The sequence below is a fragment of the Panthera uncia genome (genome assembly GCF_023721935.1).
Source record: "Panthera uncia isolate 11264 chromosome B3 unlocalized genomic scaffold, Puncia_PCG_1.0 HiC_scaffold_1, whole genome shotgun sequence".
Classification (NCBI taxonomy): Eukaryota; Metazoa; Chordata; class Mammalia; order Carnivora; family Felidae; genus Panthera; species Panthera uncia.
The window spans coordinates 92,761,015-92,832,860 of record NW_026057582.1 but is presented as its reverse complement, the minus strand read 5'-3'; the positions used below and the strand labels follow the sequence as shown (position 1 = coordinate 92,832,860).

The 71,846-nt window shown below is 39.7% G+C and overlaps 3 protein-coding genes across 8 annotated transcripts in view; 1 reads left to right on the top strand and 2 right to left on the bottom strand.

The window, feature by feature from the left end:
• Positions 1–1,040, bottom strand: part of TMOD2 (tropomodulin 2) — a 65,750-nt gene extending 64,710 nt beyond the window's left edge. For all 3 annotated transcript variants that reach the window (XM_049613619.1, XM_049613618.1, XM_049613620.1), the window contains exon 1: positions 887–1,040. The gene's annotated coding sequence lies outside the window, so the exon portion shown is untranslated. The remainder of the gene's footprint in view (positions 1–886) is intronic.
• A 415-nt stretch (positions 1,041–1,455) lies between these two features.
• On the top strand, positions 1,456–16,779 carry LYSMD2 (LysM domain containing 2). Of its 4 annotated transcripts, none has more exons than XM_049613622.1 (3): positions 1,456–1,827; positions 14,523–14,854; positions 16,148–16,779. In XM_049613622.1, the coding sequence occupies exons 1-3, from the start codon at positions 1,555–1,557 to the stop codon at positions 16,188–16,190; spliced, it is 648 nt and encodes a 215-aa protein (XP_049469579.1). In that variant the 5' UTR covers positions 1,456–1,554; the 3' UTR covers positions 16,191–16,779. The 4 variants fall into 4 exon arrangements, with proteins under 4 accessions (XP_049469579.1, XP_049469580.1, XP_049469581.1 ...); XM_049613623.1 differs by lacking the exon at positions 1,456–1,827 and adding an exon at positions 1,919–2,349 and having other exon boundaries at positions 16,148–16,775; XM_049613624.1 differs by lacking the exon at positions 1,456–1,827 and adding an exon at positions 1,936–2,021 and having other exon boundaries at positions 16,148–16,775.
• Positions 16,780–19,522: 2,743 nt separating this feature from the next.
• SCG3 (secretogranin III) lies at positions 19,523–53,215 on the bottom strand. The gene is made up of 12 exons (XM_049613617.1): positions 52,839–53,215; positions 52,085–52,137; positions 51,534–51,579; positions 51,223–51,438; positions 46,538–46,680; positions 45,393–45,542; positions 42,758–42,935; positions 39,790–39,906; positions 37,323–37,406; positions 35,033–35,164; positions 25,284–25,364; positions 19,523–20,284 (listed from the first exon to the last, which is right to left on the bottom strand). The coding sequence occupies exons 1-12, from the start codon at positions 52,927–52,929 to the stop codon at positions 20,166–20,168; spliced, it is 1,410 nt and encodes a 469-aa protein (XP_049469574.1). The 5' UTR covers positions 52,930–53,215; the 3' UTR covers positions 19,523–20,165.
• Between the last annotated feature and the right edge of the window lie 18,631 nt (positions 53,216–71,846).

The window sequence follows — 71,846 nt, the reverse complement described above, 5'->3', positions numbered from 1 at the left end:
AAACAATAACAATTGGACAGGTAGGGGAGGGAGACACATGGGAAGAATCAGAAAAGATTTCTTGGAGGATGTATCATTTGGCATGGGCTTTAAATTTTTGAAAAATATGGACAGCATTTGAAGAGTGGCATTACAGGGGCATATAGCATATGTAAACAGAAAGGTAGGAAAGAGGGGCAAGTTCAAGTGGCTCTTTCTGGCAGGATGTATATAGGATAAGTTGTAGATAGGATATGGCCAGAGCATGGATAATAAAAATGGAAACAATACTTTGGGTGCCAGTATGAGTTACGTTAATGCCATTGTCCACAGGGAGCCAATGAAGAATTTTTGAGTGGGAGGGTGATGTTAGGGCCACTTGCTCCTCTCCTCTCCTCTCCTCTCCTTTGTGGTGTCTCCTAAGCTCTAGTTCCTTTGCCTCTGACCAGCTCAGCTACATACAGAAACTTCAGCCAATGAATTAAACTTCCGGTCTCCTGACCTGCGTATAGGGTACCTCCTCTTGTAGAGCTGTCCAGAGTAGAACAGAAATCGTGGCATCAGACTCTGATTAAATGCATACCCACTCTATGTAGAATACTGTTAGAAGTCAGAATGTTGAAGAGTGTTCAGATGAAGAATACAGACAAGAGGTCATTGGTGGATTTAATGATAATACTTTGGGCAGCTATTATTGCAGCCTATTAAAGAGGGAACTCAGAAGAAAAAAGATGGGTGCAGATAGTGTATTTTAAATAGTGAGCCACGAGAATGGATGCAGCTGGTGAGCCAGGAGAATTGACTGTAACTAATCACTTGTGCCTGGCAGCTCAGGACTAAAATTGGCACAGGTGCGCAGGGAAGCGTGAAACCCAAACAACCGGAGGGTTAGTTTGAAGTCACCCACCTGGTTCAAAGTTGAAAGGCCTATCCTTTTTGGTATGATGCCGAAAGGCCTCGACCCCCCCAAAATGTTGAGATGGGCCTGGAGAATCTGTGTGTGTTCAGTGGCCTTAATGTTTTCTGTGACGTGGACTTTGAGGTCATCAGGGTGGTCGGGTGAGGGGAGGGAAGTACCCTTCAGCTTGGAGGTCTGAGAAAGCTGGCGTGCTGGGGAATCAATACAGGAAGCAGAGCAAAGCTTTGGTGTTTTGTAGTGGTCGGGACAGGGCTCTCGCTAGGCTCTGTGGGCTCGGTGCAGGGTCCCCCCCCCGGGGCCGAGGACTCCTGAGGGTGGGCCCCTCTCGGCCCCCGCGGCCGCGGGCTTCAGTGCGCCTCGCTGCCCGGCACCGCAGGGCTTGCCCGGCACCGGCGAGCAGGGTGGAGCCGCGGCGGTCTGCCGGGCAGCTGCGGGAGCTTGTCTCGCTCTTCCGCTTGCAGGTGCGCCCGGGGAAGGTGGGACGCGCAGGAGGGGGCGCCCGCCATGCCCGGACCGCAGCTCCCCGCCGCGGCCTCCAGCCCGCCACCCCCGCGGAACGGCCTGCCGCAGCCCCTGTGAGGCCGAGGAAGAGGCGGCGGCGGCGAAGGCGCCGCCCCCTTGGCGAGCTTCGCGACCTGGCGGCCTCCGCAGGACCCATGGCGGATTCCTCGCCCGCGCTGTCCCTGCGGGAAGGCGGCCCCCGAGCCCCCCGGCCCTCGGCTCCTTCGCCGCCCGCGCGCTCGCGCTCGGGCTCGGAATCCGAGGAGGCCGAGCTGTCGCTGAGCCTGGCCCGCACCAAGACCCGCTCGTACGGCAGCACTGCCAGCGTGCGGGCGCCGCTGGGCGCCGGCGTCATCGAGCGCCATGTGGAGCACCGGGTCCGCGCCGGCGACACGCTACAGGGCATCGCGCTCAAATACGGAGTCACGGTGAGCAGGGCGCGCCGCGGCGGCTGGGGCTGGTGGCACGGGCGGGGGCTCGTGGCGGGACACGGAGTACTGGGGGTCGGGCAGGCAGCCATCTGTCCCCAGGCTCTCTCCCAGCGCGCGCCGAGAACCCCGGCAGTGGTCTCCAAAGGTGGTTCTGTAGCCAGAAGGGCAGGCCTCCGAGGCTCCCTCCCCAGGTAGGTGCATCGAGTTCCCGGTGTCCTGCCCAGACACCGCCCAGATCAGTGAGGAAGGCGAGAGAGGACCTGGGAGCTAAGTTCACCCGATTTTCAGGCCAGATCACAGTATTCAAAGCTGAACTGAGGTGTTGACTCGGGGCAGAGAATTTTGTTTTCTCTGTAAACAAGCGCTGTGATGTCAGGGATGGTAAGATTGTCTCCGCCGGATGGTTCTGGTTCTATCGATTATGCTGCTTTATTTAGAAGTGAAATTACACCCCTGGGCTCACTGGCAACTGTGAATGTGACACCTGTCGCTAAGCAGCAGCCCAGAACTGGGGTCTAGGTGAGCTGAAGAGCTGTGTTTATTATAAATTTATAAGTGTGTGTGTCCTGGGCGTATTGCATTACACTTCTGGGAATAACATGGAAACCTGAGGGAACATATTGTCTCATTAAAATTACTTATAATTAACTCTGAGCTATGTGGTGGCCTTTTTACATCTGAGTTCTGTATCAGTTTTCAATGTTCTTTCCTGAAACACCTAAGACAGCAATGGGAAGAAAGGCGATCTTCTCTGTATCTTTCTCTTAAAGAGAAACTCTTCCTGGCCCTTCACAGAATGACAGAGACTGAGTAATTTATTTTGCACATTCAAGTTGGAACTATATGTTTACCTAGCAGATCATTTTGAGACCAGGAATCTTGCTGTGCAGGCATATACTGATATTATTATGCTATGGTAGTCCCTTTCCGTCCTCCTGGGAGTTTGCAAATGTGAACATAGAACCACAATTCTTATGTATATCAATAAAGCCTGGTTTGGGTCAGAGCCAGAGAAGAGCAGAGTTGGGGAGTATCAGCAACTACCTTCTGCTGAATGCCTGCTGTGTGCCAGATATTACATTTGTCCTGTTCCATCTTGTTCTTACTCAGTTTGATTTCCCTAAAGAGCCTTGGAGGTAGGTATAATTAACCTGTTTACAGATGGGAAGATGGATGAAAGGTAAGGATATTAAGTATGTTTATTCACTGAGAGCAATTTGAATTAGTACACAGCTGCACTTGCGTTACTTACAGCTCTGAAACAGCTGACTGCAGTTCTCTACTTTTCATCAAATGCTTTCTAATCTATGCTTTTGCTTAATATAGATCCTGTTACTCATAACCTTATCACCCCTTTCGGGTAAAGTGTAAACCAGATTCTTCACTACTTTCATGAAGACTTGGTTTTAAGATGTTAAGTATAATGAGTTGGGAACTGTAATCTATACCCTCAAAGAGTCTCTCTCAACTGCAACACTATTGATATTCTGGACCCTATAATTCTTTGTTTGTGTAGGTTGTGCCGTGCATTGTAGGATGTTTAACAGCATCTCTGAGCTCTGCCTATTAGATGCCAGTAAGACCCCCAGCCTCCATCCAGACATTGCCAAATATTCCCCAGCAAGAAACTCACTCTTCATTGAGGACCACTGGTTTATTACATGTGTATCATTTCCTTTGGGCCCTGAAGTATAGTTGATGAAATTTTTAGAGACTCTTCCACTGGTTGTGTAGAACCAGTGAAAGTGATAATTCTTACTGTAACAGTGAAGTGAAGTTATTGCTTTAATTCACATGTACAGATATTAGTTGGATTTACTCGTTGTAAGTTGAGATTTTAGGTGGAAGCTAAAAAGGCAGAAAGGTTTTTTTCTTTCCGTGACTGAACAGAAAGAAGTTGAATGAGTTAAGTTTCAAATATTGACTACCAAGGTTATGAATAATTTAAATGATTGTTTAAAGGAATAGGTGATGATATGTTGGAGATTTAGAGACCCAGGGCAGTCACCTGGAAATTAAGAGTCAGTCCAGGCAAACATTCGACTTTAATATCCCCTGTCTGGCAATAGCCAGGCATGGTTCTGTGTTACTGAGAGGAGCAGGAACTCTCAGGGAAGCCTGTCTGCTGATGACAGCTCTCCAGCCACCCAGCTGGGAACCAGGCAGGAATTCAGTCCCTCAGAGGGAGAGACTGGTAACAGCCAGTAGTATTTTAGGTACCAGCGTGTTACCAGAACAGTGACTCTGACAAGGGGTGAAGATGGAGATCTGTTTGTCAACCCTTGGTTTTCAGGGGAACAAAACAGAAACTGGTTTTCTTGAGTGATGCTTGATGGCTGGCAGCAGGGTACATCCCAAGATATGGGAATAAATATGTTCCTCAAACTTGCCTGGGTAAGGGAATGCCCTGGGGCAAACTAAAAATAAAGAATACTAACTGACCTTGAGCCTACTGGATCAGAATATGCAGAGAAGGAGCACAGCAATCTTCATGTTTTACAAGCATGGCATCTTGGCCTGTTCCCAAAGCACTGTCCTTCCTGGGGTCTTTGCACTTGCTGTTTCATCTATGTGGAACACTCTGTCCCTGATCACTGCATGGAAGGTTTGCTTCATGGGTGTATGACCTGGGTAGTCACACGGAGCCCCATGCTTAGAAGAGCCTCGCATTTGGTGTAATGCTTTACTATTGCCATCTTGAAGTTTTTAGTACTCTGTGAACAAGGGCCCCACGTTTTCACTTTTCACTGGGCCCTGCAAATTATGCAGCTGACCTTGGCAGTGCGACTTGCTCCCTCACTGCTTACGTGTCTCCTCCCTGAAGCCTTCCTGACTGCTTTCTGTCAAATTACAGCCCTCCTTCACACCTGCTTTCCCCTTCCCTGCCTTGTTTTCCCAACAGTATTTATTGTTCATCTCCTTTTCCTTTTTTGTCTTTTTTTCCAGCTTCTGTCTTTTTGGTGATACATTAGCGAATAAATAGAAATCCATACCCTCATGGAGCTTATATCTTAGTCAGTAGAGACAGTAAGTAAGCAAACGAAATATGTTTTATGCCAGGTATTGATAAACAATATGAAGGAAAATTAAGCAGGGAAAGGAGATAATGAAGGCTAGTGGGGGTGGCTATAATTTAAAATGGGATAGCCACAAAGAACTCACTGAGAATGAGGCAAGTTGTATGTGTGTGTGTGTGGGGGGGGTGCAGATATCTGTGAAGAACATTCCAGGCAGCAGCAACAGCCAGTGGTGCAAAGGCCCTGAGGTGGAAGTATAATTGGCAAGTTCCAGGAGTAGTGTACCTGGTGCTTACAATGCAATGGCATGTATTTGGACCTTGAAGGCCACTGTAAGAACTTTGGCTCTTTCTCTGAGTGAGTTGGGAAGCATTGGAGAAGTTCAAGTAGAAGAATGACATGATCTGACTTAGGCACTAGAAGGATCACTCTGGATGCTGCTTTGAGAACAGGCTGTAGTGGGCGAGTGCCAAGGCATGGAAACCAGATCAGTTGAAGGCTTTGTAATAAATGCAGGTGAGAGGATGGCAGCTTGGACCAGAGCAGCAGAGAAGGAGGTGGTGGGAAGTAGTTGGGTTCTAGATGATTTGTTGATATGCTGTATATTTTCTGCTTACTTGTTCACTGTTTTATTTGAGTATCTCTGCCCTACAGATGGGCCCAGGGATGCAGGAGACTTCTCTATAGGAAAGAAGAATGTGGATGTTCAAGAATCTGGCCACGTCTGAAGCCTGAGGGACCCCAGTTCTTCTGCCATGGCCTTAGAAAATATCTTAAGGACCCTTCCCACCATTCCTTTTAAAGTCATTATTATTAATAATGGCATTTATTTTTTGGCTGTTTTTTTAATGTTTATTTGAGAGGGGGAGAGAGCAGGGGAGAGGGCAGAGACAGAGGGAGACAGAATCCCAAGCAGGCCCCACGCCATCAGCACAGAGTCTGATGCAGGGCTGGATCCCACAAACAAACAGTGAGATCATGACCTGAGCTGAAATCAAGAGTTGCCTTACCAACTGAGCCACCCAGGAGCCCCCAACTTTTTTTTTTTTTAACCTGTTTTTATTGAGCCTTGCTTGTTTGAGTCCTTTTGCCTCATGCTGGGGCTACAAGATGATACATGCACTCCTCTTTTTATTCATGGTGACTTTTTCCACTACTGCTTTCCACTAGCCTATAGCTACTTGAGAAGCCATGTTGCTTGTCCAACTCATCTCTGGACATTCTGTGTTAGCCCGAGGCCGGCACATGGCAGGTCCTCCACATATGTATGGACCTGACCCACAGGCCTGACCACTGTGAAATCAGTAGGCCCTGGAGCAGACCCTGAAAGGTGGAGGCCAGGGTAGGGGTTGAGTGACTTATTTTACAAAGTGTGGTTTGAGGCTCGCTGTCCAGCCTACGGAAAGGTTGCTGCTACTGGGATGGTGCTGGTTTTCTCCCCTTCCACCAGCAGGGGGTTTTTACGTCAAATTAAACATAGGGTTATATTTGAGCATCTCTACTAAAGAAGCATTTGAGGAAGTGGTCTGGGAGACTGAAACTACTTGGGCTGGGTTGAGAAACTATTAAGGGCAGTTCAGATCTCAGACGTGAATTTGCTTGGGCTGGAATTTCCCTGGCTGTGCTTATCTCTACTGAGACATTAAGGCCCTTTCCCTCACCCCGTGTTCTAGATTTAGCTATGGCATTTGTGACCTTGTTAGCTCCTCTCAGATGCAAGCATCTAGAGGAAACTCACTGATGCTAGCCAGCCACTGTGAGCTTTTTGTTTGGAAACCCTGGAAAAACATCTAGAAAACAGTATACAGACTAAAAGTGGGCAGGAGACAGGGAGGGGACTTATTATTTGCATAAACTTTTTCTTTGTCTCTTTGCTTTCCCCCTGGCAGCTCGCCTGTCTGCTCCCCTCTCCAGAGGCCACATTGTCTTCAGTGCCCTCAATCACTTCCTGTCCAGTTTTGTTCCCAGGGTCTTCTCACTTTCTTCCAGTGAACTGCTAAACTCCAGTCGCTTCTTAACACTTCCCCTACCAGAAGTGTTTGAGGTCTAATAGATTCTCATGTATTCTTTTTTAAAAAACAGCTTTATTGAGGTATAATTTACATACCACAAAATAAACCCATTTTAAGTGTATTCAAGGACTTTCAGTGAATTTACAGAGTTGTGCAACCATCACCACAATCCAATTTTAGAACCGTGCCATCACCCTGAAAAGATCCCCGTTACTTCCTGTTTCCTTCTCTAGCCCTAGGCAACCACGAATATATTTTCTAATCTATAGATTGGCCTTTTCTGGGGATTTCATATAAACAGTGCCTCCTATGTTCTTCTGAAATAGCGTGGAAAGGAAGTAAATCCTATTCCCCCTAATTAGCACATGGCACTGGAGGAGTCTGATTGCCCCCAGCACCTAGAACTTAAGAGTGTGAGACAGTGGGCTGATTGGTGAATCTAGCACTTACTAGAAAATGATCTGGAGAGAGTTCTTTGATTAAGTCTTTTCTGTAAAATAATAATAATCAAATGAAAGTTGTATGTATGTATGCATATATTCTAAGCCACAGAGTGCTATAAAAATGTTAGTTCTGAATGTATCCTGAAATGTTTTTGGAAGGGTTTGTCTTTTTTAAGGAGTGGAGAGGAAGAAACAGAAACGAACAACGAGATCATGACCTGAGCCAAAGTCAGGCGCTTAACTGACTGAGCCACCCAGGCACCCCTACAGGGGAATCATTTTATTTTATTTATTATTATTAGTATTATTTTTTAAATGTTTATTTTTTTTTGAGAGAGAGACAGAACATGAGCGGGAGGGGGGCCGAGGGAGAGGGAGACATAGAATCCAAAGCAGGCTCCAGGCTCTGAGCTGTCAGCACTGAGCCCCATGCGGAGCTCAAACTCATGAACTGTGGGATCATGATCTGAGCTAAAGGCCTATGCTTAACCGACTGAGCTACCCAGGTGCCCCAGGGCAATCATTTTAAAGAAGTTTTTAAATTATTGATATCACTTGTTCTACCTAATGTCACCATGGTTGTCATCTTGTGGCCACCTTGTTACCTCGTACTTAATTCTTCTGTAATCTGTTTCTTAGTGACCAATTTCATTGAGTCATGCTGTTCCATCCTGAGCATGGGAGAGAATTTTGAAATGAAAGTATTTGATTGCTATCCCTATCCCTGACTCATCTGCCCACAAAAAACACAGGGTAGTTCTTTGTCACTCTGAACAGGTCACACTTTTTATTCTCAGCATTAATTGGGTTTTAAGAAATGTGGAGAACAGAAGGGTGGGAGAAATAGGTGAACTTTTTTTTTTTAGTTTAAATAAATTGAGGGGCGCCTGGGTGGCTCAGTCGGTTGAGCGTCAACTTCGGTGCTCACAGTTCATGAGTTCAAGCCCCACATCGGGGTCTGTGCTGACAGCGTGGAGCCTGGAGTCTGCTTCAGGTTCTGTGTCTCCCTCACTCTCTGTCCCTCCCGCTCTCATGCTCACTCTCTGTCTTTCTCTCTCAAAAGCAAATAGACAATAAAAAATTTTTTAAATAAGTTGAATAATTTTTTTTTTCCTTTTAAAGCCAAAGGAGTTGGGTTCTATATTGAAGGCAGCATGGCTTCCCCAAAGGTAATTCCTTCTCCACCATCCACCCAAGGCCTGGTATGATCCAATCTTGTTTTAGAAGGATAACTCTAGGGGTGCCTGAGTGGCACAGTCGGTTAAGCATCTGACTTTGGCTCAGGTCATGATCTCACGGTTCGTGAGTTCGAGGCCCACATCGGGCTCTGGGCTGACAGCTCAGAGCCTGGAGCCCACTTCAGATTCTGTGTCTCCTTCTGCCTACCCCTCCGCTGCTTGCACTCTGTCTCTCGCATTGTCTCAAAAATAAATAAACATAAAAAAAAAAAGAAGGATAACTCTAGCAGTAGAGTGGAGGAAATATTGTATATTGGGGAGGGTGGAGAAAAGGGATCATAATATCTTCTAAGAGTCCTAATTTACTGTCCTTTGCTTTATGTGTTCCGAACACAACCCAGATCTGCATTGTGATAGTGCCAGAAAACCGCAATTTTCAAAGGGTATGACAATTCAAATCCTTGTGATATCCAAAATTTGAGGCAGCTATCATTATTCTATATATGTTTTTAACAGCAAACCTTGATGGCTTTTTATTACAGTTGCAGTTAAGCATAATAGAATTTGAATACACTGGACTGTTTACTATTAACATAATCATTTATCTCTGGTAATCATGGACTACCAGGATTAGAATATTCCAGAGCTTCAGTGTTTATTTCTGTAACACTCCTGACAAGTGTGTGTGCCCTGGATGAGATTTAATAGAAGCTCCTCTTTATTTCTTCAGGGAGTCCATTCATTCATGGAAAACTCTTATAGTGACTTCTTCCTTATATTGAAAGTCTTAAACTTTTGACAAGATCTTTCAACACAAGGTTTCTAGTTCTAAACCTAGGAGACAAAAGTTCAGAGGAATTTCAAACTTTTCACCTGATAGCATCTGAGCTGCTCTGTGCTTGGAAAAATAAATAAATAAAGTAAATTTTGGGTGTTAGGAAATGTTGAACAGAGCCAGGTTGGGAAAACTCTAGAGTTTTCCAGCTCTTCCTTGGGTTGGATCATGACTTTTCTTAGCTTTATGTGAGGTGACATTCCCAGAACATTAGACCCATCTATGTTCAGATAAAAGTATAAAACATTCCTAAAACATCATTTCACTGTTTGGGATTATCCCTAGTCTCTTGTCTGTGCTGTTGTGGTTTCCTCCGTGACTAGGCTTCCTGTTTCCACTGATGCCTCTTTATTGCCAGCCCATTTTCCACAAAGCTGCCTGAGTGCCCTTTAACTGTAATCAGATTGTGTCACTCCCTTCACCCTCCAGTGGCTTCTCATCACATTTAAAGTAACACCTAAATTTTATCCCTTGGCATGCAAGGTCCTATGTAGCCTGGAGTTTTGCTCATTACTCCCTACACTTCAGCCACACTACATTTTTACTGTGCTGGGGCATTGCAGCTGCTTTTTCTCTCCAGAATGCTCCCCCCTCCCCACCCACTCCTAGCTTTTTGCATGGCTGGTTAATTCCTTAACTTTACTACAGGTACAGAGTTTGCAGCCTGTGCAGTTGGTTCAAGCCACTACTTGTAGAGGAGAACAAGTTAAGATCAAATTTATCACCTTCGGGCAAAAAAACATAAAGCTTACACACCTCAGGGCACTGACAACATATAATGTTAATTATCCAGGCATGTCTGTATGAAATTTTTTTATGTATTCTTACTTTGTAGGAGAAATATTTTTTGTGAGAAATTCCTACCTCCTTCCTTCTCATCTGCTGAATACATGTTAGGATCTGCCCTTGCCTGTTACTTTCTCCTTTTTAACCACATTTAATAATATGATAGCAACTATTATTATTTTTGAGGGCTTCCTGGGGGCTATGCATTGTTCTAAATACCTGAGTTGATTCGTGTAATCCTCATAATGATCATATTGCATGGGAGGTACTATTATCCCTACTTTACAGAAAAGAAAACAGAACCGTTAATGATTAGAAAGTGGCAAAGCCAGGGTTTGAACCCAGAAAGTATGGCCCCGGAGCCCATGTTTCCAACTACTACCTGTATTAAACTCATTGACCTGTTTTCACCTTCAGACTCAAATCTGCCGGTTCTTAGATTGTTCCCCACGTTGATGCTAACTGTGTCTGGATATCTCTGGTGTCCTTGATGCTGGCATCCTGTGTATCATCTCAGAGTCTAGACCATAGAGTGAATGTATACCTGAAATGCTTGTTGTTGATACTGAGATGGAGATAGCACAGTCTCCAACTTCCAGAAGCTTATAGACTAATTCAAGAGACAATTCTATGGGTGAATCAGTGGGATGATGCACAAGAACCTAGACAACCCTGTTACTCCCTGTGCTCCTTAACTGTACCCAGCTGTTGATTCAGTCACCTTGTCTTGTATTCCTGTCACTGGCCCTTTGCCTGGCTGTGATGGCCTGTCTTGCTTTGAATGATAGATGTATGGGTCAGGGTTCCGGCAAGAAACAGTGGGCTCAGGGGGTGTGGCCAAAGAGAATTTAGTCAAGGGACATTTATTTTTATTATTTTTTAAAAATTTTTTTATGTTTATTTATTTTTGAGAGAGAGAGAGTGAGTGGGGGAGGGTCAGAGAGAGAGGGAGACATAGAATCTGAAGCAGGCTCCAGGCTCCGAGCTGTCAGCACAGAGCCCGATGCGGGGCTCGAACTCACAGACCGTGAGATCATGACCTGAGCCGGTCAGACACTTAACCGTCTGAGCCACCCAGGCGCCCCTAGTCAAGGGACATTTATAGAATGGGAGCAGGGTTGAGGGAACCAAGAAGGGATGGTGAAGCAACCTGAGACTAGCAACAGCAGGAAGATATTACCCCTAGGCTTAAAGGGCCAGGGGAAGAAGTGGTGTACCCCACACGGGGAGAGCTGGAGCCTGGGATGAGGGAGGGGTTACCTGGCAGGAACTCTGCCATAGAGGAATGCAGCTACTGGAGTCATTCACGGTGCTGTCTTTCTGCTGGTGCCTTCCATTGGAACTCCCACTGGAATGCCAACGACATGGCTTAGGTAATGCAGTTCTTAAGAGGTCAGCCTCTTGGAGTTCGGAACAGGCTCAAGAAGAGTTGGGGATCGATTGGATGGTGAGGGTGTATTTAAAGGGAGAGTAACACAACAGATGACTTACTGTCCCTTTCTGGTTACCTCCTGGGGTTAATCTTTTATGCCTGTTCCTCTAACCTGTTTTAATTAATTCATCTATCTATCTATCTATCCTTCCACCCTAAGCACTTAGTTTGTACAAGATCTTTGTTAGCCTCAAGGAAGCTATAGAAATAAAAGTGCTTGTCCTTAAGGAACTCACAGTTTATGCTTGGTGTTCTCAGTTCTGCCTCAGCAATGAGATCTGGTGTTCCCTGTCAATTTCTGTCCTCCTTCATTATTCTCAGAAAATGGTAGACCCCTGCCAATAAGCATTTCAAAGAGCACTGTATCAGTGAAGGCTCTTTCATTTACAAGAGACAGAAAACCTAACTCAAGTTGGCTTAGGCAAAACAACAACAAACAAACAAACAATGGCATTTATTAGCTCAAGAACACAAAGGCCCTAGGGTATTCTGGCTTTAGGCTTTGATTCAGAGGTCTGATTGCTTTCCTCCAAGGTGGCCTTGTTTTCGGGTTCCATGAAGTGGACAGATTGCTGCTCTTCCTGGTAGAGAAAATGGAGGACCTTTGCCCTCCCAGACCCAGCAAAAGTGTCCTTGCATCTCTGAATCATTCCAAGATGGGACTGTGACCTATCATGAAAGCGAGGACACTGTGACACTGCAAAGGGCAAGAATGAGTCATATGCTCACCCTGGAGTGGGGAAGGGGGCAGTTGTTCTGTGCCAATGGAAGCCCACATACTAGGATGGAGGATGTGGATGCTAGCTGATAAATAGGAAAGAAAAACCCAAGGGGATATTAAAGGCAGAGTCGATATACCTGAACCTGTTATGGATAAGGTATTCGAATTATTTTAAATCACTCACATTGAAGCCTAACCTAGACCAGAGATACTTAGGATTTTTAGACTTTAATTTTGTCTCCTAAATGCCCCTGCCTATTCATGCCTCTCTTTCCCACCCTCACCTTCTCTCCTTTACCAAGAAACTAGAACACAAAAGACCAACCCACTCTACACAAAGGATGCTTTAATGTAGTACCTTTAAAAGAAAAAAAAGCTTTCACTGTACTATTTGTGTAGATTCAGCTTATAGTAAGAAATCAGGAGATAGAGGGTCCATTTACTAGTCGGCTATTGTTTTTTCAGGCTCTTTGATATAGAAATCTAATTTTTTCACTCACAGTCAATTTGGCATTAAAAGATCCCATAATTTGGTCCCATTAGTCATGCACTTTTATCTTGACTTCAGAGTCAGACAGAAATACCAGCTCATACATTTAAAGAACTGAAGGCACTTGGTCAAATCAGTCATCTCAATTTCTTCATTGGAAAAGAGAGTAGTATCATCTGCTGCTAAATATTTTCTTTCTCTTATATATCCTGTCTCTTTACTTACCTACCTATCTGTCTCCTCTAAACAAGCATGTATATAATCTTTCATTTAATCTTCCCGACAACCCTGTGAAGGCTAGAGGGTACCTATTTTACACACCAGGAAACAGGCTGAATGAAAGAAGTAACAAGCTAAGCTTGTGTTGAGACCTTTGGTGTTGGAGGAGCTGGGATTTGAAACCAGGTCTGTCAGATTCCTAAGCCTGTGTGCTTCGTTATCTTACCAAACTGTCTCGGTTCTGTGCCTCCCAAGAAGGAGCTGAGGTGAAAATTCGATGGCGTGGGGCGCGGAGGAGCCTGGCATCCCCGGACGCTGTTAATGCCGTGTGGTGAACGCCAAGTGCACGCATTTCTCCTGTTCGCTGGGAGCCCACAGACGTGCAGCCCTGCCTGCGCTCACAGCATTGTGGACTGAAGCACCCACTTATCTCTCTGGAGTGTCCTTTTCTTCTTTTGCAAAAAGGGGATGATAGTATCTCGATTACTACCCAACCCGTGTAAATTCTGTTCTCCCTTTCTCCCCCAGCTCCCATCTCTGTGGTCTGCACGAAGCTTCCGCAGGTGTGAAAGAGTTCGAGGTTCTAGAAACTGTATTAAATGCCAGCTTCTTCATCTGCCAGTTTACGATGGTTCCATGATACATAATCTCTATGAGTTTTGTTTGTTTTATTTGTAAAGTGAATCTTTAAATACCTTCTCCGGGGTAGGAAATACGAGATACTGTATGTAAAGTGCTGCCCACCTCCTTTCCTTACCTCTACTGCTTCTGCCCATTCTTCAAGGCCCATCTAAAGTCAGAAGAATCAAAATCAGAACTCCACCTTCTCCTTGAGGCCTTTCTTAACAACTGCAACCCCAGTCTGCACCATTCTTGCAAATTCTCATTGTACTTGTCCCTGTACCAGCTCCTGTATCCATTATATTTACCAAACACAATTCCAGAGACATAGGAAGCACCCTGTAAGTAAAATAACAGTACTAGTTTTTTTTTTTTAATCAAATAATAGAAATGTTAAAACAAGACTGGAATTTACAAAATAAGTGCTAAAAATTCTACATTTTTTAATTTCAGGGGTTAAAGGCTGCTTGGTAAAAGCTGCCTTGTAGGGCGAATATAATAGTGGGGGGGGAAATTAGGCTTTCCTTTTTTAAAGTTGAGAAACAATTTCCTGACATCTCTTGAAGTAACTAGGGGTACCTGGGGTGGTAACTAAACCCAAATTAACAGTCTCAAATCCAGGGGCACCTGGGTGGCTCAGTTGGTTGGGTGTCTGACTTGAGCTCAGGTCATGATCTCACTGTTGGCTTCAGATCCTCTATCCCTCTCTCTCTCTCTCTCTCGCTCTCTCGCTCTCTCGCTCTCTCGCTCTCTGCCCCTCCCCCACTTGCACGCGCATGCTCTCTCTCAAAAGTAAATAAAACATTAAAAAAAAAAAAAGAATCTCAAATTCAGAGAAAGCATTGCACAACAAGCCCAGATATTTTTAGGTGCTTGTATAATAAACCCTACTAATGGATTTATTTACATAAAACTCTGTTTCCTTTTTCATATTTTAGATGGAGCAGATTAAAAGGGCAAATAAACTGTTTACGAATGATTGTATATTTCTGAAGAAAACTTTGAACATCCCAGTTATATCAGAGAAGCCTTTGTTGTTTAATGGACTTAACTCAATAGATTCTCCAGAAAATGAAACTGTTGATAGCAGTTTTTCTCATGAAGAAGAGCCAGCAGCAGCGGGGGAAGACCTTTCTCCTTCCAGTCCTCAAGAATCTGATGTTCAGCCTGTACAACCTGAAGAAGTGTCAGCTAGAGATTTCCTGCAGAGACTAGACTTGCAGATTAAGTTGTCAACACAGGCAGCCAAGAAACTAAAAGAAGAGAGCAGGTAAAAATATGCTGGTAAAATGTCAGAAGCTGAATAAATTACTCTTACGATGTCCTTGCTTTGCTGAGTTTTGTTTTGTTTTCTCTCTGCTTCTGTTTCCTTTTTTCTCTTTTGCTTTAAAAACTGTATTTTAATTCTAGAAAGTCATTTTTAATATATGAGGTCTAAAAAGAGCTATTGCATTCTGCATAGGGCTTTATCTATTGCAATGAGCTTGTTTTTAGCTCTGTTACTTGTTATAAAAAGTTTGGGGGTGGTGGGGTGGCTCAGTTGATTAAGTGTCTGACTCTTGATTTTGGCTCAGGTCAGGATCCTAGGGTCGTGAGATTGAGCCCCGCATCAGGCTCCACCCTGATTGTGGAGCCTGCTTAAGAACCAATCTGTCTGTCTGTCTCTGTCTCTGTCTCTGTCTCTGTGTCTCCCCCCCTCCTCCACCCCCTCCCCCACTTGAACTCCTTCTCTCTAAAAAAATAAATAAAATAATTTTTTTTTTTTAAAGTTTGTTTCTTTGCCTTAGTAGCATAACTGTCCAGCTAGCAGTCCTGGATGGCAGCCAAGCAGAAACATCTAGTTTACCCCTTCAAAGGAAGCAATGCCCTAGGGAATACTTGTGAAATACTGATCCCAATAAATTTGTCAAAGACCTTGTCCATTATTTGTTACTAGGTGTTTTTCATGTGAGCTTTTTTCTTTGTTCTTTGTTAGGGAAAATCTTTCTCTCTCCTATAGAATTGGTTTTCTTCTTCCTTTATGATTCCAAAAATGGCACAAGCTATTGTGTTTGCTTTTTTTTGCCCTGGCTACCAGGAAGCTTGCAACTAAAACTGATTTTCAGTTCAACTAGTACAGTATTTCATATGGGTAATATATTTTTATCCTTCTCCTTTCCTTAATCCTGATATTTTATTTCTTATTCATCTTATTATATGTATTTGTTGTAGGCACATCAAGCCCTTTGGAGAAAAAGGTGGCATATAAAAACTATAAACAAATATGAATATAATAATTTTATAATTTAATACATTTTGTTTAAATGTAATAGAAAATATAAATATAAAGCAAGTACCATTCTTTATTCCAGTAACTGAGATGCCAATAAAATGCATCTAATGAGTATTTACCCTAATGAGTATTTACATTTCATCCAAGACATGCAAAATATTATACATTGATGTACTCCTGCACTTCTTTGGCAAGTGGATATTAAGTTATATAATAAGTACAGTATATGTATTAGTTATCCAAATATCATTTTAAAACACTGATTTATGCTGAATTTTCACTTTTTTTCAGAGATGAAGAAAGTCCTTATGCAGCTTCCCTCTATCACAGTTAGATGATCAGGGACAATAATCTAACCTGGATTAAAAGGTGGTTGGATCATGAAGAAACCAACAACTAAAGATTCAAAAGTATATACATCCTTAAATCACAACCAAATAGTTTCACCTACTGCAATTGCACTGACGTGATTATTTCCTCCAGCTTTCTATGATTTTAAGTCTTTATTATGGCATGAGAGCAAAATCGTATCCTAAAGATCATCACTTTTGTGGGTGATGGTAGTTTTTAGACTAGTTTTTGTAAATACTAGTTAACATAAAGCATCAAAGACTATATACATATTCAAGCTGAAAACAGTGTTTATCTTCTGAAAAATCCTAATGATGTGAAATATATGGTTGCTGTTTAAGTGATGCTGATTTTGCTATGTGTTTATAATTTAAGTGCTATATATATATATATATATTTCGATATGTATTACATATTCTGTATTAATATAAAGAACCAAATTTTGTCTGCTATTTTGTAAAAATAAACTACAAAAGCCTGAATGAGAAAATAAACTATGTTTTCATATTTGAGTCTGTAATTTTTTTCAACAAATAGAAATAAAATTGATTTTTAAATTATTTTTGAAATGGTGACAGCTTCTCCATTTTAATTGCTTTTATTATTATAATTGGAATTTTTTAAAAAGTTCAGTAATTTTTTAAAAAGTTTCAGTAATCTAAAAGCAAATCAATTATGGGTATTAGTAGCCTTTGCATTTTCATAATATTTGAACTGATTTGTTTGAGGTATAGTTTAAACACAGAATATGATCAGAAGGAGAAATAAAAACTACCATGCTCTGAGACACTGGTGAATTCTAGTTTAGATTTCATGAAGTCACTTTGGAGAGTGTTTTTTAGTCACTGTGTTCATTTGAGTTGAGGATTAAGCTTTTATTTACCTCATTTGTATCATATGTACAGGTTATAGCAGTAAGACTTAAGCAATACATTACTTACAATTAAAGGGTTTTTTTGGTCTCAATTTTTATTCAAGTATCAGGTTAAATAAATCTTAAGCTTCCACGAAAATTTCCCATGTTTATCCGTCCCCCACTTCCCCAAAGGAATCTGCTTTCTGGGGGGCAAACAGGACTTTCCCCTCATTTTCTCTTCCCTTTCTTGCTCTTCCAGGTCTTCCGTTAAGCAGGAAACAGGTGTCCTTAGGTGTCAATGCAGCAGAGCTGGTAGAAGCAGAACCGCACAGGTCCAGCCCTTGAGGGTGACGTATAGGTGCATGCATGGGAACAGCAGTTGTCTGCCCTTGGCTGGAATTTGTTCAAAACGGACATAATCCCTTGTGTTCTGTTTTTTTTTTTTTTTTTCTCATGCTATTATTGTTTTTGATATAGGGTGGTATGTTTTTCTTTTAAAGTTTATTTATTTTGAGGGAGAGAGGGAGAGGGTGTGAGTGTGGGGGAGGGGCAAAGAGAGAGGGAGAGAGATTATCCCAAGCAGGTTCTGCACTGTCCACTGTCTGCACGGAGCCCAACACAGGGTGCGAACCATGACCTGAGGCAAAATCAAGAGTCAGATGCTCAAATGACTCACTCAGGGCCACTGAGGCACCCCAGGGTGATCTCTTGATCATGCTTTGCTACTACCTATGAGGAGTTAGTTGGAAGAGGAGAAAACAAGAAGAAAAAAAAATTGGGGTGCCTGGGTGGCTCAGTCGGTTGAGCGTTCGACTTCAGCTCAGGTCATGATCTCATGGCTGGTGAGTTCGGGCCCCACGTTGGGCTCTGTGCTGATGCCTCGGAGCCTGGAGCCTGCTTCGGATTCTGTGTCTCCCTCTCTCTCTGCCCCTCCCCTGCTCATGCTCTGTCTCTCTTTCTCTGTCAAAAATAAATATTTTTTAAAAAATTTAAAAAAAAAATAAAGGAAGGGAAACCATCACGTCTGTAAGAAAAGGTCTAGGCCTCTCTGGAGGCAAAGGAATTTTAAAAAATGTAAAGTTATGTTGTTTAACATAAACTGAAATTTGAAAGAAATCCAAAAGACATAAATCCGAAAACGCTATCCAAAAGATGTAATATAAGCAGAAATTTAAAATTAAGGGCACAATCTTAGAAATACTCTTTCTGAATATTTCATCGTTGCCTAAGGTCTCTCTTAGCACTTTCTGGCCAAAACATCTCTCTCCTTCATTAAATTAAATTCTGAATTTGTTGTGGCCACAGCTGACCTGTCTTGAACCAGAGTACTTTAGTACTGCCTTGGAGGAGTAGACTGAGCCACAAGGAACCAGGTTTGAGGCCACGCTTTAACTGCTTCTTGGCCATCAGAATTTGAGCACACGCTGTGCCCTTGTTCTTTTTGTGAACCAGTTTCCTCATTTATAAAACAAGGCTGATGATCCCCTGCTTGCCTTGGTTACTGCTGGGAGCTAATGAATGTCACTGTGTCGGAAAACTGCAATACATTCCCTAAGTAAATGTCTCATTTTAAAATATACTGCATAAATTATAGAAAAGTGAATGGATAAAATGCTTTAATTGCAGCCAGACTTTTTTTTTCTGATGTAAAACTGCCCATTTGGACTTAGCCCTATAGGACACAGGTGAGGTAGCAGTCATGTTATCAAAAATGACATTAAAATGCTCTGACTCATTGTGTTTGGCAAGGATATTTTGGGCATAGGTTGTTTTTAGCTCTCCCTTACTGCTCACCAGTGAGTACTGGCTTGTCTAGAACATACTGAGTTTAGTTTTTGTGTGTGTCAGGCTTTGGTTTTTGTTTATTTTTACAACTCAGGAGGGGGAGGAGCAGCAGTGGTTTCCTACCCATGAAAAATAGCCTCTTACATTTCCCTATAAGTTCCTCCGTCCTCACCAAAAAGTAGGCACCAAGCAGGAGCATTCAAGACAAGTATCAGAAGGCCATTTGGATTAGGGACAGCTAATACACAGAGCATCATATTCAGATTTCCAACTGAAATATATAGAAAAATATGTTATCACTTTATGCTGAATAATGCATTTGCAAAGCATTCTTCGGTTTGGGAACATTGCCCATTAACATTTCAGGACGACCTTGGGCCACTGTGTGTTTCCAGAGATGTGTTTGTGATGGTAGCTGAGGGAGAGGAGATGCAGGGACCCCAAGTTCATTAACCTTTTCCTCAGGGAGGTTCATTTACCAGCTCTGGTCCACAAAGAAGGGAATGATTGTTTTCTGTGTTTCTGTTCTACTGCCTGACTTTCTTGCTCTCAATTGAGAAATGTTGGCCTGGATTAAATTCAGCTTAGATAACCCAGATCTGGCATACATTTTTACTTTGCTTTGGTAGTGTTTATGACCTCATTTTTCTTCTTGGGGAGCATACAGTTATCCCTATTAATAACCTGGATGTCTGAAAATTCACTAATAGAAAATATTAAGAGCGGGGGAAATTACTGACGAAACCAGCAACTCCTATGCCCATTTTCCAGGTTCCTTTCTGCACCAGTGGGGCCTGATAAAGAGCCAGCAGGAACAGCCAAAAAGCAGAGAGCTATCCTTTATGCTAGATAGGCTTTGAGGAAATGTTAATTTATTTTAACTCCCAAAAGGGAACTGGTGATGGAAATGACATCTTGTAACAGACATATTCTATGAGGTGTTTTGATACCCAGCATGCCTTGAAAACAGAACCCCCTAATTCTTCAGGGGGTGTCTATGTGACACAGCGGGAAGAAGCTTCAGTTTTAAATTCAGTCTGTTACAGGCTTTCCAAAGCAGCATATCTCTGATTATAAAATGTAAATCTATAAGGAAATAAGGATTCTATATACAAAATCTCAGCTTACATACAACTTTACTTCTCAAATCGTTTTTATGGCAAGAAAGCTATGTTTGACCACTTCTAAAAGGTTAACTACTGCACTTTCATCACTTTCTAAAAATCCTTGACTCAAATTACTTTAATCACAGAATTAGAAGTGTTTGAAGCTAAGTTTTCTGAAACAGTCTAAAGACTCCTGAATCTTTTGCCATTTTTACAGGCTGCTGTAAATACGCTTGATGGCATCAGCTTCTTCTTTATCAAGGATGCCCTTCTCCACGTAAGCATCAGCTTGTTGGTTGATGAAGTCCCTCATCTTTGAAAGGTCATAATCTGGAAAATATCGTCAGAGTGTCATGAGCAGAGATAGGAAAGAGACATCCCCTTATAGTGATTGCCATGAGCTAAGAAGCGTTTTATACAAAAACACAACTACTATTCCATCGCAGTCTTTCACATCAGAAGACATATTAGATGTTGGCATTTTTTTAATCTTTACAGTTTAAGATCGTGTTTATGTATATTGTCTCATTTGTTGTCCATGATCGCACCTGCAAGATGTTCAGGTAGGGAGTATCACCATCATTTGAGCATGGGGAGAACAGGCCCATAGACCATGGCTTTGAAAACTTAATATTTATACCAATCACCTGGGGGCTCTTACAGATTTGTATCAGTAGGTCCGAGGCAGAGGTCCAGATCCTGCATTTTAAATACGCTCCCAGGAGATATTGCTGCTGCTGGTTTGGGAATCACACTTGGGGAGACAATATCCTAAAGCTTAAGTACCTTCAAGGTCACACAGGTAGTAAGAGTTACAAATAGAACCAAGTGTTTTGATTTTCTGTAATTGTTATACAGGTTAAGTTCCTGTTGATGTGACAACCCATTTTTTTTTTTTCCAAATTAAGAATTACCATTGGGGCACCTGAGTGGCTCGGTCGGTTGAGGGTTCGACTTTGGCTCAGGCCATGATCTCACTGTTTGTGGGTTTGAGCCCCAAGAGCCTGCTTCAGATTCTGTGTCTCCCTCTCTCTCTGCCCTCCCCTGCTTGTGCTCTGTCTCTCTCTCTCTCAAAAATAAATACTAAAAAAAAAAAAAAAAAGAAAGAAAAAGAATGACAATAATTTTCACACTATCTGAATTATATGCATGGAGGAAAAATGCACAGAGCTTTTTTATTTTATAAAGAGAAACTGCTTTGTGGTTCTGTCCTAATTAAACAAAAAATCCGTGTAAACCATCAAACCACCCATCAAAAGCAAAGAGATCCTCAAGTAAGGAGGACACCTGTGGCATTTTTCTGAAGGCTTAAAACCCACATCCTTCCTTGATGCTCATTGTTTTAAAAAATGAAAAATAAACACAAAAAATTTAAATAACCTGAATTCTATTAATCATAAATAACCAAAGTTAGTATTTTGTTATATATATAAGCAAAAAAAAAAGAAAAATATATGTGTGTATATTTTGCTTTTCAAATATATCTAAACACAGAATTAAGATCACAGTATAATATACAACCTTATTAACAATCTTCTTTCACTTTACACAGTAAGCATCAATATTTTCCCGAAACACCACTTTTAATGGCTATGTACAATGCATCCTATGGAGGGTACCAAAATCTATGGCACACATCCCTCAGGGCTGGACATGGGGGTCTTCCACATCATAGTGTACCTGGGGAGATTCCCCCCAGATTCTGAGTTGCCTGAAGCTGAGTTCCTTGAGGACAGTGCCATTCACCTTGGCTATAGCCACTGCTAGAAGAGAGCCCTGCCTTCTGTCAGTTTGTAAAGGAAAAAAAAAAAAAGGAGAAAGGGGGTAACAGAAGCTCAGAGCACCCCATGAAGGAAAACTATAAAGAACATCTCTATAAGTGCCAGGTGTTTATCATATCAAATGAGCTGAGGGTCAGATAAAGCCGGTTTCCTCTCAACCAAGAGAGGCATTTGCTCCCATTAGGGCTTCGCCTTGAAGATTAAAGACATAACTGCCAGCCGGGGCACTTTACACCCATCATCTGATACGATGCTCGCAAAACTCCATGAGGTAAGCATTAGTCCCCATTTCAGAGATGAAGAAACAGGATAGAGGAGGGAAGTCACATGCTTGGGTCATGGTAGAGTCAGGTTCTGAACCCAGGTCTGTCTGTCACTGCCCTGAACCACCCTGTGGCCTTGAAGTAATGAACGTGAAGCCACTAACAGGTGTAGAACAAATGTTCAGTAAGTGCTTGGGTTTTGTTGTTGGCTTTTATTTTCCCTGTCAGGACAAAACAGAATCAAGCTGCACATATGATTTGTGTGCTGATTCCTCACAAGCTGATTCCAGTCTCATAGGGCACAAAGAGGCGCCTCTTAATTATCACCAGCTCAAATTAATACTGGCTTTTCTGAGTTGGCTGCAGGGTCAACGTCTTTAGTGGGACGAAAGACAGCTCAAGGGCAGATGTGAAGAGGTCTGGGTGATTCGAATGGACAAACAGGAAAGTATTTTGCTTTCCTTTGAAATGGAAAAACTGTATCGTTAAGACAGCTCTCACTGTGCGCCGTAGGAAAACTAGCTGGCTGTTAGATTACACAAGTCAGTAGTCACGTTGCTAATCTTAAAAATATGTTTTAAGGTTGTTAGGCTCAAAAGAAAAAAGGGCTGTGATTCATTTTTTTAAAAGCACAGACTTTTTTTTTTTAAGGGTGCATAAAGTTTTATCATCCTTCTCAGCATCACATCACATGGACCTCCCTTTCCTGGCTCTGGGAAGGAGAGGCAGGTTACCCAAACCCCTGCCCAGCAAAGGGCATGAGCAGAGGTTAAGGAAGGTCAGAACTAACAGAGCTACTGGACTTCCTGCTCACACAGCTGCAGCCACTGTGTGACCCTAGGAACGAGATCCACCGGCTTTAAGAGATGACCTAGGTCAAGCAGAGCACATATGAAGGCAATGGAGGAAAAGCTGTCTGCTTCTGTCTTCAGGGGGGTATACTGCACATCACCCTCACTTCCTGAGGGCAGAAGGGAGCATCAAACTCAATACCGTCATTTTGAAATTTGCTCACAGAGCCTTGGAGATGCAAGCACCAGGGTTCCATGCTTGACCAGGTTGATCATTTCTGGACGTTGAAGATTATATTGCAGGATGTTGCGGGTTATGACCGGGAGTGTGATTCATGTTAATCAGTGAAAGAAATAACATAAGTATTCTAAATTGTTGGACCATCAAATTAACATTGGTTTCAGAATGCATTTTGGTACTTTCTGTATTACACTCATTCTAAGATAAACATTTTTTATTGTATATTTTTAAAAATTTTTTTATGTTTATTTTTGAGAGAGACAGCATGAGCAGGGAAGGGGCAGAGAGAGAGGGAGACACAGGATCTAAAGCAGCCTCCAGGCTCTGAGTTGTCAGCACAGAGCCTGAAGCAGGGCTCAAACTCATGAACTGTGAGATCATGACCTGAGCCAAAGTCAGACACTTAACCATCTGAGCCCCCCAGGCACCCCATTTTTTAAAAGTCTTTACAGTCACTGATGGCATGTTATAACTTTTCTTCCTTAGTGGTACATGAAACAATGGTTCATTCATCAATCAGTGACAGATTTGATGTAATATGGTTCAGGTGAATTTTAATGGAACGGATAGCCTGGAAATTCACATTATTTTGAGTCAAATAAACTATGTGTGAAAAGCTGATAATTATTTCCATTTCACTGAATTTAACAAGACCATAGGCTAAAGAGGAACTGAAAATACCTCTTTCTCCCATTGTGCTCTCTATATCAGTGGTCCTCAAACTTAGCTACACAGTGGAATCATGGGGTGGGGGTTAAAAATACTGATGCCTGCATCCTTTTCTTTGAGTTTCTGCTGTAGTGGTCCTGAGATGCGACCTGGACGTCAGGACATGTAAGAGCTCTGCAGGTGATTTGAATGCACTTTCAAGTTGGAAAACACCCCTTGTCTCATTTTAAAAGCATCCTTTGGCAGCTGCTCAGCCAGACACCTGGGAGTCATACTGGACTCATCTGTATCCATTGCTGTCAAGTTTCTCCCTTCTTTATTTCCTCTGCCTTGCCTTGGTTTAAGCCCCATAATTTCTGCTCCAGATCTTTGCCTTCAATCTCTGTCCAATCCCCTGGGGTCCTATTTCTTCGATCTATAGCCACACTGCTGCCAGAGAGATTTCTCAGTTCTTAACCTAATTAAGTCCTAATTTAGGTTCCCCTGGCTAAAACTTACCTCCTTTGCAGGACACGCAAGCACCTTCCTGATCTGGCTGCTATCCACCTCCCACCTCTGGCTGCTGATCCTTCCCACAGATACCCAGTGTTCCTGGGAAACTGGGTGGCTTCAGTTCCCAGAACACATGACTCTCTTTCGTCCTTTTATGTCTTGGGCCCAGTGTTTCCTCTGCATCCACCTCTTGTCACTCAGCTTTCCAACAAAGGCTTTCCTGCAATCCTTTCTCCCAGTGCTATGCATCCTTGTAAGGAGATGTGCCCCCCACCTTTGTAGCACTGCACCTGTCTATGATAGCACTGAGCAGGCTTTAGTGGTGCTGGGAGCGACTTTAGTGGTAGCTTTAGTGGTGCTGGGAGCTCCTTGGGGGTCAGGGAGGGCAAGGGGAGGCTGCATCTTACATTTGCATATCTCTGGTACTCAGAACAGAAGAGTCTTGTTCTGTGTTTTAAGTGAGTGACTGCTTTTGTAATTGCAGGGTCCATCTAATATGTGGTCAAAAAATTCCCTTTTTAGAAAATACTCCAAGGGGGCCCTGGGTGTCTCAGTTGGTTGAGCGTCTGACTCTTGATCTCAGATCAGGTCATGATCTCACAGTTTGTGAGTTCGAGCCCCGTGTTGGGGTTGGAATTGCTTGGAATTGCTTGGATTTCTTTGGATTTCCAAGCAGGTTCCATGTTGACAGTGTGGAACCTGCTTGGAATTCTCCCTTTTCCTCTCTCTGCCCTCATGCTGTTTCTCTCTCTCAAAATAAATAAACTTAAAAAACTTATGAAAATACATACTCCAAGAAAAGGGCAAAATATTGATAATTATTGAAGGTGGTTGGTGGATACATGGGGATTCATTATACTATTCTCTCTACTTTTGTTTGATACATTTCATAATAAAATGTAAAAGAAAAGGCCTTTGCCCAAGAGGTGGCTTTGAAAAATAAGAGAAATGGAGATTCTATTCCTGTATCCTGGAGTGTTTTTGGACTCTGACAGGAGACTTTAGCCCCGTTTGACTGTGGGAAACTTTATTTAACAAGAACCCCTGACAAATGGGTGAGGTTGGCAGTTTGCAACCATACTAAATCCTTACCTTCTTTATTTCCTTTTTTGTCGTGTTTCTTCAGCCACTCAATATTTTTTCTGATGGCTTCCAAATAGGCTTCCGTTTTCCCTGGAAAAGGGAAAAAAACTCATAGCAAATACTCATAAAATATCACTGCATCTCTTTTTAAAGACCACACTCTTGTTCAGAACCATAAATGCTGGACTCATCAGGCACTTGTGAGGTGGTATCCGTAACAAAATAGTGTGCATATTTGGGTGGGGGATGTTGAGGAGAAAGGGTAGAGATGAGATTCCAGGACACAGGACCAGGCAGGCTAGTAAGTGTCAAGGAGCCATTATTCACACACACATAACTGCAGTCTCATGTCTTGGCAGAGAAGAATTTTGATTCAGTTCACTGGATAGGTGAACAGTTCTTAGACTGCATCATTTCTGGTTAGGAATGGTTCTTCCAGTTCTTCCAACTGGTTAGGAATATTCTCAGGTCAAGAATTAAATCAGAGTGGCAGATCCTGAAAAGACTCCATCACCAAATAAGTCATGTTAAGGAAGTCCAAATCTGTGGCTTAGTGTAGGCTGCTATACAAGTCTTCTGCCCAATCTGGCAGGGAGCGTGTGACAACTGAGATGAAGAGATGACCTGGGCCTCATTTCAAGGTTTGGGTATGAACCTTAGAACTCATTCTAGTAAAACTCCCCTGGATATAAACATTCTCCCATGAGCCTTGAGTGTTGTGAGAGAAGTGCCTGCTCTGTGTGCCCTTCACGTACATTGTTGTCTGCAGGTGGGCATTACCATCCACTGAGAGATGAGGAAACTAACACCCAGAGAGGCTAAGCGACTTGTCTGGGGCCACACAGGAAATAACAGAAGTAGAATTTGGACTCTAGTCTTCCCAAACTTCTGCTACCTGCACTATCTGAAAGCAAAGTCTATCTTCAGTCACAGACACTGATGTAGCCTTGTTCTGTCTCAAGGAAATCAGCCATCTCTGAAACCAGGTGAGGTCCCTAGTGCCCAGAGTGTCAGCACCAAGGGACCAGGTAGTCTGGAGAATTCTGGGTGGCCTAAGAAAGGAAGCCTTCGAAGTCCAGGGGCTCTGCAAGAATCAATGGCTGCCAAAGCTCTGTGTGGTAACCACCCATTCTGAGCCCCCTTTGAGCCCTGTTACCTCTAGTCTATTCCCCAGACTTTTTGGTTGAGTTACCTGTGTTCTTATGATGTGCCAAGGGCTGTGCTTTGTGCTCCAAAATGCAGTATCTCTTTTACTCTTCACAACAACCTTTTAAAGGCAGTCCCATTTCACCCCCATTTTACAGATGAAGAAACCGAGACATAGAGAGATAAAGTAATATGCTGAAGGTCATATGGCTAGTGAGTTGTGGAGCCAGGGTTGAACCTGGGTGCATTTGACTACAGTCCATGAACAATAACACTGCCTTAGGATTTGCTGATGTTCCAATTTCCACTACTGCATTTACCTAAGTGACCTCCTGAGCATCCTTCTTCCTGATCTTGTAAGCCTACTCTTGCCTCACCAGTGGGGCTCGATGTTATGTGGACCCCAAGAAGCACAGAGAAGATCTTTTGCAAAAGGGTTAAGTGGACAAGAGAAGAGATCTACAATTTTCAGCCCCTATTCACTTCAGTCAACTGTATAAAAAAAAGTCTTGATTTCAGTGCTTTGTTTTTAAGAATGTTAGAGCACATGGAAGACCAATGTCCTCCTAGCTGATGTTATAACATTTTAGTACAACGAATATAGGAATATTCATTGTCTGTTGCCTGTTTGTTGAGAAGGTCCATTGCATTTGGTAACATAAAAACAATGTTCTCTGTTTCAAATTAATTCAGTTAGAAAAGGCATTTTGAACAAAGAAATCTTAGTGTAGACTATTTCTAGAGAATGCAACTGAAGTGTTTAAATCAAAGTAGTGGGTCTCATAGGGCTTTAACAAATAGATAATTTGTCATTAGCATATTAAGTAATTAGGGCTTCTGAAACTTTTACGAATGTTTGAAAATAGTCTTGTTCTTTAAATAATGTTAAGCATTCGTCCCACAATATTATTTATGATAACATCATAATATGGGAAGCTTATTTGAGAAAAGGATAACCTGAGCTTAGTCTCTGTGTAAATATGGTGTTAAAAATTCTGAATTAGGAGAATGAAGAATAAATACGGGGTTTTTGCCATAGTGTAGCAGACATTGTTGCTTCCCCACCCCATGTCTCCCTTATTCCAGATATGCTATATATTCCTTATATCCCTATATGATATATCCTTATGTCCTTATACTCCTTATATGATATATTCCTTATATCTCAGGAACATTCCATACAGCCTCCCAGAGATCCTCAGTGGGAAGCCCCAGTTGCCCACAGCTGAAGCCCACTAGTGAAACCACTTTCTATGGGCTTCTCTCCTTTCCCTGTCTCATGTATCTATGCCCCCAGTGGTCATCTCCCAATTAAATTGGACCGCAACTCCTTCTCTCAGGGTCTGCTTCAGAAGGAACCCAGCCTAAGGCAGTTTGGAAAAGGGGACTCGGCATCATCTTGTTAGGTTGCCTTTTGCTCAGGAACTAATTTTCTATAAAAATATTAAATTTTAAAAAGTATGAAATGCACAAGAAGCAATTTTATCCACTATATTGATATTACCAACCCATAACAGAGAATGAGTTTACTGCAGCTTGAAGAAAACTATACTGCAATTTATTTAAAAACTAAACTATCTTGTAGATCATGACATATGATTATGACAGTTTCTGTAATGTTATTTAATCTTCACAGAGCTCTATGAAAGAAGCGTTATTAGTTCCAATTTTACTCATGAAGGAACTAAGGCTCAGGGAAATTAAGTGACATGCCCAGGGGGACACAGCTGAGTAACGGTCAGAGCCTGGTCTTGAACCAAAATGAATCCAGAGCCTCTACTGAGTGTAGCTGGGTGAGATTCACCTTTTAGACTAGAATGATTTAGTGCCTGTTGTTACCAAACTGGGCAGAAGGGCAGTGGTTCTCAAACTTGGCTGCACAGGAGAATCATTTAGGGAATCATGAAAAAATCCTGATGCCGGTCATGATCTCACAGTTCCTGGGATCAAGCCCTGCATTCGGTTCTGCACTGACAGCACAAATCCTGCTTGGGATTCTCTCTCTCTCTCCCTCTCTCTGCCCCTTCCCTGCTTATGCTTGCTCTCTCTCTCTCTCTCAAAATTAATAAATAAACTTTTAAAAACATTTAAAAAAATCCTGATGCCAAGGCTACTCCTCATATGAATCAAATTAGAATATCCTGAGGCAGGGACCGAGCATCATTTTTAAAAAATGGTCCTGAGGTGATTCCAATGTGGCGCAAAGTTTGGGAACCACTGCCATCAGTACTGAGATCTCCACAAGTTTACTGGAGCATTGGTAACAAGGTGAATAAAATCAGGTGTTCTTCTGCTCTTGGAGAGAAGCAGCTGGTTCCTATTTACATTTCCTCCTGTCAGGAGCTGTAAAGCAAACCTTTTATTTACACAGTGTGCAGTAAAAGCCCATGAGAGTCCACTTTGGAAAGCTGGGCTATTTTTTTCAAATATATTTCAGTTTCCTTTGGAAAAAATAGCTCATGGCTGAGGTAATATGGCACAAGCTTTAAAACATATGCTGAAGCAGATGGGAAGAGGGCCAGAATCAAGACGCAGCCCTCCTTTTCTGGCTGTTCTGGTTTTCAGCACTGCAAAGAAATACCTTTTTTTATACACGAATTTGTCCTTACTGTGATATGTTGACCTGATCTGCCCACCCCCAAAGCCCCATTAGAAAACAACAACAACAAAACATTGTAGAAATCAATAGAATTAACCTATTGAATTCTGGACATACTAAAGATAGTAGATCTTCTAAAGAGTGCTTATAAAAATTAAGTTTGATATGCTTAAAGTTCTGTAAAGATTAAATGATTACAGTTTTGAATGGTATAAAACAAAGTAAGAGATAATGGTATCATGGATGCCAACATGGGCCTCAGAGCCATTCAGTGTAAGAATTTCTGTACATTGATGACATTTTACCTGCCCCAAAGAAAATACTCAGACTGAGTACTGGATAGGAGTCAAGGGACAAGGGTTCAAGGCCTGGCTCTGACACTCTTTGGCTATGGATCATGGGTGAATCACTTCATCTTCTGAGCCTTGGTTTATTTATTTATAATTTAGGGGTGAATTCTAAAAAGAAGGTTCATGGTTTCTATATATGGGAAGAAACACTCCTTTGCTATCCTCAAAAAACCTGTGTTGATGGTAGGTCTCCTGTGCCTGGACTTAGCTCCTGGCATCCTTCCTGACTCACAGGGGGAAGACTGTACTTACTATTTTTGGACATTGTTAGCAGAATGGCTTGGGGCTTGAATAAAAGGCACAAATTGTTTCCTCTTATGTTGCTTTAAAAATAACAGCATCCACATGAGTTAGCCATTTATTTATTAAATAGGCTACCTTTTCTGGTTTCTGTAAGGAAGATATGGGAATAATAGAATATTTAGGTGAAAGCTATCATAGAGATCACTTTTTTCACCTATTTCCATAATCTGGCCATAAACTTGACAAATGATAGCAATGGAATGACTTTTTGAGTATGTTAATACTTATCTTATCCTTTGGATGGTTTTTTAAAAAAGATTTTCAGTGACTCATAGAGCAGAAGTGAATGAGTAAACATCAAATTGGCAAATAGATCCATACTTAGATCATGGAATAAAGTTTTAAAGTACTTTTCTTTAGTCTCCAGAGAGCAATTTACTTGAAAAATTAGGTAATTTTATAAATATGGTTGAAATTAAAATAAATATGATTTCATTGGCATACCCCTAAATTTAGGAATAATTATGGAATCATTCAAATGACTGTACCAATTAGAAATCAGTATTTTAAAAGATTATTCTTTTTTTGTTTTTTTATTTATTTTGAGAGAAAGAGAGAGAAAGAGAGAATGAGTGTGAGTGTGGGGGAGAGGCAGAGAGAGAGAGAGAGAGAGAGAGAGAGAGAGAGAGAGAGAGAATCCCAAGCATGGAGCCCAACTTGGGGCTCGATCTCACAAACTGTAAGATCATGACCCAAGCTGAAATCAAGATTCAGCCACTTAACTGAGCCACCCAGGCACCACAAAAGATTATTCTTTTTTTTAATGTCTATTTATTTTTAAGAAAGAGAGAGAGTGCGTGTGCAAGCCGGGGAGGGGTAGGGAGAGGGAGACACAGGATCTGAAGCAGGCTCTGCACTGAGAGCAGAAAGCCTGATGTGGGGCTCAATATTATGAACTGTGAGATCATGACCTGAGCCGAAGTTGGACACTCAACTTACTGAGACACCCAGGAGCTCCCCTAAAAGATTATTCTTAATGTGAATCCCTGTAGAATACAGGACTTTCAATAGTCTAACTCAATTATATTCAAAGGTGGATGTGCTACTTTTCATTATTGGTAATTAAATTGGACTTTTTTTTACATTAAACCTAAAACAAGAGGCATGGAAACATGCTGTGTAAATTGAAGCCTGAGATAAACTGAGGGTATTATTATTCCCATTTCCACTATTATTCCTATTCCTCACAGGGTCCAGCATATGCTTGGCATGATTAATAAATATTTGCTGTGGTTCGATGGGGCCATCACCCCACATTGCAAGACCAAAACAGATTCTTTACAGACTTTTCTGACAGTGTGTTCTGCTTATGATTATTGTTTGAAGTGGTTTTATCTGGATCATTACCTCATCCCTTGCTCTGCCCTGTAATGTCTTCCAACTTTCTCTCTCTTCTGCATGCTCCTGACTCATCGATAAGGGAGATACATGTGCATGTATGTAGCTTGTGTTAGGCTTGCCTACATATGGGTTAAGAACATTCTCAAATCATTTCAAAGCTTGCTTGAGTCCTCAGAGGTCAGCATTTGTTCTTATATTACTTCAATAGGTCTACTTCCTGAGCATGATGCCAGGCATGCCATCAGAATACATGTGTATTTATAGCTGAATAAATGTCTCAGAAAACCCAGTAAGTCCTGCTTTTACCCACATGGATGCCTTTATTTTTCTGCCCAGGGGCAATAGGTGTTGTCTCAGTGGTTCTATAACAGAAACAAAATATCCTTGAGAAAAGTGCCAGCAAAGCAATTGTCAATACAAAGGTATGAGTCATAACATGCCCTTTGGGGATTCAATCTGTTTTCAAGAAATGTTGGCCCTTGGTTTAAGCTCAGGTTGGTGTTTTCTAAATTGTACTGAAATCAGTTTTCCTTATCTCAGAGTAACAGGGGTCAGGGGTAGTATGAATAAATTGAATCTCCAAATAATGGAGAGGGGACTAATTTTAGCCCCAATCCCTACCCTCTTCCTAATGTTTCAGGAGGGCCATGACAAACAGCAACACTAAATGGATGGAGTTTTACTCTTTTCTCTCCCCCTTAGTAACTGATGGAATTCCTAATGAGAAAAGAAATCTAACCTCATCATTAGCCTTTAAACACTCACATCCTACATAGGAATAGGAGACTACCAAGAATCAACTCTTTCAGATTTCTTTTTTACACAATGTTTTCCCAAAACAAGCAAAGATACCTGTCAGCATCCATTCCCAGGGATATTTGCATAGTGATAGAAGGTGTTGTCTTAAGCACTGAGCATGCCGCCTCTGCCAGTCAAAGGACTTAGATAATGGCTTACTGTCTTCAGGAAATATAGTCATTACACATGGGTTACTCCTGGAGGAGATGACCTAGGCATGCTGGTTTTCTGTGGGGCTGAACTGCAGTGCTCTGTGCGGCCCAGTTCCTGGCTTTCTTTCTCAGGCTACAGGACCACTCTTTTCTTGGTTAGCTATCTATCAAAAGTTTACCACTCACCTTCCACCTCACATCCATTAGCACTGATGAGGATTTAGAGAAATTGGAACACTTGCACACTCTTTGTCGGGGGGGGGGGATGTAAAAATGTACAGCTGCTATGGAAAACAGTATGGTGTCTCCTCAAAAAATTAAAAGTAGAATTAACATACGGTATAGCAATTCCACTTCAGGGAATATTCCCCCAAAACTGAGTGCAGGGTCTTGAGGAGATATTTGTACAGCCATACTGATGGCAGCCACAAGGTGGAAGCAACCTAAACATCCATAGACAAATGGGTAGATAAACAAAATGTGGTATGTATATACATACAATGGAATATTATGCAGCTCTAAAAAGGAAAGAAATTCTAACATATGCTACAACAGAGATGATCATTAAGGACATTATGTTAAGTGAAATAAGCTAGTCACACAAGCACACATACTATATAATTCCACTCATATGAAGTACCTACAATAGTCAGATTCACAGAGACAGAATGTAGAATGGTGGTTGCCAAGGGCTGAAGAGGGAGGGGAATCAGAAGTTTTATTTGACGTGTATAGAATTTCAGTTTTGCAGATGAGAAGAGTTCTGGAAATGGATGGTAGTGATAGTAACACAATAATATGAATGTACTTAACGCCACTAAATTATACACTTAAAAATGGTGAGTATGACCACTTTTGTTATGTGTATTTTGCTATAATTTTTTTAAAAGACATTTAAAAAAGTTTACCATTCATCCAAAGTAGACCTAGGGAAGTATCAAGGCAGTGTGACTGGTCTAAGAGTCGGTTAACATGGCATGTATATTACCAATTCCCCCTTCTTATGCCCGTGACAAACATTATTAATTAATTATTCCCAAGTTCTTTCCTCCTGAGCCCAGAGGAAACATCATAACCTTTCTCAACACAGGCTACTACACCCAACGATTAGAATTGATACATCAGCTATGTTGATGTAGGAGAGAATTGTGACGGTCTATGAAATCTGCACTAGAGAAAAAAAATACAATAATATAAAGCCTTGTTAGATAGGAAAAATCAACATGAACTTGATATATTAAGAAAAAATATATTTTTCCTCTGTCTCAAAAAAGTCCCAGTAACTGGAACAGAAGCAGTTCTCTGGGCCCACATTACTACTCATTTGAACCTGTATAACTCAGTTTCAGGTCTCTATATTTTCTACAAAAAGTAACTAAAAATCTTTGAAGAGGAATTTGTTTTAATCTTGGGATGAGAAAATTCAGTGGGTCTAGAATACCCTGTTGTTGCCAGAGAGCAAAGATACTTTAAAAATACTGGGCATAGTGCTAAAAGGATAAAGGAGGGACAGAGGAACTCCTACAGCCCAAGCGATACCAATTGGAGCATAAAATCACTACCACCACCATCATCATCATCATTGTCATCATCATCTTACATAAATGGAAAAGATTGATATTAAGTGTCAACAAAGGTAGTTGTGATATAAAGGGGAAGTTGTTGGTAATTTTTTGCTGTTAGTAAGTTACAAGGTATTAAATACATAGCTAGTTTTTTTTTAACTTAATATACAGATACTATTAAACAGGATCTATTATCAAACATGAATGTGAACTTGTTTCTATCTATATGAGCGGCAAAGACTAGGAACCTGTAAATAGGCCAAGTAGTCCCTTCAAAATTAAGAGCTATACTATGAACATGACCAGCTTTTGTGGTCTCATAGCATCCAGAAAGGAATGAGCAAAGTCCATCAGTTCATTGCCACTAATGATTATACATAATAAATAATGAAAGGAGAGCCCAATGGTGTATCTTCAGATGATAAATTAGCTGAATGTCACACCTCCCCTGCCCTCGAGAGACAGCGTGGACCCACTCCCTCAGTTCCTAGGGAATAAAACCTCTAGATGACCCTGCTAATGAGACACTGATAGGACAGACATATGTAACATTCCAATTATACCAAAGAGGTCAATATATCATAATGACATAAAAATAGGTTTAAGTCATCTGTTCACAACTTCGGGTATAGACAGTTTCAGAAGATAGATATATTTTCCATGGTATAACTAGCACACTTCATAGTAAAAGGGGCTTGAACCACTGGCCTATACAACCAGATCCTCATCCTGATCTGAAATCAAAGGGTTAACAACTTAGACCTTGCATCCTCATAAGGTCTTTTTCTTTTTCTTTCTTTCTCCGCCCTCTGTGCCCCTTCCCCTGCCCAGGATCTTTTTCTTTAAGGGTGTAGTAAATTCTCTAAAATCCTGGGAAGAAGTAAATTTTGTATCACATAAACTTGCTAAGGCAGAAAAAAATTGGACCTCAGGAATGTGTAAGAATAACAATAAAAACATAAGTTTTGTAATTATTGGGCTCATTTAATGTGTGCTTTTTGCTTTTAAAGACATTTAGGTTATTTAAGGAAATTTGATATATTGGATTTATGATTTTTAATCAGGTCCTTAAGAGTGTCACATTTCTATCATTGTAAATGATTAGGGAAATATGCTCTGTTAAATGTGTAAATTTTGATTACTTTGTTAAATAAGTAACATTTAGAGGAATGTTAATTATGTTTAAAGAAATATTGCTTAATAAGTTAATAAATCAGATTAGACACTAAACAATGCACAATGGTCATAAGCATTCCTCTCCAAGCACAAAAGTCCATTGGACAGTTAAGCCCATCAGAAGATAAAACCAATTTGCCATTCTCAGAGACTCAAGGCCATTAAAAAAGATTGCTATTCAGATAAAGATACCATGTGCTGAATCTCTTCTCTACAGATGGTGCTGATTTCGCAGATTTGGTGGGGTGTGCATTTTTGATCAACCTGTGTGGTGAAATTTTTTGCTTCCCCCACTTTCATTGCCAACTTAGAGCTGTTAATTCCGTACCTTTTGGCTCATCCGTCTTTCCTCTTGGGTTATCAGCTTTTGTGGAATCTTTCAAGGCTCCATATTCCTTTTCCATCTTAGCTGCTTCTTCCTTAGTACTATCTGTTTCTTCATGACTCTTTTCTGATGGTGCTGTAATCAGATTGAGCACTGTTGTTAGAACCCTATTTCCTATCCATTAACCAATTTGTAATGTAGAAATAAATTTGTTGAAAGGGTACAGCATAAGGTCGGATCATTTTTCAAGCTGAAAGGATCTTAGTGATTGTCTAATCTAGTGATTGTCCAACTTCCTTCCCCCATTTCACAGACGAGGAAACTGAGGCCCAGAATGGGAGAGATATGCACCGAGTTAGCAAAAGAGCTGGGCCAAAGCACCGACTTTCCAGATTTTGGTTTAGTGTTCTTTCCCTTCTGCTACTGTGTCATTAGAACATAGATTATTTTCCTTACTATAATCAAGGTAGGCAATGAAGTGGCATATGTCAGTTCCCAAAGTAAGTTTGAGTCTTCATTTCGAAGTAAAATAACTTGGTTGTTGTTCAACCTCTCCATGATGTTGTATTTTTGAACAACATTCTATGACTGAGAGTAGCACCTAAGAATTTGGGGCTATCGCAGGACTTCTTTCCTTCTGCCTCTTTCTTCACATTCCCTTATCCCTGGTCACCCTAATGCAAAGAGGAGAGTTGGACCCTTGCTGTCAAGATGGGATAATCTTTGCTCACTTGACACTTAAAAATAACTAATTTCCATACCAATTATACTTCAAAAAAAAAAAAAAAGTGAGGGGACAAGAGTTGAAAAAAACTATATTTCCTTCTGGCTATCTTCTATTGAATTTTAAAAAGTCATAAACCTTAAAGTAGCTAACCACTTGAAAACAATTGCAATGTATTCCTGTTGTAAATAAAATAGGAAACATCAAGCAGTCTAACAAAAAGCTTTGTTTTTTTTGTTTTTTGTTTTTTTGTTTTTGTTTTTGTTTTTTTTTTTTTCAGTAAAAACATTACTATAGGGGCGCCTGGGTGGCTCAGTCGGTTGAGCGTCCGACTTCAGCTCAGGTCACGATCTCATGGTTCGTGATGAGTTCGAGCCCCGCGTCGGGCTCTGGGCTGATGGCTCAGAGCCTGTAGCCTGCTTCTGATTCTGTGTCTCCCTCTCTCTCTGCCCCTCCCCCATTCATGCTCTGTCTCTCTCTGTCTAAAAATAAATAAACGTTAAAAAAAAATTAAAAAAAACATTATTACTATAGAAAAAAAAAGAAAAAAAGAAATGAGTCAGTTACTCTCATTATGAAAATCTCCACTAGTGCTATGATCTCTCTGTATTAAAAAATTTTTTTTAAATATTTTATTTATTTTTGAGCATCAGAGTGTGAGTGGGGGAGAGACCAAGAGAGAGAGGGGAACAGAAGATCTGAAACAGGCTCTGTGCTGACAGCAGCAAGCCTGATGCGGGGCTCAAACTCACAAACTGTGAGATCATGACCTGAGCTGATGTCAGACGCTCAACCGACTGAGCCACCCAGGCGCCCCTCTCTATATTTTTTGATGCGTAATTTTTCTCCATAGTTGCAGTATAATTTTGTCACTTTCTTTTGTCATTAACATCATCACAGAAGGATGTTTCCAGGTTATTGAAAACTACTTGAAAACATCATTTTAAAAGGCTATATAGTATTCCATCAAATATATGTACATAACTGCTGTGAAAGGGACACAAAATCATGCTTAAGAACTTGTGATCCTTCCTATTTTTTGTTCCTCCCTCCCCCCCTCAAAGCAGGCTCCTTTGCACAGCTTGGTTCTGTGTTGTATTGGGTGGAAATGCAGAAGTGAAGAAACCAAGAGGGGGAATCACACAACATAGGGGCATAGACTATCTCAGAGGAGAGAAAAGACTTGGGAGGGGAGAGCCAGTGGAGTAGACAGGTGACCAGGGATAGTGGTCTGGAGAAACTGTGCTCTTGGGAGAGAAAAAAATACTGAAAGGAAAATTTCATGTATGTAGAAAATTTCATGATGTAGCCTCCTCCTTTTCCATGAGCCACCTCCTAAGAATCTTCAGGAAAGACCTACATTTCTTTTCAATGCTTCTTGGGGTCAGATTTCTATGCTGAGACTAGCCACAAAATAGCCAAGGTTATAGCTGCTTAATCCTATGGTAGGATTTCAGATTTTAAAACTTTTGAAATCTCTAATTATTTATCAATGTTTATTAAAGCCATTATTTACCACTCAAAGGGTTATTGTGCTCAAAGGTAGAAAAATAGTTAAATAAATCATACCTGGAAAAAGTTTGCTCTTATTGTCAGTAACATTTTTTTCTAGCTTGTTCTTGGTCTGAAGAGCAATAGTTTCATCCAAGTTTTCTGGAGTGAGGAAGAGAAAAAATGTAATTTTATTTTCTGAAGGATGATATCAACTGTTTAATCCTTACCAGAAATATCACAACGTAATTCCACAATATTAACACTGCAATTAAGATACTTTGATATGGATTTTATTTCTAGGAATCTACTATTCCATACTATTTGGGATCCTTAATTCAGCATCCTATTCAGTTAATTGCAGAAGCCTCTTCCACATCTCTGTGGCCACTGCTAGAACATGTCCAGTGTTGAAGCCTTTAATGGACACCTGTGGTCTGGGCCTCCTCAACACTTTCTGTAACTATACCTTGGTTTTCCTTTAGAGAACGCAAACCATTCCCATTCTCGACATATTTGCCTCAAGTGGGGAGTAATAACCCAGGCCTGGTTCCTCAGGGTCTACACCCACCCTGGGCTGAGTGATTGGTTCAAAGAGGAGCATGTGATACAAGCCAGGCCAATGAGATTCAATGCTAGGACCACTGGGAGAAAGAAGCCCTTTTCCTGCCAGGATTGCTGTACTGTGAGGATGGAGATTGCCAACCATCTTTTTTTTTTCATAGGAGAGCAGCTTGTCTAGAATGAATCAACATATGGAAAGTCAGTGTTTGGAGATGGGGAAGGATAGATTCCTAACACTGTTGGTGGACTTTACAAACCCAAAGTCAGACTATCCCCATCCTTGGACTCCTCAGTTACTTGAGGCAATGAATTCCCTTCCCACTGCCATACTGGAAAGCACAGCTATAAGTAGTAGTGGAAATATCTACCTTGTACCTAAGCCTTGTGGCATTTCTAATCTATTTCCATAGGATAAATGACTTAAGTATGGAATTTCTGAGTTACAGGGTATTGGTATGAAGCAATGATTGATCTGAAACAATGTCTTTGATCTACTGTTGAATTAAATAGGCCACAAAGTACTATGTATAACATGAGCCCATTTTTTTAAAACAAGATAAAACAAAGAAAGAAATGACAAAGGTACATGGGTGCACATACACACACATACACACACAGAAAAACATCTGAACAGGTACAAATAGACTGTCACCTGGGTGCTGGTATCATGAGTGACTTTTTTTTACTTCTTTTTTAACATAATTTTGCACTGACTGATTTTTTTAAATGAATATGTTCTTTTATAATGAGAAAAAAAACAGTAAAACTATCTTCATGTGGAAAAAAAATTGAGTTCATAGAGAGTAGTTCTGAATTATTTTGTCCTATGAGATTTTCTCTTCTGTTTAATCTTCCTCTTCTATCAGAGATCAGAGTAAGGGGCTGTGAGGTCACCTTCCCCAAAGGACATCAGAGATAAATGGTACTTATTGATTAACTAGACCAAGCAGGAAAACCAAAGGCTTTAAAACAAAACAAAACAACCTGCATGCACAAAGAACATCCAAGCTTATGCACAAAGCTCAAAGAATCAAAGGTCAGCAAACTTTTTCTCCAAAGGGCCAGATGGTAAATATTTCTGGCTTTGTGGGCTATATGGTCTCTGTTGCAACTATTCAACTCTGCCATTGTAGCACAAAAGCAGCCATAGACAACACTGAAACAAAGGAATGTGGCTGTGTGCCAATAAAACTTCATTTATGGACACTAAAGTGTGAATTTTATATAGTTTTCTCTTTTTTTAATTAAAAAAATACTGTATTTGTTTAAGTAATCTTTACACCCTATGTGGGGCTCGAACACACAACCCCAAGATCAAGAGTCTCACACTCTACTGACTGAGCCAGCCAGGTGCCCCTTTATATAGTTTCCTAGTGTCATGAACTACTATTCTTTTTTTATATTTTTTTCAACCATTTAAAAACGTAAAAGTAATTCTTAGCTGGTGTGCTATAGAAAAATAGGCAATGGGCCAGATTTGATTCATGGGCAGTAGTTTACCAGCCCCATTATAGTTCACAACATCCTTTATTTTACAAATGTAGAAACTGAGGCCCAGCTGGGTGAGTGTCTTGCCCCATGGGACAAAACTGGTCTGTGGCAGAACTGGACCAGGAGGCACAACTTCTGCAGCCTAATCCAGACCTCACTGGCTAAAATCAACTCTTTTAGTCCTGACTATCCAAACACAATTGAAAAAAAAAGAGGTCAAATTTTAATAAAATGGTCTCCATGGAGATATTAGAAAATATTAATAAGACAAAATGAAATGTTTATACTCAAGCTGCTTCTATAAAGAATTGAAAACTCCTGGTTAATTTTATTTGTATGCATTATCAAGCTGGGCAATTCTGGTTACTCAGACGATTCAGACTGTTTTGGCATGAATGATAAAATTTGTGAGGTAGTTATTGCCAAATCCCTAATTGACTTTGGACAGTGAAAACTATCATAGTAAAAACAAAACAGATTGGACTCTCACCAAGGTAGGAAACGCCTTCTTCTGGAGATATTGTGCCATACTTTACCATCATCTTCACAAAGTCAATCAAGGTTTTCATGATCGTAATCAGTGTTTCCTTCTCTTTTGCCTCTTTTTCTATATAAAAGGACAAAATAATTTTTAAAAAACTAGTGGAGTATAGCTTCCTCTTTCAGTGTCAATTTATGAAGTACAGCATCTGATTGAAATATTTCTCCCTACATTTATAGCTGAAACCACATATATTTAATTTATAAAAAGTATAATAAGACTTGAACATTGGGAGTTGGAATTGGGAATATAGGATAATGTATAGATGTACTGAACTTCTTCAGAAATGGGCAATTATAACTTTTCTAAAAAGATTTACTTTAATCTAAAATATTTTACTAATAGAGTAGATGATAAAGAGACAGTTTGCAACCTGAGGTAATATGAACTCAAAAAGAAAATTGTAAGATTGGTGACCTACCAATTTTTCTTTACTCAGCCTGTATGCTTTTGAGGGCCAGAATGGCCTGTTTTCATTAATCAAACTTAATATTTGAAAATAAAAATATACATGTATCTTTATTTTTTTAATGTGAGGTTGATTTTTTAATAGCAGTATATATTGCTTTCTAGACTTTATTTCGTTTGAAAGAATATATGCATGTACTAAAAATATTCCAACAGTATAGAAGTAAATAATAGTGAAAATAACATTTTCTTCCTATCCCCCAACTCCTACTCCCTGCAGGTAACCACTATTAACTGTTTCTTGGGAACTCTTCATATTTGACATACTGTTCTGCATCTTGATAGAAAATGGCTGATCATTCCATAGTTGTTCAGAATATATAACTATGTATATTTATTATATACATCTACATATACACATGTATATATATGTATATACATATACACATATATATATATATGTATATATATGTATATACATATATATACATATATATATATAAATTCTAAAATTAAAAAAAAAATTTCCATTTTTGAAGAAAGGTGCTAGAGGAGAGCCCATTTTCCCTATTCTTTGAGTGGCCATGAAGGATTTCTTCTAAATACTCCTAGCCTTTCCCTCCATCTTTTCATCCTTCCCACAGATGAAGTTGGTAGGCAATGGGCATTAGTCTACATTTCTTGACTGATAGGGATTTGGAATCTTTCTTTTTTTTTTGTTCCCCTGGAACAGTAGAAGTCAGGGACTTGAGAAAAGTGCCTGTTCTATAAATCAAACTATCCTAAGGATTGGCTGTTCCAACAATTAGACTGAGGATAGGGAGTGAGCAAGCCCATTTTGGCTCTCACACTATGCTGTGTTCTACAACCCTTACAACCCAGTCTTTACCAGTATCAGAAATATTTTGGATTTCGAGCTGTTTTATTTTTTCTCCATTGGTTCAGACCTTGGGTGAGAGGGATGGGTACTATCAAGTACCTTAGTGTAAGTATTTAAATTAAAACCCTATAAATATAAAAGAAATAAAGTATGAGGTCAAGGAAACTGAAAGACAAAATAAAATAAATAAAACAAATAAAAAAATATTCCATACAGTGGACTTTTTCAAATATCATGAAATCCTCAAGGTTGGGAGAGAAGAAAGATGAGAAAGGAGATAGGGAAGAGATCCTGGAAAAGCACTAGTAAATAACTTCAGCCATCACATTATTTCCTCAAGGTCACGTCTGTATAGGTGTTCAGTGTCATGCTGACACTGACAAGAAGTGACTCACCAAGATGACAAAAGTTCTGAGCTGGGCATTTGCCATCCAGTGGAGCAAGATGGCTCAAAATGGACCCTCAAGATATACAAGCCCTTCAGACACCAGCAGAGGGGCTGATGCCATCTGGCCAATGTCTGGAATTGAAGGACAAATGGGTGTTCTCCAGAAATGAAAGCACACTCTAAAGTCACTTCTTGGGGAAATACTTATTACAAATTTTCCTTCTGGGGCTGAATCTTTGAAAAGGAAGAGGAAAAACCAGAAGGCAGTGCAGAACATCTGTCTGGACAATAACAACCATAGAAAATTTGCCCATTATTATCTTCCTTGAAGATTAATCAAAATTAGAGATGAAATGAAATCTTCAGTTAACTTATTTTGGTGTACAGGTAAGAGAAAGGAACAAGGCAAAATAAGGACTTAGTTTTTTAAAAAAACATATCCATTTCTAAGTGTGTTTTGGGCCCCTGTCTGCTGTGGTCCAATGCTTAGTTTACTTTAAGTCATTTCAAGACTGAAGCTGAAAGTGTCTAAAAAGCAAAAATCTGAATTGTTTTTAAAAGGACAAATTATGGGGGCACCTGGGTGGCTCTGTTGGCTAAATGTCCGACTTCGGCTCAGATCACGATCTCATGGCTTGTGGGTTCGGGCCCCGCGTCGGGCTCTGGGCTGATAGCTCAGATCCTGGAGCCTGTTTCGGATTCTGTGTCTCCCTTTCTCTGCCCCTCCCCTGTTCACACTCTGTCTCTGTCTCTCTCAAAAATAAATAAACATAAAAAAATAATAAAAAAATAAAATAAAAGGATAAATTATGTTATACACACTGTTCCCACTAATAGAGGAAAATAAATGTAGCCTTTTTTTGTTTTTTAAAGATTTACAATAAGATTTGAGGCTGAGCAGTTCAGGCAGGGATGTTGACTTCTCTCCTCATCTGCACAGGGCTCACCTCAATGTCCCAAACACGTTCAGTGACTGTTTGCTGAACAAATAAATGAACCCTCTGTTAACAAGAAGATTAAATTATCCTGAAATTCCACCTTTCATGATTATCCTTTCCTAAATATTTCTATGACTAGCATACTTCTTTTGAAAAAAATTGATGTGATCTCTTTTCCCTGGGGTTACAATAAATTTCATTGAAGATTGCATTTAGAAACTGAAAACAGGAAGAAAAAAACCCCACCCACACATTTCCTGGAATTATTTTTTCTATTCCACATGGTCAGAAAACAGTGTTTACCTGAATCAATACTTTTCAGTAGTGCATAGAAGTTTGGGAAATATTGGAGTTCCTCAAAGTTGTCTTCATTGTAGATTTTAGTTCTTCTTTCCAAGCCATTTGTCAAGGTTAAGGTATTAGATACTGTTTCATCATTTTGTCCATTAGTAAAACCATCTTGAATTGCTGCCATTGGAGTCTACATTGGGGGAAAAAATCAATAAAAAATAAACATTTTGTTAGAGCTAATTACATTCCAGCTTGATTCTTTCCTCTTTGGTGCCCTTGAATGTGAAGTGAAATAACACCTCCTCCTTTGCAAGCTCCTGTAGGATCAAACACTTTTCCAGGCATATGGGCATCTAGCCACATAGAAAGGTCACTGGGGCTGACAGACATATGCTTCACCTGAGGACCCTGGCTCCTGCTCCTGGAGAATAGACAGGGAATTTCTAGGTTCCCACTTGGCCAAGTTCTCCTCTATCAGTTCTTGTGAATGTCTTCTCATAAGACTGCTTTTTACCAAGCAGGAGAACTTTGAAGTTACAGAATATGTGGTGCCAAGATACAGGAAATCATGTGAGAACATCTAACACCAACAGAGCAGTCACACCTTGGGGACTTCTCCGTGAAATGTTAAGAGCTATCTGGAAGGGTACACAGGACACTTTTCTCCCAGACCTGATCCATTTCCAGTGTTCTGCATCTTAGTTAATGATCCATTGTCCATTCAGCGGACTAAACAGAAATTTAACAGTCTTCCTTGTCACTCCCTCTTCATTTCCTCCATATAATTCATCAGTAGTCTTGTTGGCTCTACTTTCAAGATTTATCCCAAATTTGTACATTTCTCTCTTTCTCCATTACCTGGCTCTAGTCCAAGTTGCTTTCATCTCTTACTTTCTAACCATGTAACATCAACCACTTCCAATCTATTCACTGTATTTTCCATGTTATAGCCAGAGTTATCTTTTAAAAAGTATGGTCACATAACTCCTTTGCTTAAAGTCCTGCAGTGTTTTCCCATTGGTCCTACAATGAAGGTCAGAATCCAAGGCCCTGCCTGGTCTGGCCTGGGTCCACCTCCCCTGGCTTATCTCTCACTGCTCTCTCTGTGTGCAGCCACCCTGCCCTTGTTGCAATACTTAGCTACTCCACACATTCTTCTCTACACACGGCCTCTCACGGTCACAGCTTTCAGTGTTTGGCTCAAGTCACTTCCTCAGGGAAGCCTTCCCTGAGCCTAAGTCCAGAATAGGCTCCCTTTTTATGAAGTCTCATAGAACCATGTTTCTTTCCTCATAGCACTTGAGGCAGTTGCAGTGAAAATATGTGAGTATTTGAAGACCATCTACTTCTTCCATTAGACCTTAAGCTTCGTGAAAGCAGGGATTCTATCTTTTGAAATAAGCATGTATCTCCAGTGCTTGGTTCATAATTGGTACCTCAATAAATATTTATTGAATGAATTAATATTTCATTTGCATCGATGCATTTAAATGACATGAGCAAACAGGTCAAGCATATGAATGTTTTAGAGATGGGTGAAAAAGGAGTACAAAATGGGAATGAAGGAAAATACAGTAGCTGTGTCACTTTCAGTTCAGATGGTAAGCTTGAGTGAATGTCATGAGCCCTTTGATAAATCAAAAATGTTTTGGGTGGATCTTCAAAAGCTGTTTAAAAAAATGAAAGCTGGTGGAGATTGGAAGTAGAGAGAGCAAAAGAGAGCTGTTATGCTATCTAGTAAAAAAAAATGCAGACCCGATTTCTGTTTTCTAGCCTCCTCTAAAAGAGGATTGTAAGCCTATACACTCTTTTTCCTTGTATTTGGGATAAGACGTTGGAGGGGATGAGGAGCCATGGGTCTAGGTGCTGTGATGGAGAAAATAGGAGAGGTGAAGAGTTTGATTTTTTTCTTATATATAACCCTCTTTGGTCAGCTCATCTAGAGTTTTACAGGGAATTCAAAGAGGGGAGAAAGATTTTTGTAGCTTGGCTGATGCAGAAGAAAAGATGAAGAGGCACAGAGTCCAGGGAGGGGAAGGAAGGATGGATGACTAGTCTAAGTAAAGGACAGTTCCAGGCCTCTGAACCAAAGAAAAGAGGAACGAGCAGGTGGAAGAGCACAGGATAGAATGGCGAAGCATATTCAGGCAACTAGCTCCGGGGAGTATACAGGCTGGTGTGGCAGAGGACCAAATCAACCCAAGTTTCTGTTTTTGGGATCTGGAGGCAGATGATGACATTCTGTGAACAGAAGTTGTATACCGAAAGAGCTGCGAAATATTTGATTTCAGTTCACTGACATTATACAAGCAGTTGTTTTGTGGAATGGTTATAACATTGCCACATAGCATTATGGATTAATCTACGTGGAGTATAAGACATAACCTTTACTGTGTAATATAGTATAACCTATATCTTCATTTTCAACATAGAGTTGATTTATATATTTTAACTTGATATTTTGTGAGTATATATTTTATGTGGGTTAAATGTGTCACATACTCCAAATCTTCTCTGGCATCAAGTGAGGTATTACTTATATACAGATTGTATTAATTATATACAAATACAGGTGGACACATACATTCATGCACATGCATATATACACATATCCATAACATATGCATATGAATTCACATATACATACCACTTTCTCTGGTATTTTTCCAGCCTGACTTTCAGTCACGCTTATGGGTTTATTGGGTTCCTCCTCATAAGTGTTGGCTTCCTTTGAGATCAGTTTTTGTAACACCTCTGCTACTTCATCTTCTAGTGTGTGTGCCTGGCTTTCTGTGATCTGTTAAAAAGTAGAAACATATGTAACTATTATTCTCATATTTATGATTAAAAAATCTAGACTAAACTCTGAACTTGAACACATTTTTACGCAATGAGAGAATCTTCTGGTCCCTCTTTCTAGATAGCCCTTGTTTATGCCTCTGTTTGTTGTTGGACATTCCCCAGAACTCCTGGGAAAAAGTGCCTTTGGGCCATGCAAGTGATTAGCCTGTCTGTTGGAATCTATGGAACACTTATTTCTCAACCGTCAGCTACAAGTCATGACTAGGGAACCTCTGAAACAGGCACATTTAGGACCTTAGTAAAGCCTGTTAGGGCTGTATAAGGGCTGGGAGCCTGGCTGGGAGAGGATCAAATTGAATTGCTTACAGTTTCCCAAACATGGCATGCCTTTGTTCCTGTTATTCTCTTCTCATAATTCACGTATATTTTACTGCTGCTGGTTAAATCCTAATGATCCTTTTTTTAAAATGTTTTATTTATTTTTGAGAGAGAGGGAGCACAAGTAGGGGAAGGGCAGAGAGAGTGGAAGACAGAGGATCTGAAGTGAGTTCCATGCTTATCAGTAGGGAGCCTGATGCGGGGCTCGATACCATGAACCATGAGATCATGACTGGAGCTGAAGTCAGTTGCTCAATTGACTGAGCCACCCAGGAGCTGCCTAACTGTTTTAAGCTGACTTTAAACAGTTCCTTCTCTGAAGTTCTTCTTTATTGCCCAATTGGATATGGCCCATCCTCTGGCATGCTGAACTGCTTTTATGGTTTTGATGCAGCTTGCATTGTGGACGTGTGCGTATTTGTGTGGCTCTTCTGGTAGACTATAAATTCCTAGAGGGAAAGAATGTTGTCATATTTGTCCTCAAAACCTACAGTGCCTAATATAAAGTAGATGTATTATAAACACTTGGCTACAACTCAGATCATGTGGCTTGGCTTCTTAGTAAATTCCAAACTGTACTAAGAAATGGGTTTATTCTTATGCATGACTTACTAGGCCAAGATTCAACAGTTTAGAAACAATCTTGTCAAATACTCCTCTGTCATTTTCCTCATAAATCCTGGTAGCAATTTTCTGGACAATGTCTTCAGCAGTTAAAGGAGTTCCATCTAGTTGATGAAGGCCATCTGGATCATCTAGACAGAGCAATCACAGTTTCACATTATAGTTATCATAGGCCTATTTCAGGATCATACTATACTTACAATCTATACCTTGTTCTTGTACACTTAGATATATTTGGAATGTATTTATGATACTGCTTCATTCACATAAATTGTTGGTTTAAAATATAATTTTGCTTAAAGTTAAGAACCTATGATGATAATGGAAATTCTGAAATCTTCTTACGTGACTGTAAGAAAAAGGAAGATCTGAAGACACCACAAAAGGCCTCTCTATTTTTTATTCTAATAATACAAACAAGATTACACTTTAAAATTTTACAGTATGCCACATTTGTATAGTATGCTATATTGTTCAAAACACTCTTCTACATATTATATAATTTGATATTCCATTTCCACACAAGGAGTAGACTGGTAACATCCACATGTGTATTTCTTCTGCTGGCAAATTCCTGGGCTGATGGTGGGGGAATCTGCCTCACAACCAGAATCAGAGAGGGTGTATTGAAGATTTTATGACTTATCTGGAATAAATATTTACTTCTAACTGAACATGTGTCAGAACTCCTTTATGGAAGACAGCTTAATGTGATAAGCCCCTTACTCCAGAGAATAGGGAACTTACTTTATGTGTATGAAATTTAAACTTTTAAAATGAGACAACAGATTTGAACAAAGCAATATGTAAATCTATGTAAATCTCTGCAGAGATGTTTGCAAATACGTATCCTTAGCTTTCCTGGGAATACACCAGCAACATTACTTCAGAGTACAGCAAGAGCCCATCCTGAGGAAGGACACAGTAGGGTTGGTGGCATATCCAAGAGAACTCTTGGGGAATCCGTTTGTCTTTTGTAACCTACACCACATCAAGCAATATGTTAATATGTGCAAGTTTACAAGGCACTTAACTCCTCCTGTCACCTCTAGCAGATCTGAAAGATCAGAATTTTAACCCATGATACCACTGTTACCTCTATATCCTTGGATGACTGTAAAGGGAGATAATAGGATTATCTGTTTCATGGGATTCTTATGCAGATCAGATGAAATAAGATGTAAATGTTCCTTTAAACTGCCAAGTACCATATGAAAGCTAATGTGCAGTATTATATGAAAGCTAAATGTCATTATATATAGTGGATTTGTACATGAAAAAAAGTAACTACGATTATCTTCTAGAGAAATGGAAATTGAGTCTCTGGTCAAATTCTGCCCCAATAATTCTGATCATATTTACTCAAAGAAAGAAGAGCCTAATATTTCTAATCTGATCCTGTCCTTTTCTTCCATGGCTTTGGGGATTCAGACAAGGAGTTTCTCTCATGACCTTTCTTCTAGAATCTATACACCTGAAGATATATGCTGCCTTAGGCAGAACAGTTTCTTGTTGTTTGAAAAGAAGCTTAGGAAACTGAGTAGGGTGATTATAGACGGAGAACTGGAAGTTTCCTGGTAGTAGATTATTGCTGAACTGTCAACCAATCCATTAGCTATGAGCCCTTTGAGCCCTGTGTACCAGAGTGACTAATAAGCAGAAAAGACCCTAAGAAAAAAAACCCCATAAGATCAGTTCCCCTCCAGACTGACTGAAAATTGGGTTCATTATCCATTTTTTTCAGGAGCAGAGATTATTATTTAGGTCTGATGCTTCCATTTGTGGGTTGTAAGACTGACTCTAGGGATTAATGTGAAGCAGAAACTGCCCAAGGTCTGTGCAGAGGTGGAAAAATTTATTTCCCTTCCCACTTAATCCCTTAGGATCTGAAAAAAGGAAGCATACTGTTTGCCTGCTGGAGCTGGAAAATAACTGAGATGACTGTTTTTCAGTTCATTTACTTCATAACAGGGAGAACATAAGCAACACTCTGAAGAAACAGCCTCTTCGCTTTGCTGCACTGCTGCATTCTCTTGAGCCAGGAACTTAGGACTCCACTAGCAGACCTTTGCTAGATGGGGTTAAGAGTTGACCACTTGGGCATTGCTCTTTACTTTCCATTGATTTTCCCTGGCTTCTCTAAAATGGACAGAATTACTCAGAGTGACTTCTTTTTTCTCATCAAGGAGTATTTTACCCTCCTACATATACCCTCAGAGGGAAGCCAAACATGAGTTCAATGTTCATAACTTTTTTAAAGCAGCTACAACATCCTAAGTGGGTGTGAAAGGGCCATCTTCCAAGTCATCATCTTCCCAGTTACTCTTTTAATCCTTGGCATCTATTATGGCACTTGGCATTCATTTGTCCAGTACATTTTTATTAAAGTCTTAATATGGGCCAGAACTGGAAACACACTGATAAATAGTTTAGGCATGATACCTAACTACACAGAGCTAACTGTCTAGTTCAAGTCTGAAACATAGCAATTGCTCAATGAATGTCTGTTTGGTGAATGCACTCAGGAGCCCTGAAACACTGCTTTATAAAAGAAATTTGGAAAAATCCTGAATCACGTATACTGTAGAAAACACAGAAAAGGAGAAGTGATGGGCCCTACAAGCCCATCTGGAGGTTTCCTAAAATTGTGAAAGTACCCTGCAGAAGTTCGGCTTCCTTACTCTCCCTTCTAGGATGTAAGTCTACATGACTCTGAGGTTCCAGTTAACTTGGTGTTCCCAAACCCACCTGGTTCCAGGATTCCCAAGGTATGAGAGGAGACCAGTAATTCACTCATAGAGCCCACTCTCTCCAACAATCTTCTCTGTAATTTCAGGTGGACTTGAATGACTCCTAGGGTAAACCTAGAGCTGTCAGGGCTAGTATTTCGTAGTTATAAACCCATTTGGGATGGTAATAAAATGTTGAACTATTTAAAATAAGTTACTCAGGTTAGTGGTTGGATCACAAACAGATCTATGCCTCTGCCTGCATATACAGCCAGTTTGACCAAAAAAAAAAAAAAAAGTAGTCAAACATTAGACTAATTAAAATTTTTTTTTTAAATCAAATGGTCAGTTCAGTCAAAGTGGTTGAAACTATTTTATATGAAGCTATACCCAGTGTCTATTTCTAGTCTACATATTTTAGGTTAAAAGTAGAATTCAAAAGAAATTTCCTTGAGTAGTATGCTATATGAAATGTTTCAAAATACAAACCATCTCCCTTATCCCATTCATATACAAAACAATTCTGAATTTTCCTCAGCCTGTGATATCCAATGAAAGTCAAATTTAATTGATAGTTGTGTTCTGGTGGAGATAACCAGCATAATGCTCTTGTGACCATGGAACATTAAAGAAAATCTGTAGTCACTCTTAAGCAGTGATTCTCAGCACAGAAAACACACTCTCTTCATCAATGCTTAGGTACAATAGTTCACTTATTCCCTTGTATATATTATTTTATTTGTTCATTCATTCATTTACTCATCTATTCATGCAGTGAATTCGTAAGCATTCAGACACTGGAGCTACAATGTTTCTGTACTAGTGAAGTTTTCAGTTTAATTAAGGAGAAAGGCAGAAATCATAAGTAGACACACTTAGGAACGTAAAATTACAAATTGCATTAAGTGTCACGTGTGAAAGGAACAGTTTTCTATCAGATCATGTGTATTGGATGAACACAGGAACCTGTCCTTGCAGGACCATGGAGGCCACAGTAAGGCTTTTGGTTTTTATCCCAAGAGAAATGGGAATCTACTAATGGGTTTTATGCAAGAGTATCAAGCTCATACTTGTATGTTGAAAAGATTACTCTGGCTGCTATGAGTTGGAGAAGGGCAGAGTGGATGCTGGAAGGTCCATGAGAAGATTTTGCTGTAGTTCAAGTGAGACATGATTAGAGTTTGGATAAGGTGATCAAGGATGGTGATCTTGGTGGTGATCAAGGTTAGAGGGATAAAACCCTACTATATATATTATATAATATATATACATTATATAATATAGATCATTTATATGTATGATATGTATGGTGTGTGTGTGTGTGTGTGTGTGTGTGTGTGTGTGTGTGTATAAAGTACTGGTTGCCTGCTGGAGCTGGAAAACAACTGAGATGACTGTTTTTCAGTCATATATGCAGTATATGAAGTCTGATATATACATACATATATATGAAGTCTGGGCTAATGTTAGGAGACATCAGGCTATGGATGGTGATTAAGGCCATGAAAAGGTTAGAATGACCTATGGAGAAAGATATGACTAGGAAGAGAACATTGAGAAGAAAATAATGATATTTCACCTTTTCTGGGGAATATTTTTTGATTTAATTAGTTGAGAATTAAAGATTTTTTTCTTTGTACTCATAGTTAAAATAAATTGGAATGTTAAAATGAATTTAATAGCATAAAATATAGACAGCAGATTTAAATTGATTTCAAAGCATCAGTAAAGGAAACTTAAAAAGAGAAACTAAAATTTGGGCTTCTGTGGAGCTTAGGCCTCACAGAAAAAACTGGGCTTTCTCTTCATTTTGGTCCTGACTAATAAAGGACAATGAATGTATAATGGCTGTTTTTAAAACGTAGGACTTTCTCCTAACCCACAATGGGAAACTCCAAATTAGAGCAAGCAAATAGGAAGCAAAAGTTCTTTTTCCTCATTTACCTTGAAATTTATGATTCAATCCGCTCTTAGTAGAATCATAATCATCAATCAGTCTTCGATTCTTGGTTGAATCGACATCTTCCACATTCAATTTATTATCATCTGGGGAGCTTCTTATGGATTGTCTTTCTTTCTCAATTTTTTCCTTTTCTGTTATTGCCTTTAGCAGGTTCAAGTTATCAACAAAGGAGTAATTGCTTTCACCTGGCTTGTTTTCTAGAAGAAAAGCCCCCAAGCCCAACACATCCATTTTAGTTAAGATTTTCATAACCTACATTATTTAAATTAATATCAACATAATTTCTTTTTACCTGGAGGGTATGTTTTTTTAATCTTGTCTGCCTCTGCTTCAGCAATCTAGGAAGTAAATTGGAGATAGACCTGATTTTAAATCATTGCTCCCCCACTTATCCAATATGACAGCTAAATGATTCAATCTCTGTGGGATTTAGTTTTCTTATTTGAAAATGTAGATAATAATTTCTGTGTCAAACCACTACCACAAGGATTAAAAGAGATAAAATAAAGGGCAGATGGTCTATAAATATTAATTCCCTCTCCTATAATATTGGTGAGAGATAAATCTCAGATAAATTAAGCAGCCTTACAATAGAATGGATGTGATGTTGAGCTTACTGGGTTATTATACAGTCAGTCTTATGTATTATACAGAATTCTATGTATATAACTGTCAGGATATACAAATTTCCAAAACTATATTTTCAAGATCCTAAGTTCTGTCAATGTATTATTAAGCTCTTGAAATTTGTGAATTCAAAATAGCTAAAATGTTACAGCATAATTACATTAAATACAACTAAAATAAAATGAAATAGCGTTTATAATTTTACTTTTGACCTACCTGTTCATTCAAAGGTCTTTCTGCACTTAATTCGCTATTATGTAGAGGTTTGTCTAGAATCACCAAACACAAATATAAATTTAATTGTGCACTGGAAAGACACACTATGTCTCTTACTACATAAAATCTCCAAAAAAGAAAAACAAATATTAAGATAAATGTTTTTGGATGACTATGGAACAAAAATATGTATTAACAAAGATAATCAAGATAATACAATAACAATCTTTATCAATGTTGCCTTGCTTATTATCCTGGTGTACTTACTGAGTTAATAAAATTGCACTTTTATTTTTCTGCCCAGAAATCTAACATATAGTTCTAACACTTGGCTCACCAGCTGTTTTCAACTAGATAGGGCATAATTTGGATTGGCATTATTAGCACATTAAAAGCTCTTTTATCATATACTGCACATATCATGAATAAAGTATCGGAGAAAGGTTATAAGACAACTAGAAAAAAAAAATAGACAAAAAACAGGCCACTTTGTAAGGCAGAAAAATCATCCCCCAGCCCCGTTTCAGAATAAGGTATTTCAAAACAACCCATGTTATTACTCTATCATTCAAAAAGTGTAGGGGGGAAAAATCTGTCTTCCTGCTCTAAATTCGAACTGATTTCTGTCAATATGCACGGATACTGTCTGATCAGAAAACGAGGCAAGGTGATTTATACAGTTCACGGGATTATGCCAAGCTTTACCTTTTCGTGGCGAAATAAAAGGGAGATGGGAAGAAAAGTGTCCACGTACCTTGGCTGCCTCCCGGCTTGGGGAAAGCTTGAATTGGGCTGCTTTGGAGCACCAACACCAGAATCCAAGTGCCGGTCCAAAGGAACCCCATTCTTCTACGCTTGGCTTCAGATACAGCCTGGCGCCAGGCTCCCTGAGCTGTGGCTTTTGTTATGAATGAAAAGGAGGAGTAAAAACAGGAAGAGCTAGGAGGGAGGGTGTGGGGAGGGTGAGTGGCAGGGACCCAGCGGCCGGTGGAGCTCCGCGCGGCTGCAGAGTAAAGCGATTAGAAAGGCTCCAGGCGCTCGGGAGTCAGGTCCTCAGGTGGAGGAGAGCGCTGTCCGCCGTGTGGGTGCTGAAGTTCCTGTGACGCGAAGCCGGCCGCGGGTCCGCTAGGGCGTAGCCTTACTCTCTCTCCTTCCTTTAGAGGAAGTGAGGAAGGAAGCGCATGCTCCTTGAGAGCCAGAGGCGGGAAGGGATGGCGTCAGCGACACCAACGCTACTCCAATCCCCCGAGAATGTAAGGGGGGAGGGGAGACTGGCAGGCTAGCGTATTTTCTGTGCCGCAGTCTTACGGGTGCCCCTGCGCTCAGGGTCACCTGGATTGCCATAAGCTTGGACGTCATTGTCGTAACTTCCCAACTAGACGTTACCTCAAGGACCAAATGACTTCCCTGCTCTTGCACCTGTCAAGGAGAGATAACCTTGTATGAAGGTTTTTGCTTTGGGATAGTTCTGGGATATCTGCTCCAGAATTCCTTCTTTCTGTTCCACCTGCTGTACCCAAAAGGTAGATGTAATTCTTACATACATTCGTAGAGAAGCCCTGCCTTTGTGATTTGAGTTGACATACAAAACGTCTCTCAGTACTTTTATTTCTTTCTTAGCTCTATGCAGTCTTTTGAATTGGGAAATTCAAGGAACATTATTTCAAATAGTCAGATTGTTGTTACACTTTCTTACTGTCCTAGATGCTAAAACAGAACGAATAAAATTATTTGTTTCCCCAAGCATAGATGTCCTCATCAGTCTTGAGTAGGTAAGCATCAAGGGCCAGTTTCATTGTGAAATTCTCCCTTCCCCACTAAGGGGAAAGCTTCCTCTTCATCACCACAAGTGCCACAAAACAAACAAACCAACAAACATTTCTGTAAAATTCTCCCCCAGGATTCAATTATGCCTAAGAGCCTGGCTGTTTCAGAAGTCTTTGAAGAGAGAAGATAGTCACAAAAAGTATTTACATCATAACTGGGTCAGGAGGTGCTTCCTACATTCTGAGAATATTCCCCGAAGCCTAACATTATTGCATAAAAGGAGTTATCAAAAGACTTTTAAATGATGAATACAAGCAACAGTAATGTGAGCAGGGTGCTGAGTAAGCTCTTTAGTTTCTGATTTTTAAACAGAGCTTGGAATCTTTCCTTTGGACTGTGGCATGCTGGGAACCAGTCTGAATAATGACCAAATAGAAGGATTCAGCACAATCAGGCCTTTGATTTCTGCACCCTTGCTTTTCAAGGAGCAACTTAGTCATTCAAGTACCTAAAAACAAACAAACAAACAAGCTAACAAACAAATCTCCCTTGTTCTGAAGGTTTTTGAGTTTGGAAGTCACTCAAATACTTCCCTTTAGAATCTGAAGAGTACTTTCAATCTAACAGCTACTTCAAGACAAATAGTTTTTTCTTGGCACTGATAACATAGCATTATTATCCCAGCACACTAGTATACTGCATTAAAAAAAATCATCACAATTTATAATCTCAGCTGAGTGAAAGGTAAATTTCCTTAGGTTCCTCTTCTTTTTTATTTATTTATTTTGAGAGAGAGAAGGAGAGAGAATACCAAGCAGGCTCGCACTGTCAGTGCAGAGCCTGACACAGAGTTCAAGCTCAAGAACTGTGAGATCATGAACTGAGCCAAAATCAAGAGTCAGACGCTTAACTGACTGAGCCCCCCAGGCACCCCAAATTCCTCTTCTTTAAAGCAGAGAGGACCAGCTCTGTTTACCTCATGTTATTGTGGGGATCAAATGGTACATGTTTTAATCAAGTGATTTTGATGCCAAGAATATTTTAAAAGACACAGCTTAAATCATAAAATATTTTCAGCATTTAAGAAACATCACTGAATATTATGTGAAATAGTCATTCACCAATCCTGACACTCGCTGTATTGCTCACCTGATTCCTCAGTCTCACTTTATTCTTCTTTTCATTCTCCTCCATTTTTCCTATTGATATACAGTTGACACACAATGTAACATTGGTTTCAAGTGTACAACATAGTAATTCAACAACTGTATACCTTATGCTGTGCTCACCACAAGCGTAGTTACCATGTGTACATCGCTATCACAATACCACTGATTACATTCCCCATGCTGTATGTTTCATCCCAATGACTTATTCATTTCATAACCAGAAGCCCGTAACTCCCATTTCTGTTCACCCATTTAGCCTCACTCTCTTATTTGTCTTGTTTCTGACTCACTTCTCCCCTCAATATGCTTGCAGTTGAGAGAGATGCTCAGGGTAGAATGAAGGTAAGAGATGGCTACTGAGCACATTGCATTGCTTACCCCCCAAAATTTTAAAGGTGTTTAACCTTTCTCTGCCATTTGGAATCAAGGCGACTGTATTAAGTGGACACTGAATCTAGAAACATGTTATGTTTCTGATCAAATCACCATGGAACACTGAATAAACTGTAAGGCATGGATTAGTTTATATTCTTCAGTCCTATGGATGTTTCTGCTGGACACAGTGTAGGTCTGAATGAAGTGATCCTAAGTTTCATTTAGTCATTTAGCAGATGTTTATTGAGCACTTGAAATGTAGCAAGTATTAAGATAATTGTTGGGCACACAAAAACAAAAAAATAAGATGGCCACTGCTAGTCTTACAGCCTAATAAAAAGAAAGGACTGTGATTATAACAACACAACTATTTACTGACTGAGTGACAAATCCTACATATTGATCTCATTTCAATGTAAGTGAGCAAATAAACACAAAAGCGTGTTATGGGTCCTCTGTTTTACATGCAGAGTTCAGGTAGGGTGCAAATAATGAAATGGATGGTCAGGCAAGGTTTCAAAGAGAAGATATCTCTTTTTTGTTAATAATAAAATATTAAAATATTTGATTATTGTGTGTAGGTACACTATAAACATTGAATAATATAAAAAATACATGTTGAAATTACAAGTGTCATTGACACAGATCAGATGATCATGAAGTAGACAACGTACAATGCACAGGGAGTTTGTCAATGCTTCTTGTGTATAGGTGAACACACGCATGGATTGCTTGTAATGCCCTCATTCACTGGTGGGAGAAGACACTTTTTGAGCTGAGTCTTGAAGATAGAGATAATTGAAGGATGTTTTTATTCATTACAGAAAATCATTATATTAATTATTGCAAATTTTATTATAGGAGATTTCAAACAAACATAGAATTAGAGAAAATATTGAAATTAACTGCCATGATTTCATTTTCCAACTTAAAGATCATTAACTCATAACCACTTTTTTATTTTATATTCCCAACAACTTTGCACTTCCAATGGATTATTTACTTATAAAAATCCCAAACTTCATATCATTGCATCCATATTTATGTCAATATGTTTACTTAAAAGATAAGGATTCTTTTTTCCTAACATTACTGTAATGCCCTTAGCATATCTCATAATAATAATACTACCTTAGTATCATCAAATATCCAGTCAGAATTAATACTTCCCCACTTGCTTTATAAATATTTTGACAGTTGGTTTGCTTGGATTAGGATCCAAACAAGGCCACGCATTACTTTTGGCTAACATGTGAGAGGTATATGTGAGTGTAAGATAAAAAAGATACATGTTGTAAGGTTTTCTTTATCTTCCCCAGACAAGTTAGTTTATTCCTTATAATACTGTGCATACTTCCAATACAGCATGTATCTCATTGTGCTGCTTTTTGAACATGCTTCTTTTCTCCTTATTTCAAAAACAATATACGTTGAAGGAAAATTCTGCTAATACAGATAAGCAAAAAGGGGGAAATCTGATAGAGATAACCACCAACTTTTGTATATGTCCTTTTGGTGCATGTTTTTGTCTAAGAAAATATTTTATATATATCTCTATAAAATTGTATCTTATACTATAATTATTACCTTACACAATTTATCCCATTAGCTATTTATCCCACTAAACTATGAGCTCCTCAAAGGAAAGGATCTTGCTTTACTTATCTTTCATTTCTCAGCCATCCTTACAGCATCTGGAAATCTATTTGTATAAATAAATGAATAAAATGACAAGGATTACCAGCTCATCTTTGGTCTTCAGTGGAGTATTAAAGTCACCTACAATTACTATATTATTATCAATAAAATTGCTTAGGTTTGTGATTAACTGATTTATATATTTGGGTGTTCAAGTTGGGGGCATAAACATTTATAATTGTTAGCTCTTCTTGATGGATAGATGCCTTAATTATGATATAATGCCCTTCTTCATCTCTTGTTACAATATTTAGTTTAAAATATAGTTTGTCTGATATACGTCTAGCTACTCCAGCTTTCTTTTGACTTCCAGTAGCATGAAAGATAGTTCTCCATCCCCTCACTTTCAATCTGAAAGTGTCCTCAGGTCTAAAATGAGTCTCTTAGGGGCGCCTGGGTGGCTCAGTGGGTTAAGCGTCCGACTTCAGCTCAGGTTACGATCTCACGGTCCGTGAGTTCGAACCCCGCGTCAGGCTCTGGGCTGATGGCTCAGAGCCTGGAGCCTGCTTCAGATTCTGTGTCTCCCTCTCTCTCTGACCCTCCCCCATTCATGCTCTGTCTCTCTCTGTATCAAAAATAAACGTTAAAAAAATTTTTTTAAATGAGTCTCTTATAGACAGTATATAGATGGATCTTGGTTTTTTTAATCCATTATGATACCCTATGTCTTTTGATTGGGGCATTTAATCCATTTACATTCAGAGTGATTATTGAGAGATATGGATTTAGTGTCATTGTGTTATCTGTAGGTTTCGTGCTTGTGGTGATGTCTCTGGTCCTTTGTAGTCTTTGCTGCTTTCCATTCACAGAGTCCCCTTTAGTATCTCCTGCAGGGCTGGTTTAGTGGTCATGAACTCCTTCAGTTTTTGTTTGTCTGGGAAAGCCTTTGTATTTTGAATGACAGCCTTGCTGGATAAAGATTCTTGGCTGCATATTTTTCCTGTTCAGTCCATTGAATATTTCCTGCCACTCCCCTCTGGCCTGCCAAGTTTCAGTGGACAGGTCTGCTATTACCCTTATGTGTCTACCTTTGTAGGTTAAGTCCTGTTTGTATCTAGCTGCTTTCAGAATTCTCTCTTTATCTTTGTATTTTGCCAATTTCACCGTGATATGCCATGGGATTGACCTGTTCTTGTTGATTCTGAAGGGAGTTCTCTGTGTCTCCTGGACTTGGATATCTGCTTCCTTCCCCAGATTAGGGAAGTTTTCAGCTATAATTTGTTCAAATAAACTTTCTGCCCCTTTCTCTCTCTTTTTCTTCTTCTGGAACTCCTATGATATGGATATCATTACATTTCAGTGAATCACTTAAGTCTCTAAATCTCCCCTCATGGTCTAGTATTGTCTTATCTCTCTTTTTTTCAGCTTCATCATTTTCCAGAATTTTATCTTCTATTTCACTTATTCTCCTCTTTGTCTCCTCTATCCTTGCTGTCACTGCATCTAGTTATTTTGCATCTCATTCACAACATTTCTTAATTTGTCGTGACTATTTCTAAGGTCCTTGATCTCTGCAGCAATAGATTCTCTGCTATCTTCTAAGTTGTTTTCAAGCCCAGCTGTTAGTCTTATAACGACTTTTCTAAATTCTTGCTCAGATATATTGTTTATGTCTATTTTGAGCAATTCTCTGGCTGTCATTTCTTCCTGGAATTTCTTTTGAGGAGAATTCTTCCATTTCATCATTTTGGTTAGTTTTCTTTCACATGTTTTAATAGCAAGTTATGTGTCCTGCACCTGTGAGCACTACTATACTAAAATTGGGTAATACGCTACCCAGGGCCTGGCCCTTCAGGAAGTATTTTTGGAGTATGTTGCATGCTCTCTGTAATTGTGACTCTGGTTGCTGTATCTCCCTACTTGTAGTGGTGGTTTGGACCTTCCACCAGATGTGCTTTGATTTGTTCGTTGAAGTAACCCTGGAAAAAATTAAAAAGGGAGGGTCACCTTTCATCTTCAAATGCTGAGACTATAATGGCTGTCTCACATTGGAAGATTGTAATGGTCTTACAGTGCCAGGAGCTTCAAGTTCCTTAAAGAGCTGTTAGCCCCTCTATCAGTATGATTTTCCACTCAGCATTTTTTTTTTTTTTTTTTTTTTTTTACAAAAGAGTAGTCTTGCAGAAGAGGTGTTCATGAAAGGCCTAAGAATAGAGAGGCAGAGCTGGCATAGGCCCTCATAGCTACATAGTTATAGGAATGAATCTGTTGCAGTTAAAGAGACTGACATAGGATACCAGCACTAGAGGTGGCTGCTGGTATAGCTCAATAGAGAAGTAGATGTGAATCTGGAAATTCACTATCAGAGGAAAATTAAAACAACCAAGGGTAAGGGACATGGGCTAATAAAAAGACTAAAACAATCAAGGAAAATTAAGGCATGGAAATGGAAAAAAAAGTATACAAAGAAAAGGATCCCAAATGACAAGATCTTATAGGTCACCTACAGAGTGTAAAGTGCCAGAACTAACCCTGAGAGTGCAAAGGAGAAGATTGTTAAATGACAAACTATTCATGTTATTTACTCACATTGGTTGTTCCATGACTGAGCCAGATTGGGTCAATCACTGCTCAAGGTGCCATGGGAGAAATGTATGAGATGCTATGATTGAGGGCTCCCTTCAAAACTACAAGGGTAGAGCAGTTTCCTAGAAGGAATGAGGGTGAGGGTATAAGACAAACACTACTCACTACATTGTGGAATATAGTAATTAATATGAATTAAAGATTATTGAGTGAAAAATATCAGGTTCCCTATTAGCTGTATGATTCCCACTGTAAAAATTGTGTGTGTTATGTGTGTGTGCACAAATAGAGAATTATCTGAAAATTTTATTCTCCATAATGTGTATAGTGGTTGCCAGGTAAGAGGTTTTTCTTTGTTAATTAGGCAATTCTTAATTCTTTAAATTTTCAACATGAGTATGTATTGGTTTTATAATTAGAAAAAAAACAATACAATCTATACAAGTAATTTTATATACTATAAATATATTTCATGATGTTTCAGATGATTGTAATGAATTATTTTCTTCTGGGATGTAAGAATAAATTATGATGGGGTGCCCGGGTGGCTCAGTCAATTGAGCATCCACCGCCTGATTTTGACTCAGGTCATGATCCCAGTGTCATAGGATCGAGCCCCACATTGTGCTCTGTACTGAACAAGAAGTCTGATGAATATTTTCTCTCTCTCCTTCTGCCCCTCGCTCATGCTAGCTCTCTCAAAAGAATAAATAAATAAATAAATAAATAAATAAATAAATAATAAAATCTTATGATAAGATAGAGAAAATTAAAATCTGTTGGAAGAGGTGGCATTTTTTTTTTGCCTTCTCTGACACTACCACTTGAATGCAATAGTATACAATTTCTACAGTGCAGTGTCATTAGTTATATGTCTTTTTATTGTGACCCTCCCCTTGAGAGAAGAGGCTGGTAGAATTCATCTTTTTAACTCAGTGCCTGGAAAGAGTATGGTAAAGAGGTCAATAAATGTTGAATGGAATTTTATCATCTTATAAATATATCTATAGTAGCTCTCTTTTTTATTTAAAAAAATTTTAATGTTTATTAATTTATTCTGAGAAAGAGAGAAAGAGCTCAAGCAGGGGAGGGGCAGAGAAAGGGTGAGAGGGAGAAAGAATCCCAAGCAGACTGCACTGCCAGTGAGAGCCCGATTCAGGCTCTAAGTCACAAACTGTGAGACCATGACCTGAGCTGAAATCAAGAGTTGGGCATTTAGCCAACCGAACCACCTAGATGCCCCTATAACAGCTCTCTTACATGATACTTGACACCTTTTCCAAGTACCTCAAGTAGCCAAACTGCCCCATTTCTCCCCATCAACCCTGCCCATGTCCTCCCTTTCCAGGGGCAAAGTTGCTAGGTGGTCAAGGGCATGAGAGGGCTAAGACTTCCTAAAGACTCCTTATGTTAGTACACACTCTCTACCCTCCTAGACCCTGCAGCTGGTCTTTTGGTCACTGGGAATTAGGAAAAGGGGATTATTCCAGTTCTTCCTGTGCAATGGTGGAGGTATGGGGGTTGAGGGCAAGGGAGATAAAGGGTACAAACTGGGATTCCTTTCTGTAGGGTCAAGTCTTGGAGGATTTGTTAAAATACTAATGACATGGGCTCCCATGTGGATCTTCGCAAGGCGTGTTCAGCTTGCGTGAGTCAAGGCCATTCTTGACTTTCTTAGCTTAGTGTGGTAGTCAGGCTGGCCTTGAGTGAGCTACTCCAAATCCTTAGAAATGTTGGGTATGGTTATCTAGGTTTCCCAGGAAGAGGAGGTATACATCAGAAGCTGGACATCTAACTGCTGGAAGACACTCTTCCCAAGTTTGTGCAGAACAGTAGGTATATCAGAGTCATCCTACCTGGGCCTCTGAAGTCAGGTACAGGACAAGGTTGAGATGGGTACTCCCTAATCCCCTCATGCATGTCCAGGAGGCTGTGCAGGATGTACACTACTAGCATAGGAGTATGGCACTAAAGGAGTCAGTGGCTCTGTCCTAGGTAATTGGGCTTCATAAAATTGTCACCATCTGGGTCTCTTGTGACTGTTCAGTATGACAAAAATTAGGATCCCTCTCTCATTAGGTGTGGTGGGCTTGAATGTGAGTTGTTTCTGACCACAGTTCCCATGAAGGGAGATGATGGGCAAGTACCAAGAATCATGCCTTAAAGGAGGACATATTAGAGTTGTGGTAAATAGTAGAAACCAAGTCACCAAAGTAAAGGATCCAGAAACAGGAACTAGAGCTCAGAGCTGAAAGGAGTAGGGAAACTCAGAGAACTGATGAATCAGAGTATGAAGAAGAGGGCCAGTCCAGAAGAATTTCTGACGTGGCCTATAGGAAGCTACAGTAGCTTTTTATGGAGTTCTTCTGGTTTGCTATGTTGTGCCAGGTGAATTATAGGAACTGAAATGGACTGGCCAGGGATATGTGGAAATGGAAACTAATCTTAACTGTCACCGCAGAACTCATGGCAGGCCTTAGCTCTCCATTCTTCTTCTTTATGGACAAGATGAGAGGGATCCACAGGGCAGAAGGATTTCCATTTTAAATTCTCATCTATGGATTCTAAGAAGATCTAAATGTTCTAAATGTCAGGCTCTGTGGTGGAGTTTATCTTTTAGGTCTTTATCTTGGGCCTGAATGAAAAGATTCCAAGAGATCTCTCTGTAGATCAGCCTAACCATGGACAGTAGAAGCAGTTTCTACTTAGTTATGTCATCCTCTGTTTGACTATGAGCTATGCCAATGGACTAAGGAGTCAACGTCCACATGTAGGTGGTCCACTCTCCAATGAATTAAAGGGACAGTAAGTTCTGTTTGTTCCTTGCCTTGATGCATGTTCGGTTGCCCTAGAGGGGGCTTCTTAAGACTTCCTCTAAGAAAAATTGATGGCCTAGAGACTGATGGGACCCAGGCCTACTGGAACTAAAGCATCACTTACACCTGGGTTATTATATATTTGGTAATGATTGGTTAGGGGTCCCTTCTAGGTATGGTCGGGGGCTTCCTTGCTGCATGTGGTTTAATCCATTTATGTGGCTCATGCATCTGGAAGGAGATGAGAAATAACTAGAGAGAGAGGGAATGAGAAAGGTCATTTAGGAAATTCTCAAGCTTTCTATTTTACTCTGAGAAACAGGCAGTTCCTTAAATGGCTTATATATATGTGTCTGCAGTATTTGGCTCCCCACTACACCTTTGATTTCTTCTTTTATTACTCTCTCTTTACTTTTTCTAATTTAGGAGCATTAAATTCCTTGCTTTTCCTTAAACACAGCAGGCCCACTTCTGCTTCAGGGCCTTTGCATCTGCTCTTCTTTCTTCCTGGAATTCTCTTCCTTCAGATGTTCCCAGGGCTCATTCACTTACATATATCATAGTTTTGCTAAGAAGTTATGTTCTTAGAAAGGTGTACTGTCTCAGATTGGGTTCCCTAAGAAGGAGACTCTGAAATGGACATTCGCAGTAGGAAGTTTATTAGGGTAGAGGTTTCCCCTGCTATCTGAAAGTAGAGCATTCTTATGAAATCTTTCATAATCTGAAATGGCATAAAGAAAAGAAGCAGTTACTATTAATTTATATGGAAAATTTTTTGGACATTCCCAGACCACCCAAACAACATCTTTTGGGGTTTTCTGATACTTTAGGACATATCTTGCTAAATAATATGCAAAATAGAGATAAAGCACAGATGCTCACAGACACAGTTCAAAGCTATGGCGGCTTGATGCTGAGATGCTGAGTGTAATTTCTGGGAAAAGAGCTTGATGGTGCCCTGCTCAAATGGTGCTGCCTCTGTACTTGATCTGCAAAATAAATGCTGAATGCTAGTTTCACTTTTCAGCTTTTTTTTTTTTTTTTTGTGAAAGCAAAAATCCTCCTTGGATTCTTTTCAGGTAGGGAAAACAGATATAAATGTAGGTCTTTAATTTTATTTATTTATTTTTAAATAAATAAAAGTTTATTTATTTATTATGGGAGAGAAAGAGAAAGCATGAGTGGGGTAGGAGCACAGAGACAGGGAGAGAGAATTCCAAGCAGGCTCTGCACTGTGTCTGCTCGAAATCACAAACTGTGAGATCATGACCTAAGAAATCAAGAATCAGGTGCTTAACCAACTGAGCCACCTGGGCACCCCTAAATGTAGGTCTTTTTATAAAAGTTAACTGGCATAATGTGGACTTTCAAAAAGCAGGGCATACCTGTATGCTTTTGAATCAATACCCATGGAAGGGAAAGAATGGGGGGGAATTTGCCAGAGGGAGAAGTTGAGCTGCAACGGTCTCAGTGGAAGCTTTAGTCAATTCTACAAAGAGTTCTAAAGTTCTACAGGAGGTGATCCTTCAGAGCTGTTCTGAGTTGGGGAGAGAAGTGTAGTCCTTTATAATCCTGCATAGATTAGTCATTGGGTGTAGGCATCCGTAGAAGCAGTCATGACCCTGGATGAGATGGTTCTTTCCAGCATCTGTGAGAATAAGTCCTTTGGTCCTAAAATGGGATCTGAGCAGTGCATCCCAATGTTCAACACATGCACCCTGACCCGCTTATTTAAAGTTGTTACCCCTGCTCCTGGACTCTCTCTCCCTCTCCCCTGCCTTATATTTCTCCATTCCACTCATCACTTAACATACCATACATTTCACTTATTGATTTTAATTATTATCTTTCTCCCCCATCTAAACTGTGAGAGATGTTCGCAGACAGGGATTTTTATCCTATACTTTTTATTCATTGCTATATTGAGAGTATCTAGAATAGTATCTAAGTGCACATTGATATATGGAATATGCTATAAAATACCCCAGGAAAAATATATAGCTAAATAAATTGAAAAAATAAGATTGGCCATTAGTAGATAATTATTGAATCTGGGTAATGACTATACAGAGATTCAATATATTATCCTCTAATTTTGTATATGCTTAAAATTTTTCATAATGAGAAGCTTTATTTTTTTTTCATAATGAGAAGCTTTAAAAGAAAAGGTTTATTTTTAATTTACTGACCACTGGTAGAGAGAGTAATAAGAGAGACTGTTTTCCTTTCTTATTTCTTCCAAAGGTATTCCGAAAACACAATTAAACATCTTCCTCTGTGAAGCAGAAAATCAATAGCTTTTCTCTAATGCTCCAAAGTCAGTCCTCCAGTCATCCCTGTAGGCATACTGTGGCCTTGGAGACCCCACTGACGTAGCTACAAATGCCCCTGCGGGGTTAGTGGTACAATTTCTGTTTTCTTCTCCTAGGATGCCAACATTTTACAGATATTGGAGAAGCAGGCCAGCATTTCTTGCTAGACACTGCATGGAAAAATTAGACAGGAATAACGCATTCTGAGAAACTAATTACAATTACTAGATTTCCCATTCCATCAGTTTTGGAAGAGTGGATAGGAGGAGGCTGTGTGAGAATGCTTCAGCACATACTACTCCCCAGAGTGGAGCGTGGGTTGACCCCAGTTCCCTCTTCTCTACCGCATTTACTCCAAACAAATCCCCTAAGAGGCCTCGCATGGCATGTGTCCTATGGCCTCTCTGACTTCATTTTCCCCACTTGCTCCAGGCCCCTGAGCTCATTACACTGGCCTCTGCTGTTCCTGACACAACCAGACATGCCCTCCTATTGGTTCTTTTACAGTGGCTTCCTTCTCTGCCTGGAATGTACAAATGAACCACCTCCTCCAAACCTTAGCCCAAATGTCACCTTTTCAGTGATGGATTATTTAAAACTGTACCTACTTCTGCTACTCCCATACTTCCAACCCTATTACCTTACTCTTTCATTATTCCTTGCCAATTATCTCTTTTAAATGCACTAGGTAATCTAGTATGTTATCTATCCTGACTGCCTGGCACATAAATAGTTATCGAAAAAAATTGAATGAATGGAACTCAGAGTCCTGTGTTTCTCAGACAGTGTCCATGCACTCAAAGTTTTCAAGTCTGTCCTAATTTTAACTCTGTTGCTGTCAATATCTCTCTGCTCCCTTCTTCTTGCCCTAGATCTCCATCCCTCCATTTTATACTTTATTTCTTTTTAAGTTTATTTATTTATTTTGAGAGAGAGAGTGCAGGAGAGGGGCAGAGAGAGAGAGAGTGAGAGAGAGAATCCCAAGCAGGCTTTGCGCTGCCTGATGTGGGACAGGCCTCAATCCCACCAACTGTGAGATCATGACCTGAGCCAAAATTGAGTCTCCACTGATTGAATCACCCAGGTGCCCCCTTCTAGTTTATGCTTTAAAGCAACCAGATCTTTTAAAAATGTAAGCCTGATCAAAGGTAAGGGGAGCTTAGACAAAGGTGGGAACCATTACCACCCAGCCTGAGCCTGGTGTGAGCTCCACCAGAGGTGTGGCTGACAGGAGGTGTAGCCTTCAGTAGAGGATGCAACCAAACAAGAGACAAACTAATAAAAGGGAGCCAAGGAAATAAATCTCCTGGCTCCACTCTCCTCTCTTCCTCTCATCTCCTGCCAGTGGCCCCTTGTGGCTGAACTCAGCCAGAAACCAGAGGACAAGAGAGCCATTCACACAGTCCTTCAAATTCATCCTCCTTGGGTCGAGTGGACAGTGGATGTGGCAGGATGGAGAAAATGGAAGATATCCACTTTCTCTCTTCCTTCCTGTGGCTCCACTCTCACATCCCTTCCTATCATTCACAGGACATGACAAACTTTCTCCCCACTTAGGGCTTTTGCACTTGCTCTTCCTTCTGTCCTTTCCTTAGACAGGACTTTTCTGATCACTGTCCTTCCTCATTATCTTCTATTACATTACTTCCCTTTCTTTCTTTCTTTCTTTCTTTCTTTCTTTCTTTCTTTCCATTTATCATAATCTTTAATAAATTCATTTTATTGTCCATCTCCTTCTCCAGATTATGCAAGCACTCTAAGAGCAGCAACTTTCTCTCTCCTTTTTTTTTTTTTTAAATTCCAACACCTGGTACAGGGTCTGGCATCTAGTAGGCATTCAGTAATATTTTTTGAATAAAGGAACAAATACGTGAATAACCAAGACAATTCTAAAATAAAAAGAAGGGGAATTTCTTACTAGATATTATAAATATATGGTAACTAAAATATTTTGATCCTGCACAGGAATAGAATACTATAGTCCAGAAGTAGAACTACTACAACAGCTTCCTAATTGGTTTCCGTGCAGTATGGTGATTTAGTATATGATAAAAGTGGCACTTGAAATCAGTAGGGATTAGATAATTAATACCTAAATGATGTTGGGATATTGGCTAGCAGTTTTGTTTAATAATGGACGTATTCCTCATACCTTCATTGAAATAAACTACGTATGGATCAAAGATTTAAATATGAAATCATGATAAGTTGTATGAACACTTTTATGATTCTGAAAAAATATTATAAACATTATAGACAAAGCAGAAAACATAAAGGAAAAGAGTGGTACGTTAACTACCCAAAATTTATATTTTAAAAAATGATGCAATGTTATAACAAGTTTGAAAAACTGGGGAAAATGCTTGCAAAAACTGATTTCCATAATATATAAAAAGCTCTTATAAATCAATAATAAAATAGAATAGTCTAAAAGAAAAATGGGCAAAGGATAGAAACAGAAACTAAAAATAGGAAGAAAATCCAGGACACCTGGCTGGCTCAGTTGGTAGAACATGTCATTCCTGATCTCAGGGTGGTGAGTTCAAGTCCCATGCTGGGTGTGCAGTCTACTTAAAAAAAAGTTAAACCTGGTTTCTGTCCTTAAAGAGTTCACAATTTGGTATATTATGTGCTTCGAAAGTATATGCCTGGCTTATGGTAGAGATTTTATATTTACTGAACAGATTAATATAAATGTCTAAAAAACTATGGAAGAGATGTAAAGCTGCAAAACCACAGGCACACCGTGAAGCCTGTTAAACCTCACTTATCAGCAACAGATCCCATAATGGATAAAACTGAGGACCTGGAAGTATAAATATAATTAAATATATATATATATAGCTGGGGTGCCTGGGTGGCTCAGTCGATTAAACATCTGACTTCAGCTCAGGTCATGATCTCAAGGTTTGTGGGTTTGAGTCCTGTGTCAGGCTCTGTGCTGACAGCTAAGAGTCTGGAGCCTGTTTCAGATTCTGTGTCTCCCTCTCCCTCTTTGCCTCTAGCACTCTGTCTCTCTCTCTCAGAAATAAACAATAAAAAAATAAAAAATATATACATATATGAAGAAAATCCAATAAATACATGAAAAAATGTTCACAACCACCACTAATCAAGAATGCAAGTAAAATGACTATAAAATATCATTTTTGATCTTTCAAATTAGCAAAGATGAAAAAGATTGACAACACTGAATGTTGACGGGTGTATTAGTTTCTTATTGCTACTGTAACAAATTACCACAAACTTAGTGGCTTAAAACTTCACAAAATTTATTATCTTTAGGTCAGAGTGATGCCATGGGTTCCACTGGGCTAAAATCAAGATATAAGCAGAGTTGTATTCCTTTTGGAGGCTCTAGGGGAGAATTCACTTCCCTGCCTTTTCCCGGTTTTAGAGGCCATCACATTCTTTGGCTCATGGCCCCACTTCTTCCATCTTCAAGGCCAGCAAGATTGCTTCTCCCTCTGACCCTTCTTCAGTAGTCAGTATGCAGTTTTACAAGGCGAGAATCAGGACATCACCACATATTGTGTGATTCTATGGATATTCATGCAACATACAGAATAGACATATCCATAGAGACAGAAAGTAGATTAGTGTTTGCCTGGGTCTCATGGGGGTAGTGGCTGGGAACTGGGGGTAACTGGTAACAGGTACGAGATTTCTTTTTGGAAGGGGAAATTTCTAAAAATGATTATGGTGATGGTTTACAACTCTGTGAATATATTAAAACTACTGAATTATACACTTTAAATAAGTAAATTGTATGATATGTGAATTATGTTTCAATGGAGCTATTATAAAGCAAAAAAAACTAGGCTGACACTATCCAAACCTAGGAATCAATCTTAATATCATAAGTAGTGGAACAACCAGCCATCTGGACATTCTGTTATGATGCAATTTGAAGTACCTCTGAAGTAGTCTTGCCAAAAAAAAAATGCTTATTTGAATCTAATCAAGCCTTTAGACCTAAATTCCAGGGCACCTTTAATTCCAAGAATAAATTCTGTTTCCATGAAGAGGCAATGAGACAAATCCAGAAGGTGGCACATCCTACAAGACAACTCCTCTAGCCTCCTCAAGAAATCACTGTAATGGAAGGAAAAATGTGGATGGAAACAGTTCCAGATTTCACAAGACTTAAGAGATGTAACAAATGCAATGTGTGGGCCTTGAGAAGATGTTATTTTGAACAAACCAACCAGAGAGGACATTTTTAATACAACTGGAAAATTTAGATATGGAATCAGTATTTCATGATACAAAGGAATATTGTTGTTTTTTTAGGGATTGTGGTTATATATCCTTGATTTTTAGGGATCTCCCCTGAAGCTTTTAAGAAATGAAATAGCGTAATGTCTGCAACCTGTTTTTAAAAATTCAGGGGGCCCGTGGCTGGCTCAATTGGTGGAATGCGTGACTGTTGTTCTCAGGGTTGTGAGTTTAAGTCCCACGTTGGATGGTAGAGATTTCTTTAAAAAAGTAAAATATTGAAAAAATAAAATAAAAATAGGAAGAATATAGACAAAGCATATATGGCAAAATGTTGACTATTGTCAAATCTGGGTGTGTATATGAGGATCCATTTTACTAGTTCCTCTCTTCCATATGAAAATTTTTGTCATAAACTTTTAGAGCCAGGAAATTGTAATAATAACTGTAATAATAACTGAAAAGAATTATCCAGAGTTTTCCAAGAGATGTTGAAATAAATTAAAGGGTGTAAATAATTTTTAGCAATTCTGAGTTCTATATTAAACTTCAGGTACTATCAACATCTACAGTAGACGTGTATATCACAAAATGACAATCCAAATGCTATTGAATTTTGTATTGCATTTTATAGAACATTATTCTTTTTTAAATAAAGGGAATTGAAAAAATATATATAACTGGGGTGCCTGGGTGGGTCAGTCAGTTAAGCAACCGACTTCGGCTCAGGTCGTGATCTCACCGTTTGTGGCTTCGAGCCCTGCATCGGGCTCTGTGCTGACAGCTTGGATTCTGTGTCTCCCTCTCTCTCTGCTCCTCCCCTGCTCATGCTCTGTCTCTCTCAAAAATAAATAAATAAATAAAGAAAAAGAAAACATATATATAACTAAATAATATATATACCTATATAAAACTTTTCAAGCACATAAATTTAAAAACCAGGAAAAATTCTTTATCATATTATGATCCCTACATTGTATTCACAAAATATGGCAATTTTAACCACATATATAAAAGTCAGAAACATTATGTTCTGGAATTCCAGCAGAAGTCAACAGCTAACAGTAGGAAAAAGAGGAACTTGTTCTGAAATTCCTGACATATTGATCTAGTGTTACACAGTCCAATTGCCTCTCTTGTCCTGTCAACTCAAAGATCTCTATCTCATTTCTGGAATTTCTTATCATTCAGCTGATGTAGGAAACAGAGGTACATAGTCAGAATCTCTCAACAGGATCAGCAGCAAAACATAAAGGAAAAGCTATTTTATCCTACTTCTGGTCAAGCCATTGTTTGCTACTTTCAAAGACAGATTTACTGTGAAACTAATGAAATCTGCTTGTCCAAACCCCTTCCAAGTGCCCAGGAAAAGTCCTAGCTATCATTCACATAGCCATATGCTTTTGTAAAATTTAAAGAAGTTTTATTTTTTACTTTTTAAATGTTTATTTATTTATTTTTGAGAGAAGTGGCAGAGAGAGAGGGGGAGAGAGAGAACCCCAAGCAGGCTCTGCACTGTCAGGGGAGAGCCTGATGTGGTGCTTGAACTCATGAACTGCTTGAACTCATGAATCATGACCTGAGCCAAAATCAAGAGTGGGATATTTAACCGACTGAGCCCCTCAAGTGCCCCTACTTTTGCAAAATTTGAAGAAGTTTTGACACACAATTGGTGAAGACCTTGTTTTTGTACTCCAACCTCCCACCAAACTTCCCTTCACATTAAATGTTGGATGAAAAGCCACTGGCATTTCTGGAAGTCAAACCAAGGGAAGTTGAGTTGTGGGTACGTTGGGTTTAGTGGTATAATTTAAGTGGTTAATAATCATGTCTGGACAAAGTTATTGCTAGTCTATAGGACATAGGAATGGGTTCCAGGAACACATCTACTGCCAGCTCTGCCAACTCATGTCCTGGCATGAAAGTGCAGAGCTAGAGGTCCCATCACAATATGAACATGGCCTGAATTCATGGCACCAAATATGTCAACAGTGGATGAGAAACAAAGTCAAGAGTGTGATGGAGTAACTGAGAAATGATCAATACTTCTGCAGAACAGAAGAACGTGCAAATGGACTAAATACTTCAATAGAAACACAAAGATTATCAGACGGGATTAAAAAACACCCCAACTATTAGCTACTCACAAGTATATACCTTAAGTAAAGACCTAGAAAGTTTGAAAGTTAAAAAAGATAGATCCAAACTGAGCCAGAGTTGGTATGTGGGAAATTCTTGTAGTCATCAGAAGTGTAAAATTGTAAATGGAAAATTTCCCCCAAGGTGGGAAGGAGCTTGGTGAGTTTGAAAAGGAGAAAGGAGGCCAGTGTGGCTGGAGCAGAGTGAACAATAGGGAAAGTGCTAAGAGATGAGATTGAAGAAGTTGTCAGGGAACAGATTATTCAAGGCCATGTAGGCCATGGCAAGGAGTTTGTATTTTATTCTAAAAAATATGGGAAGGTTTATAGTGTTTTTAAGTTAAAGAGAGACAAAAATCTGTTAACTACCTTGAGCTATTAGTTAGCACCAGCTCTGCACCAAGGTGCCCAACAAAATTCACAGGATATTTTAAATTTTAAATAAAATATAGCAATGCATCTGTCAGATACCACAGTAACCGGTAGTTCCAGATGGCTAACAATTTCGACATTAAATTGAGCTATATTCATTTTGGGGGTGTCATATCCTTGGAAATCTGGGTTTTCAGCACAGCTGTGATAAAGACCAAGAAGCACATGAAAATCATCATGAAATAGGAAATAACAGTGGCAGTGTGCAATCTACTTGCAAAGTTTGAGAAACTGTGCAGTGCCCAACAGGTGCACACATCTCAGTAATTATTTGCAAATACTTAAAAATGAAGTAAAAATATTTTTCTTTT

Excerpts from the sequence above, each read along its gene's own strand:
- LYSMD2 (XM_049613622.1), top strand. The coding sequence starts at position 1,555 with ATGGCGGATTCCTCGCCCGCGCTGTCCCTGCGGGAAGGCGGCCCCCGA. Across the intron at positions 1,828-14,522 it reads CGCTCAAATACGGAGTCACG|ATGGAGCAGATTAAAAGGGC; the intron begins GTGAGCAGGGCG and ends TTCATATTTTAG. Across the intron at positions 14,855-16,147 it reads AAACTAAAAGAAGAGAGCAG|AGATGAAGAAAGTCCTTATG; the intron begins GTAAAAATATGC and ends ACTTTTTTTCAG.
- SCG3 (XM_049613617.1), bottom strand. The coding sequence starts at position 52,929 with ATGGGGTTCCTTTGGACCGGCACTTGGATTCTGGTGTTGGTGCTCCAA. Across the intron at positions 39,907-42,757 it reads ACTGAAAAGTATTGATTCAG|AAAAAGAGGCAAAAGAGAAG; the intron begins GTAAACACTGTT and ends CCTTTTATATAG. Across the intron at positions 25,365-35,032 it reads AAAGACGGATGAGCCAAAAG|GGAAAACGGAAGCCTATTTG; the intron begins GTACGGAATTAA and ends TCCCTTTTCCAG.